The following is a 72089-nucleotide window of genomic DNA, read 5'->3' as shown; positions in this document are numbered from 1 at the left end:
TCAATTACTCCAAGCATGAGTTACATCTCATGCAGCCATTCTCTTTGCATGATGGCCTGCAATATATTCAAGAGATTGGAGTGAATTTTAGGTAATGCAATCATAAGAATTTTTCTTAAAAAAACGATTGAAGAAGGAGTTCTTCATTTGGGTTGCTGCTGTCAGCATTCTCCAAGTTCCCTTGATTTCAGCTTATTTTGAGTCTCACAACTCAATCTTGAGCACCAAGAGAATAGTAGGAAAGATCTTTTGGTGGTCTGCACAAAGACTTGGAGAGATTTGTAGCTGGAAAATCGCGATTTAAAGAGTTCTTCAAAGGTATGACTTGAAACCCATTTATTTCTGCTTGACCATACTTTTGTTTCTACCAAAATTAATGAATTAGAGTGCTTATCGAGCCTTTTCGCTTCCGCTGCATGCTTGTAAAATCCAACATTGGCTAGCAACCCAATTTCAAATGAAAGATTTGGGGGAAGCATAGTTTATTTTGGGTATTCAGATCTTAGAGATTGAAAGAACAAAATGCTAGCTCTATTTCAAACATTGTATATTGACAAAATATTTGTCAAATTTTCAATGCAGAACTCCAAAAGAGGTTTACTCTCTTTCAAGCATGAAGTTATACTGCCTAAGGAATAATGTCCTAAAACATCTCAAGAGGTTGAGAAAATGAGACGGTTGTTGGTATCTTAATGTATGCGATGTTCTGTACTAGATTTGACATCTACTATCTTGTGGGGATAGTCAGTAGATATCAGTATAATCCAAGACATGATCACTTAACTGTCGTTAAAAATTTTCTCGAGTATCTACGGAGAACGAGAGACTACATGCTCGGGTATGATTCTAAGGATTTGATCCTTACAAGATACGCAGACTCTGATTTCCAAACTGATAAGGATTTTCAGAAATCCACATCAGGATTAGTGTACTCTTTTAAATAAGGCGCAGTAGCCTGGATGAGCACCAAGCATGGGGGCATTGTTGACTCCACTATTGAGGTTGAGTACGTAGCGGCTTGTAAAGTTGCTAAGGAAGTTGTGTGGCTCAGGAAATTCCTGACTGATCTGGAAGTAGTTCCAGACATGCCAAACCCTATCACCCTTTATTTTGACAATGGTGGTGTTGTGGCTAATTCCCGAGAGCCTCGGAGTCAATAATGCGGGAAACATATAGAGCGGAAGTATCATCTCATCCAAGAAATTGTGCATCGAGGGGACGTGATTGTCACGCAGATAGCTTCAGAGTACTATGTTATTGATTCATTTACAAAGGTCCTCACGGCTAAGGTGTTTGAGGGTCACCTGCAGAGTATAGGTCTACGGGATAGGCGACATATAGTTTAGGAAAAGTGGGAGATTTTATACTAGGCGCGATTTATGCCCTAGTTTATTGATTTGTATTCTTGTATATTAGTATGACTTGTATATTGTACACCCCACTAGCTTTAAGAAAAGTAGGAGATAGTTGGGGTTGATACCCTAAATTTTGTAGGGTCTTGTAATTTGTTATATTGTACAAGCATTTTGTTCATTTAATAAACTATGAGATGCTTTATTTGACATTTAGTATCATTAAACCCACAAACCAATAAACTAACATCAAGGTTATCATCTGTAGCTTAAACATGTATGTAGAGACATACAGGTGGATCATGTTTAAATGATAACCTAAATCGTCAGTAGTAGATCGATAAGGTTGGATACCTTATCATAGTGACATTACGTATACGGCTCACTTTGTAGATATTACAATTGTTGTAAAGTGCTACAAAGGATCTGATCCTGATCATTCATGTGGAGACATGTGAGTAAGGGTATTCTACAAAAAGGAGTTAGTACAAGATAAGACCATGAAATGACTAGTCTCGTTATATAATGTCGTTCATAATTGAGACTTATATTTCACCAAAATGTCTATAGGTATATGACATGAATCCTGAGTGAGTTGTGAACTCCTGCCCATAAAGGTTATCCTTTGATTTGTATGGATAAGAGTGGCCAGATCGCCGACTCAATAAGTCTATCATTTTAAGGATTCGAATCATTGGGGAGCTGGGAACACAGTTAAACAAGAAAGAAATTCACTCCTTCCCCAACGCCGATGTAAGTAAATAAATTACTCCAGTAAGGGTTATTTTTGGGGCTTGAACAATATGGCGCCACACCCTCTTTTGGCTCGAGAGGGATTTGGTCATAGTTAGACTATGACTTATTGTTCATTAGAGGGATCAGTGGTACTTAAGAAGTTAGATGTAACTACATGAGAAAACGATAATTTTGGCCTAGTTGTACTTACGAGAAATTTTCTAAGGGCCATTGTACTGTTGACCAGTTATATTTAATGGACACAAAAATATATATGTAGTGCGAAAAGTGTAGCTATTGGTCTTTAGTGTAGTGTCCGATAGTTAATGAATGTTGAGTAATTCAAATAAAAGAGTTTTATTAATTATTCAAGTTCGTTGGAGCTTCAAGCTGCAGGTGCATGAGATCCTTTCTATAGCTCAACGGGGGTTTATGAGAATCAATTTTGGATTAATTTGTATGGTTCAAACTAATTAAAGGAATTAATTATATGTGACATAATTGTTTTATTTTAATTATATATGATATAATTATTATAATATATTCGATACATTATAATATAAAGTTTATTTAAGAATAAATAAATATTTGAATACTATTCAAATACTAATTATATGAATTGGATCCATATAATTAAATTTAATATAAATGAGATTTATATTAAATCCCATTAATGAAAGAATTAAAACTATAGGTTATATTGTATTTGATTCAATATAAAACTATAGGCTATGTGCTATATTTGATATAATATATAATTTAATGTAAATAATAAATAACAAAGTAGTTATCATATAAGGTGAAAGGGTCTTCATCTTTATCTGAGGAGACTGTGAGTTCTCTCTGTGTGTAATTGCTTCTTCCCAGAGAAAAATCACTTCCTCTCATCTCATCTTTCCTTGTCCAAAATTTTAAGACTCACAAACTCCTTGGATTCTCATCCCAGGTAGGGGTGTTCGAAAAACCCAATGACCCGAAAAAATCGATTAACCCAACCCAACCCGTGCGGTTTGGATTGGGTATCAACTCATTTGGGTTGGATTTGGTTGAAATAAATGAAAATGTTATGGGTTGGGTTGGTTCATGGGTTTACCTAATATAATCCAAACCAAACCGAACTAACCCGAATTTATTATTAACTTTAAAATATATTCTTTTATTACTCATAATATAATTATTTATACATATATTGATTTTAATTTTATTTAATTCCAATATTTTTTGAATAATTTATTCTTAAACAACTCTTAAAAGTAGGTTCTCTACCCTTTAGAAAGAAAATCTCCACTATATAAATTGAAATTGAGTTGTTAATCTTAATTCAATATATGAAAACAATTAAATTAAATTTTTACATATTTACGTTTTACTTCTTTTTATAAAAAAAATTTTAATAAATGACCCGATTAACCCGAACCAACCCAACTCAAATATTTCATGGATGGGTTAGGTTGGGTTCATTTTTTATTAAGGGTTATTTGGGTTGAAAAAACTTATAACCCGAACAATTGGGTTGGATCTAAAAAGTCTTTCAACCCAACCCAACTCAACCCATGAACACCTCTAATCCCAAGGAATACAAAGGAAACCAATTCGTGGTACCATCTTGAATGTTCGTGATTTTCTTGAGAAGGAATTTGAAGAAGGGTTCTTCAATGGTAAGGGTATTCTTATCCCTCGTCTCTTTTATTCATAATTAGCATGTTGTAATTTTAATTTTGATGCATAATGTTTTTATTTTGTTTCTATAAAATTCATGTTCTGTAAAAATTGGGATTTGGGATCGACCCCCGTTTTCGCTCAAAAACCTTCACCGGTTCATTAACTTAAATCCATACACGAGTATGTAGTCTCTTGTTCTCCAAAGATACTTGAGGATATCCTTAACGGCAGACCAGATATCAAATCTTGGATTATAATTATATCTACTGACTAACTCCACTGAATAGGAGATGTCAGGTCTAGTACAAAACCTCGCATGCATTAGGCTACCACTAGTCAAGGCATAAGGTATCCGACTCATTTCTTCAACCTCTTGAGGTGTCTTAAGACATCGTTCCTTAAACAAAATAACTTCATGCCTGAAAGGGAGCAAACCTCCCTAGGAGTTTTACATCGAAAACTTGATAAGCATCTTATCAATGTATGATGTGACATAGGGTCGATGTTTTGTTCTTTCGATCCCAAAAGATCTGAATACCTAGAAAAAACTATGCCTTTCTCAACTCTTTCATTTGGAATTGGGTCATTAGCCAATTTTAATTTCAGTCAGTAGACCTACATCATTCCTAATGAGTAGAACATTGTGCATATACAACATAAGAAAAGCTACTAAACTGTTAATGATTCTCTAGTAAACACAGGGTTCATCAACCTTCTGATCAAAGATATAAGATTTGATCGCAGTATTAAATCTTATATTCAAAGATAAAGAAGCTTGTTTCAATCCATAAATGGACGATTAAGCTTGCAAACCTTGTTCTCTTGACCTTGGATTATGAATCCCTCATGTTGCTCCATATATATGGTCTCCTCAAGATTGTCATTCAGAAACGTAGTCTTGACGTCAATTTTCCAAATCTCATAGTCATAATATGAGACAATGAATAGAAGTATCCAGATAGATTTCAACATGGCAATAAGTGTGAAAGTCTCCTCATAATCGACTTCTTCAACTCTGGTATAACTCTTTGTCACAAGTCTAGCTTTGAAGGTTTGCATCTTGCTATCAGCACACTGTTTTCTCTTGTAGATCCTTTACAACCTATAGGTTTGATCCCATGAGGTTGATCTACAAGATTCCAAATTGAATTGAAGTACATAGACTTCATTTCAAGATCCATAGCTTTAATCCACTCATCTTCGTCAACATCCTTCATTGCCATCTTGTAAGATAATGGATCCTCAACATCACCGTCAGCTACGATAGCTAGGGTTTTTGTTAAACCCATATAACGAATAAGCAAGTTCACAATCCTCCCACTACGTCAGGGTTCTCTCAATGTTTGAGGTGGATGTGACCTACTAGATGAACCAACTTCAACAACTCTTTTCGAGGTATTAGGCTCTTCAACAACTCTTACTGAAGGTTCAGTAGGTTGACTGGAAAGTTCATTTAACACTATTTTACTGCAAGGCTTATGCTTCCTTATGCATTCTAACAAGTAGTGTTTTTCGACACAAACACTTTATTATCTTCAGTATCAGAGAAGTAACCACATCTCGTTCCTTTGGGTAACCTAAAAATAGGCACAATTTTGAACAAGATTCCAATTTCTTAGGATTTGCCTCAAGCACATTGGTAGGTAAGCCTAGATCTTGAAATGGTATAAACTACCATTATGACCATTTCATAACTCCAAAAGTGTTCTGGTGACACTTTTTTATGGAACATGGTTCAAAATGTAATTTGCAGTCTACACTGCATACCCTAAAACGAGTCAGGTAAGAAAGCATAACTGATCATAGATCAAACTCTAACGACCCGACCCCCTAGGACTTAAGTTAGGTCGTTACTAAATACATGCATGAATGGAACTTAAAACGACACTCTTTTATGGTGAAATAAATGCTAAATAAATAAGGTAAGTGCAAAAGGTTTTCATTAAATTAAAATATTAAAAACAACAATAGGGTACCCATAAATCATAAATGATAATAAATAAATCTGAAAATGATTCTTAATAGTAAGTTTCAAACATCAAAACTGAAAGTAAAGAAAAACATGAAAAAAAATCTAAATCTCATGAGTGGAAGTATAAAACTAATCCCATTGGCTCGATGACGAATTCTGCTTGTCCATCGCTGGTGTATCTATTGGTGAATCCCAAAAGAAACACAAATTTGTGAATCCCGAAGGAAACACAATATTTGGTGAATCCGAAAGGAAACACAAACTAGTGAATCCCAAAAGAAACACAGACTGTTAAATCCCGAAAGAAACACAAACTGGTGGGCATTCTAACTAATCGATAAAATCACTATCACAATCTCGAAATCACAATCTCAACATGGTTCTAAAACATACTAAATGTCTACAACATCATCATGATTCTACAATATAAATATAAATTTCTTCATCATAGCTCTACAACATATGTATGTATCTCATCCTCCTCAGATTCAGCAGGATCTTCAATAAAAATAATATACTCCAATCATACTAGTATTCAAACATTTCTATGTGCAACTAACCTTTTAAACTCTCATATCAGCAAGGCATACATAAAGATCAAACTATCAATATATCCTCAGTAAATCATATTTACTGAGGATATCAACATATGTATGCATCTCATCCTCCTCAGATTCAACAGGATCTTCAATAAAAATAATATACTCCAATCATACTAGTATTCAAACATCTATGTGCAACTAACCTTTTAAACTCTCATATCAGCAAGGCATACATAAAGATCAAACTATCAATATATCCTCAGTAAATCATATTTACTGAGGATATCAACATATGTATGCATCTCATCCTCCTCAGATTCAACAGGATCTTCAATAAAAATAATATACTCCAATCATACTAGTATTCAAACATCTATGTGCAACTAACCTTTTAAACTCTCATATCAGCAAGGCATACATAAAGATCAAACTATCAATATATCCTCAGTAAATCATATTTACTGAGGATATCAACATATGTATGCATCTCATCCTCCTCAGATTCAGCAGGATCTTCAATAAAAATAATATACTCCAATCATACTAGTATTCAAACATCTCTATGTGCAACTAACCTTTTAAAATCTCGTATCAGCAAGGCATACATAAAGATCAAACTATCAATATATCCTCAGTAAATCATATTTGTCAATTCCTGACTCCAGTCATTTCAAACTTCAGTCAATAAAGACAGACATAAATATCATGCTAACTAATAATCCTCAATAAATCATAATTATCATTGTCGGGCACTAGGGCAGTTCCAGAAGTAAGATTCTTACCTCAACTTGATAAAAAAAAACGTAAAATAAAATCTCTTTAGAACTTCTTTAGCATACTTGAATCAACCTAAAGTTTTGACTTGGTCCAAGACAAATTCCAATACTCGATTTAATTAGCCAATCTGCTCATGAATTAAATCCAAAATCAATAAATTAATTTTTCCACTATTACTCTCAATCCAAAAGAATAACCATCCAAAAACTTACAAAACTTACCGATCTTCACCAATTTTCTGCAAAACAAAATGGTATCTAGCTTGATGGTCAATGCCTCAAAACTTCTAAACCTTGAATCTAAGTTTCAAACTAAAGAGATGTTACTAATTTAACCAAAAATCAAAGGGGTGAACTTCACCTCGCAAATTATAAGGAAAAATAAGTCTTACCCAAGGTTTTCCTCAAAATTCCGGAAAAGATCGGGGCAATGGCGGTCGACGGCACGACGACTTGTGGTTGCCTTAGATAGACAGCGTGTGTTGCTGTCGATCGGCATAAATTGTTTAGGCTAGCGGCTGGTAGTGAGGGTCTTGCCTGAGGAGGGTTTGCGAGAGTGAGAGAGAAGGCAATTTCTAGTTTACAGATTTTATTCAGTAGACATTACAAAAAAAACCAGAGCTTCAAACAACGATCCAACCGTTCAAAATGAAACTCTATATGTCTCGAACAGACTAACCAAATTGGAGCACAATCCAACGGTTGAAACTCTGGAAATCGACAATTTTGTAGAAGTTGTTGCTAAAAAACCGAATTGCTTTCTCCCAATTTTTTACCTCTTTTCACTCTCATTTAATTTTGAAAAAAAAATCTCAATTCTTTTATTTTTTCCAAATTTTCAAAAGATAAATAAAATATTTTATCACAATATCTTCAAAATCTCCAAAGATATATTAAATTTAGAAATCAATTAACTTTTTCAAATTATCTTAATTTAGGCTTCAAAAACCAAAATTAAAGGGCATAAGATCCATCAATTTGATAAAAATTAAATCCTTCCAAATATTTAAACCAATTCAAAACCACATGAAATTAATTATCTCTTTTAATTTTTGTTTTTTAAGTTAGCCCTAAAATTCAATATTTTCAAGATAATCAGTTCGAATATCTAATCAATTAAATTCAATTTAACCAATAAAAGTTTTTCAATTATTTCAATTTAACCCCAATTTTCCAAATGAAAAAGAAATTTAAACTCAATACTTTTAGATAATTAACTTAAATTTTCCTGAAATTCGGGATGTTACATTTTTCCCTCCTTAAGAAGCTGTCGCCCTCGAAAGTTCAAGTCCATAAAGGCTCGTGATACTTAGGTCTTATCTCATCCTCATGTTTCCAAGTTTCTTCTTCAGGCCGATAATTCTACCAAAGAACTTTTAATTAGCACTAACTCAATGTTTCAAAAAGTCTTCACCTCCTACCATGAATTGTATAACTTATCTGAGATAATATCATGTTACCCTCTAATCTTAAAATAAACACATAACACCATTTAGACTGTCCTATGCACGAGTCTGAAAATCTCACTTAAATGAGGCTCTTGAAGTCCCCATAAAAATACATCACCATAACCTCATTATAGTTGTAACCATTACCTAATGTCAGTTTCTAAGATAAAGATCTTCATGATTACATACATCTATATTGAGAATGTTCACACTCTATAGAGTAGGTCACCTCACTGTCCATGCAACAGAAAATATATCTCTCGTCGCATCTCAAGTCCAGGATTCAGAATTCGGATTCAGCATCTAATTGCCCTGACAATCCCCTACAACCGAGATACGCTATCATATTCAATTCTTAATAGTTGATACAAAGTCGCGTGAATCATCTTTCTTTCCTAATAAACAAAGCTGGTGTGCTCCAAGGCAAAACATTAAGGCACATATGAAATACTTTGCTGAATGGTTCTTGTATAAGTGACTTAGGCTATTCCAACTCTGCTACAGTCCTTTTATGAGGAGCCTTAAGGATAGGAGTTGTTCTCAACTCAAGTTCATCTCTAGTGCTAGGGATTATTCTAGGAGATCAAATTTACTCAACCTTAATACTCATATAGCTTGTTTCTTACTTGGAGCTAGATTACTTTCACCTTCAAATAAAATTGATGGCTTCATTAATTCCTTGTTCTAGATATTTTTGTCCACAATCAAAACCTCTAGACCATTCTAATAACTTTCAACGTCTTCCCCTCTTTAACGAGGCCTTACCCTTTCCATTTCCGTAGTTTCTAGCGACTATTGCTACTAAACATCCTTTCATAAAACTTTATTTCCTCCAATTCCACTATAATTTGAAGAAGATTGCTAAGCACTTTTCCAACACGTGATAGTCTAGCTTAATCAAATTCTCATGCTAAAATTGAGTTCCATGACCAATAGCTTAGGCAGGATATCCATTCAACCAATAAATACTAAGATCCATAGTTCCAAATAGTAATGAGATTGTTCATACCAACTGTAAAGGTTCGTAAACACATATTTCCTATCTTGGACACCAAACCAAACCTTTGTTCTTAATCTCAAAACATCATTTCCCCTTACCTTCTCAAAACAACAAAATATTTCTCAAATCCTTTCATCTTCCCTTATCTTTTCTAAGTCTAATAAATCCAAGATGCTCTATTTCACTTTCCTAGTGAAATATATCTATATCAAAACATGTGACTATTCGAATCCCTTTTCATAGTCTACAATCCAACAACCTAAGCAAGCTACATATGTATATATATATTTTTTCAAATAATGCCTACTGCAGTCCAAAGTTCCAAATAGTAATAAGAGATTACTCCTTTACACTAAAACCAATGCCTCTTTTACACTAAAACCAACGCTTTATATCCACTCATATCATGTTTTAAAATCCAAACCATACTTAACTATTTGGGAGTCTTGAACACATTAATTTCCATTTATCTCCCCAAATAAATAAAACCTTTCCTTAAATACTTTTATTTTTCTTCATATTTATCCTTACTTAACCTAACAACTTGAAGGTGCCCTTTTCACTTACAGAGTGAAACATAATCCCTAAACCAAGACATATGACCTTTTATATCCTTTTCCATAAATCTAAAATTCCATTCCAAACTTGGAACCATAGTAGAGTATCCCCACAAGATCACATTGCTTTTAAACTTCAAAATGTTTATCCTTCCTCTTGGTATGGTTAATTAAACTTGAACCTTTTCATTGCAACAAACACATAGTTCAAACCCAAGTACCTTAAGAATGTTCAATCCAATAATCCATTTTCTCCCATCTAAAGGCAACTATAAATTCAACCATCTTGGCATACCTTGACCAATTCATCTTACCTAGGTCTTATAAAGAGTTCCTCATACTATCGCTTTATGCTCCATCTAGTAATTCTTCTTCCTTTTAGGCATGTTATATAAAGAACCAAAATACGATACATTACTCACTCCATCAACTTCAATACCATGAAAGTGATCATGACCTATTAATCCTTTCAAATCTTTTTCTTGGAACATTTTGATTTTAATATTTAGTAATCTTTAATAAAATGTATAGTCTCTTCTTCACCACTTTCTTATCTTATAAAGAAACTTTAATTTCGTAACTGAGAACGTGTGCCTTGTGATAAAGTTCCTTGTAGCACCACTAGTTTTATTCTCATAATGCAAAACTTAATATTATTCCCCAGTGAATTTCCAATTCACCTACCTTATTTTATAGCTTAACCAAATACATTCATTTTTTTCTTTCATGTCATAAGTGCATAACAGTTCATAGTTCTATTAGGTTTCAATATCCCTGAATATAAATATATGTCCATTTCTAATAATCCTTCCATGAATTAAACTAACGTCAAATGGCCTGATTATGATTCTTCTTTCTTTCTACAATACCAAAATAAAATAGCCATCTTATACTAACTTCTTTCAAGTCGTTAAACTAGCAATAACAATCAGTCAATACATAAAGCTTAGACATGAAGGCTTTTAAACACATCTTCCATAAAAAATTTAATAAAAGAACATACCTGGCAAGGACGAATGATCCGTGAATAGCCATAAGGGACACAAAACCAAGACTTGCATCGTAAGTCAGTCTACAGAACCTAAAACTTAGGCTCTAATACCAACTATAATGACCCGACACCCTAAGACTTAAGTTAGGTCGTTACTAAATACATGCATGCATGGAACTTAAAACAACGCTTTCTAAATATTAATGGTGATAATAAATGATTCAGTAAGTTTCAAACATCAAAACTGAAAGTTAAGAAAAACATGAAAAGAAATCTAAATCTCATGAGCGGAAGCATAAAACTAGTCCTAGTGGCTCGATCACGAATTCCGCTTGTCCATCGTCAATGTATCTCTACTCTTACCTGAAACAACAACATGAGAAAGAATGAGTATAAAATACTCAATAAGTAACCCCACTACTAGGGTCAGGTTAGGCATTTATGTCCTCTAGATGCCTACCTTTGGTGGAACATATAAACTGTCGTAGTCCTCATAGGACACATACATACATGAAAAACTGAGTTCTATCCTACTGTAGCTAAATATGCCAACTACATCTGGTGAATCCGGAAGGAAACACAATCTGTGAATCTCGAAGGAAACACAAACTGGTGAATCCCGAAGGAAACACAAACTAGTGAATCCCGAAGGAAACACAATATCTGGTGAATCCCGAAGGAAACACAAACTAGTGAATCCCAAAGGAATAATAATATCTGGTGAATCCCGAAGGAAACACAATATCTGGTGAATCCCAAAGAAAACATAAACTGGTGAATCTCGAAGGTAATACAATATCTGGTGAATCCCGAAGGAAATACAAACTGGAGAATCCCGAAGAAAACACAAACTAGTAAATCCCGAAGGAAACACAATATCTGGTGAATCCCAAAGGAAACACAAACTGGTGAATTCCGAAGGAAACACAAACTAGTGAATTCGGAAGGAAACACAAAATATGGTGAATCCCGAAGGAAGCACAAACTGGTGAATCCCAAAGGAAACACAATATTTGGTGAATCCGAAAGGAAACACAAACTGGTGAATCCCGAAGGAAACACAGACTGATGAATCTCGAAAGAAACACAAACTGGTGGGCATTCTAACTAATCAGTCAAATCACTATCACAATCTCGACATCACAATCTCAACATGGTTTTAAAACATACATATACATCTCATCATCATAATTCTACAATATACATATAAATTTCTTCATCATAGCTCTACAACACATGTATGTATCTCATCCTCCTCAGATTCAGCAGGATCTTCAATAAAAATAATATATTCCAATCATACTAGTATTCAAACATCTCTATGCGCAACTAGCCTTTTAAACTCTCATATCAGCATGGCATACATAAACATCAAACTATCAATATATCCTCAGTAAATCATATATGTCAATTCCTGAGTCCAGTCATTTCAAACCTCAGTCAATGAAGGCAGATATAAATATCATGCTAACTAATAATCCTCAATAAATCATAATTATCATTGTCGAGCACTAGAGTAGTTCCAGCAGTAAGATTACTTACCTCAACTTGGTAAAAAAAACGTAAAAAAAAAAAAAAAAAAAAAAAAAAAAAAAAAAAAAAAAATCTCCTTAGAATTTCTTTAGCACACTTGAATCAACCTCAAGTTTTGACTTGGTCTAAGAAAAATTCCAATACTCGATTTAATTAGCCAATCTGCTCATGAATTAAATCCAAAATCAATAACTTAATTTTCCCACTATTACTCTCAATCCAAAAGAATAACCATCCAACAATTTACAAAACTTACCGATCTTCACCAATTTTCTGCAAAACAAAATGGTAACTAGCTTGATGGTCAATGCCTCAAAACTTCCAAACCTTAAATCTAAGTTTCAAACCAAATAGAGGATACTAATTTAACCTAAAATCAAAGGGGTGAACTTCACCTCCCAAATTATAAGGAAAAATAAGTCTTACACAAGATTTTCCTCAAAATTCTGGGAAAGATTGGGACAATGGCGGCCGACGGCGCATCGATTTGTGGCTGCCATAGATAGGCAGCATGTGTTGTTGTCGAACGGTATAAATTGTTTAGGCTGCGGCTGGTAGTGAGGGTCTTGCATGAGGAAGGTTTGCGAGAGTGGGAGAGAGAGGAATTTCTAGTTTACAGATTTTATTCAGCAACGATTACGAACAAATCAGAACTTCAAACAATGATCCAACCGTTCAAAACGAAACTCTGTATGTCTCGAACAGATCAACCAAGATTGAGCACAATCCAACAGTTGAAACTCTGGAAATCGACAATTTTGTGGAAGCTGTCGCTAAAAAACCAAATTGCTTTCTCCCCAATTTTTTACCTCTTTTCACTCTCATTTAATTTTAAAAAAAAACTCAATTCTTTTATTTTTTCCAAATTTTAAAAAGATAAATAAAATATTTTATCACAACATCTCCAAAATCTCCAAATATTCTATTAAATTTAGCAATCAATTAACGTTTCAAATTATCTTAATTTAGGCTTCAAAAACAAAAATTAAAGCACATAAGATCCATCAATTTGATACAAATTAAATCCTTCCAAATATTTAAATCAATTCAAAACCACATGAAATTAATTATCTTGTTTAATTTTTTTTTTTTAAGTTGGCCCTAAAATCCAAAATCAAAAGGAAGCAACATTCAATATTTTCAAGAAAATCAGTTTGAATATCTAATCAATTAAATTCAATTTAACTTAATTATTTAAATTTAACCCCAATTTTCCAAATGAAAGGGAAATTTAAACTCAATAATTTTAGATAATTAACTTAAATTTTCCTGAAATTCGGGATGTTACATAAACCATGTCCAACAAGATTCGATTTCTCCTTTCTGATACACCCTTCTTCTGAGGTATACCAGGTGTTGAAAGTTGAGATTCAATTCCATATTCAATTCCGTATACAAGGTGTTGAAAGTTTAGAACCATATACTCTTTTCCTCGATCAGATCTTTTTTAATTGTTTTATTTAATGCATTTTCAACTTCAACCTTGTACTCCTTGAACTTTTCAATGACTTCATACTTATGTTGTATTAAATAAACATACCTATATATGGAATAATCATTAGTAAACGTGATGAAATATTCAAACCCCCTCTTGCCTTGACATTCATCGGATCATAGAGATCTGAATGTACAAATTCTAAGGGTTCTTTAGATCTGTGACCTTTTCCCGTAAAAGAACTTTTAGTCATTTTGTCTTTGTGGCATAACTCATATATAGGTAAAGAATTTTCTTCTAACTCACATAGAAGTCCATTCTTAACCAGTCTCTCAATCATATTGAGATTTATGTGTCCTAATCTTTGGAGCAAAAGATGGGCATTTTCTTTAAGAGAATTTTTTGTGTTTTATTTTGAGTTACTACAGTCTTAAACAATTCAGTATTTATGAGAGGTTTAGTTGCCTTTTTGTAATACCATTTTTGTAAGTAAACACTTTATTTACATTAAAAGATAAAGTATAATTTTGTTCAATGAGATATTTTACAAAAATTAAGTTCCTCTTTAAATCAGGAACCACATATAAATTTTCTAACAAAATATAGTTTTTTTGTAAAGTAAGTCGGAGTCCTCCCACTGCCCTTAAAGAGACAACATGTCTAGTTCCTACATGCATCGTCATGTCACTAGGTGCCAGCTGCCGCAAGGAATTGATTCCTTGAAATGAAAAAACAAACATGGTTAGTGGCGCCTGAATCTATTATCCAAGTCAAATCATCATTCTCAACTAGACAAGTCTCCAATAAAAGTAAATCGCATTTACCTTGCTTAGTCTTCTTTTTCGCCAAGTACTTGGGACAATTCCTTCTCTAGTGTCCCTCTTGGTTGCAACTGAAATATATTCCCTTGGCAATCTTGGTCTTCTTACTCTTTTGGACAGCAGCTGGTGGGTTAGCCTTCCCCTTTCCACATTTCTTCTTCTTCCACTTTTTGGTGTCGAAAGAGGAAGACATAAACTTAGTTCTAAAGGTCAAATCTCTGTAGAACTTTTTGGAGGACGAGGCAACATTTTCTTTACCCTCACACTTTAATCACGAATTAGAATGTTTGTAGCTCGTTGAGTAACGTGGTCAGATTGTAGTCAATCATGTCATAACAGTATTGCTACGGAACTATAGGAAACTTTCAGGTAAAGTTTCTAGGATGAAGCTAATCTGACTAGCCTCATCAATGACGGACTCATTCATCTTCGCCACATTAAAATTGACCATTATGTTCAGAATGTGTTCTCGAACAGAGGCCCCTTCTTACATATGGGCATTGAAGATGAATTTAAGAGCGTTATGTCTGAGTTGAGCGGACGGTTTTCCAAAAATTCCCCGCAGAGATTCCATGATCTCATGGGCAGTGAATATGGACGCATGCTTCTTGGCCAAGACATCAAAAAGGCTTGCCAAGATATACACTTGGGCCTTTTCATTTGCTCGCACCCAGCACTCATATGCCTCCCAAACATTTTGAGTGGTGTTTTCAGTTGGGATTGGAGAACATTCCTCTAGCAGAACAAATTGTAAGTCATCGATGATCAGATATGTATTGATTGTGTTTTTTCATGTGATGTAATTATTGTCAGTTAATTTGTCAGCAGCGAGCATATCTAGAGTTGTAGAAGTCATATTGATAAAAGTTTTTAAACTTACAATTTATTTATATTAGTAATCTATGCATTACCCATTTTGGAAAAACCAATAAAATTTAGCAAAATAATTTATTGCATCCTATGTGACATATATTTTGCAATAATGTTTTAGTGGGGCAAGGTAAAAGCCACTATAAGGTGATTACATACCCAGAGACAATCTCAACCAATATACAGAACAACTCTTTGTTCCTATAATATTAGTCACCATTATTCGGTCTAGAAATTGTTAACTAGCTTAACATTTTTTTGAAAATGTGATCCCTCATTTTAGATTCTAGAGTTCCATCCCAATGAGCCAACCGTAGGGAAAAACCGACTGGGGTAAAAAATACAACAAACCTATTCATTTTTGAAGTTTGGGTAAAGAGTCATGCAAATACCATTCATAGGGGGACACAAGTAAAGCTTCCTCGAGACCGAGCATGAAAATTTACTATAAACTAGTCAGAGAGACTATGGGATATATTGACACACATCCCGTTCCACTTACTATAAACACTCTCTCCATTCACCTTAGTATTGAACTATACAAACACCACTCGAAAGGGGGGACACAAATAAAAGTGTCTCGAGGTCGAGTATAGGTCTCACGGTGTGAACTATGAGGAACAAACGTGAAAAGAACAATGAAGTTATCTTATACCCTATTTTCCTCCAACTGAGTGTTTTCCGTAGGGTTAATTTAACTTAGGAAAAATACCCACTACTTATTTTTACTAGGTGATTGTGTAAGTTTGCCCAAAAGTAACACTTACTTTGGATATTTAAACAATTTTGATTAATGTTCATTAAACATTTTAATAAAGTTTAATCAACAATTGCATGCTTGTAGCAAATCTATCTAATTAACCATCCAGTTTAGTTCTTAGGTAGGGGTGTTTCGTTTCTGTCATCTTAAATGTCCCATCCTAGAAAGAATTAGCCTTAGACAAAGGTATCTTATAAATATATTTGCTATAATTTTAATCTTTTATTAAAACCAATTTAATAATATTAAATTTATTAAAAAGACTGAACTAATTTCTAATCACATTAGAAATATTGTGAACTTAGGTCTATGTGAATCATATTTTAAATTATTTGAAAAATAATTTTAACCTAAGTTTGCATGCAATTCTTTATTATTGATTTTAGTTTATAATTTCATTTAATTATAACAATTATAAAATCAAATGAAATAAAACCAAATATTGCATATCATGACGTAGTTAGTAAAATTATAACATTTATAAAATTACCTAAAGTAGGTCATGTTTCATGCAATCTCAATTTTAATTTTCATTACTTAATCATACATAAGATTTAATACTAGAGTAATGAAAGTATTAATAATATACATACATCCATATATCCAAACTATATATTATATCCCTTATATTATAAATGATGCATGACTATATTATTAATGCATGCAAACATATATTATAACATTTATAAGATTTGATGCATGAGCATGCTATAAAATAAATCATGCAATTATATTATAATAATTATAATATTTATGAAGCATGAAAAAATGCATAACCTATGGTGGGATTCTTTTATATGACATACATTATGACATATATAAGAAAACTAAATCATACATCAAATGCATAAGTTAAAGAGCAATTAATGGACTGAGATTGGACTTCTAAACAGTTAATTAAATTAACATAACTTTTATATTAATTTAACTAATTAGAAAACAAATTATTACATCAATTAAAGCTTCAAAACAGCCTAAACCGGACTAATGTCACGAACTAAACTGCGAACCCTGGAACCAAGCGAACCAGAGTGCTAAAACTTCACGATCAGCACATGAACCAGTCGAACCGCAACTGAAACGCATAAATTTTCCATCTCGGAGCGTTTCAGTGTTGTGACCTAGCATTGCAACGCTACAAAAAAATTTCTTCCGTTCGTTTCTTCGCAACATTGCAATGCTAGGGCACAACGTTACATTCATATAGTTAATATTTCAATCTTATTCAAATATTTATTTTCCTCTCATTTAACTTTATATTTTAATGTATCATATACATTATATTAATTATATCATATATAATTAATTCTCTCAATTAATTTGAACTATTCAAATTAATCCAAAATTAATTCGATTCTCAATAATCCTAATTGAGCTACCGAGATAACCTTATAGATCTACAGATTGAAACTCCAATTGTACTTGATTAATTAATTAAATTCTTTAATTAAATTAACCAACTTCCATTAACTGTCGGTCACTCCACTAAAAACTGACAGTTGCACTCCTCGCACTACAAATATATTTCTATGTCCATTGGATATAACTAATAAATGGTTTGGTGACCCTTCACAAATTGCTCGTAAGTACAACTGTACCAAAATTACCTTTTTGCCCCTATAGTTACATCTAACTCCTTAAATAACATTAATCCCTCTAATGAACAATAAGTTATAATCCAACTATAACCGAACCTCTCTCAAGTCAAGAAAGGGTGTTGCATCATATTGTTTAAGCCCTGGAACCAGCCCTTATGGAACAATTTCTCAACTTACTCTAACTACAAAGAATGAGTGAATTCCTTTTTATGAAGCTGCGTTTCCAACTCCTCAATTTGACAAATCCCCAAAATGGTAGACATATTGAGTCGGCGATACAGATCACTCTCACCCATGCAAATCAAAAGACTGCTTTCATAGGTAGGAGTTCACAACTCACTTAGGATTCAAGTCAAGGCACCTATAGTCATCCTGATGAAATGTAAGCCTCTTCTATCAAGGGAGTGATATAAAGAGACTATTCAGTTTGTGGTCCAATCTTATATAAACTCTTCGTATAGAACACCCCTAGTCACATGTCTCCACATGAATGATCAAGATCAGATCATTTGTAGAACTTTACAACAATTGTAACAACTACAAAGATAGGCGTATTCGTAGTATCACCAGGATAAGGTACCCAGCTTTATCCATCTACTACAAACCATTTAGGTTATGACTTAAACATGATCCACTTGTATGTCTCCACACACGTGTTTAAGTTACATAAGATAACATTGAATCTTAGTTTATTGGTTTTGTGGGTTAATGCCACTAAATGTCAAATAAAATACCTCTTATTTTATTAGATAAATAAACTATTTATACATTACAATTACAAACTATAAGACCCACGAGATTTAGGGCATCAACCCCAATAATTTGACCATACAGTATAAAAATATCACACATGATGTGTTTGCAATTTCAAGAATAATCAGAAAGTAAAGAGATAAAAAGAGATAGACAGATGGTAAACTTGTATGGAGAAATACCACATACGTCTGAAGGAGGGGGGGGGGGGGGGGCGAGAGGGGTGTTGGGTTCTATGTCTTTAAACTAGCAGTTTGTAACAATTAAACATATTCTATTATCAATAAAGATGTTATTCAACATTTCTTCAATAAAGGTATTGAATCTATTAATTGCATTCAAAAAGTCTAAATGTAATACACTAAAGATCCATGGCTATTATATGAATACTTGAACTTTATATAAAGATAAAGAGATGGATCAAGTTCGAGTAAATAGCCAAAACGGTCTATAGTATATGATCAAGGTTGGGTACCTTATTCTGGTAATACTATTGGATGCGACCTACTCTATAGCTATTACAAGTTGTTGTAAAGATACTCCAAACGAAGTGATCCAGATTCATTCATGTATTTCCATGAGGAGTGGGGGCATCCTATGCAATAAATTTGCATAAGATCGGACCAAGAAATAAGTCACTCTTACTTTATAACAATGTTTACTGTTTAAGACTGACTATTTCGCTTAGATAACCTAGGTAACTCGATCTTAATCCTGAGCTAACTATGAACTCCTATCTATTCAGGATTATCCTTAGATTTGCATGGGTGAGGGTTGGCTCAACAGCGCCAGCTCAATAAGCCTCCCATTTCAGGGGTAAGATTGGGTAGATAGCTTGAGACACAGGGTGCAAGACGGAATTCACGCCTACCCGATTTAGGTATAGGAGAAAGGTTGTTTTCTTAAGTACCATATCCAAGTCTTGAACAAGGGGCCCCACCCTCTCACTGGCCTGAGAGGGATCAGGTTTAGTGATTAGATCATAAACCAATTGTTCATTACAGGGTAAAACAGCATATTGACCCAGCCGTTATTACGAACAACCTGTGAAGGGTCAACATATTGGTTATGGTTAAATTATGTGGACACAAATATATCTACAGTGAGAAGAGAGCTGTTGGGATCGGTGTCCTAATTCTCTCAGTGGTTATTGTATGTAAACTTAAACATGTATGTGAGATATACAAGTAGATCATGTAATAACCTAAATGGTCAGTAGTATAAAGATAAACAAGGGATACCTTATCTTGGTGACACTACGGATACGACCCGCTTTGTAGAGATTTACAAGTATTATGAAATACTACAGATGGTCTGATCCTGACCATTCATGTGGAGACATGCGAAGGGGGGTATCCTATACAAAGAGTTTGTATAAGTCCAGACCACGAGATGATTCATCTCTTTATATAACATCATTGATAATTGAGACTTACATCTCACGAAAACGACCATAAGTGATATGATCTTAATCTTGAGTATTTTGGAAACTCCTGTATATGAGAGCAGTCCTTTGATTAGTATGGGTGAGAGTGGCTAGATTGCCAACTCAACAAGCCTACCTTTTTGGGGATTTGTCTGATTAGTGAGCTAAGAACTTAGTTACACAAGATGGAATTCACTCCTTCCCCGAAGCAGGGGTAAGTAGATAGATTATTCCCTTAAGGGCTAATTCCAGGTCTTAAACGTAGTGGCCATATCCTCTCTTTGGAAAAGAGGACCCAATCATAGTAGAATTATGACTTATTGTTCATTAGAGGAATCAGTGGTACTTCAGAAGTTAGATGTAACTACAGAGGTAAAACAGTAAATTGGCCCAGCTGTACTTACGAGCGATCTGTGAAGGGTTATCACACTGTTGATTGATTAATATGGATACATAAATATATCTGTAGTGAGAAGAGTGCAATTGTCGATCTTTAGTAGAGTGCCTGAAAATTAACGGATGGTGGATCTCGTAACTAAAGAGTTTGGTCAGCTATTCACGTACCATTGGAGCTTCAAGCTACAGGTTCATAAGGTTCCCTTGGTAGTTCAATGGGTTCAAGTTGAGAATCAATTCTTGAGGTTAGTTTGAAGTGTTCAAATTAACAAGAGAAAATTCAATGATATATGATATAGTTGGTGTGATGTATGAGATACATCAAGTGGAGGAATTAATGTAAATATGATTTACATTAAGTACCATATAATAGAAAAAGAACTATGGTTTATATGTTTCATGAGATGAAATATTAAAACTATAGGTTATAAATATAATATAGTAAGTTGGTTATCATATTTATTTATAATATATTAATTATATGATAAATATTTTTTTTTCTCTAATAACCGATTGAGTGGGAGGTTGGTGGTGGTTTTATGGTAACCGTAAGATAAAAGGAAAAATATTTTCCTAAATTTTGAAGTTACTTGATTCGGAAAGAACTCACGAAGATAAGCTGTCAAGTGAAAGAGTTTTACTAAGCGATAGCTGTTTAGAGACAAAATGATCATGTAGTGTTGACTATACGATAGTCAATCAGCTGATCGTAGTTACACGATCAAGTGGCTAAGTCTATACAGTAGGCTTCCATTTACTAAATGATCGGCACATCGTCTATACGATAGACAGTGTCTTATCTCCCACTTGTTCGATCGTCTACTCAATCGTAGACCTCTAGTCTCTTCCTCAAGCCAAGATCATACAAAGTCGACAACTCCTGGATTCTCATACCGAGAATACCAAGGTAACCATTGTGGTGGTGTCCTGACTCTGTTCATTGGGTTCGAGGAGCTGTTGGTCGTTCATTGTGTTCGAGTTGTTCCGGTCGTAGCATTCGAGTGTTGCTGTTCTTGGACGCTTGTAGATTGATCGAGGGATTCATGAAGAATGGTTCTTCTAAGGTATGCATCCCCTATCCCTTGTATCATCGTTTAACATGCTGTAATTTCGGTTTTTGCATGACCTGTTAGACTATAATTGTTTTGTGTTCAATTTGAATGGAATTCGGAATGATCCCTTCCGCTGCTCATGGAAATCCTCGTGTTTTATTTCCTTCAAGTGCTACTATTGAGCTATAGAGGTGTGACTTGATAGTTAACGAATACTGATTAATTTGGTCTAAAGAGTTTTAGTCAATTAATCTTAATAAGGTCCCTCTACTAGCTCGTAAAACATGAACACCTTGAATTATTAAATTGAGTGAATTTGGAATAATATCAATTTGAAGTGTTCAAATTGAATTTCAAATTGAAATATTCAAATTGAAATTAGGGTTTGTACAATTATATTTGATATAATTATTTAACGTTTAATTTATTGAAATTAAACGAAATTGGAGAGTTTATAATATTTAAATATTAATTACATGAATAGGATTCATGTTTAACATTAGGTGTGTGATTAATTTAATATTTGATATTAAATTAAATTAATTAATTAAAAATCAAATTAATTTTCAATTTTAAAATTCAATTTGAGAAATTGATTTTTGAAATTTTTGAATTTGATTAATTGAGAATTAATCAAATAGTTTTAATTAATTCAGAATTAATTGAAAATTTTGGAAATTAAGAAATTGTAAATTGGAAAAAGGGATTAAGTGGGTTTTTCTCATTTTTCCTCCAAGTAGGAGGTGTTCTCCCTACAAACACACACAAATCCCATTAAATCTTTAAGCAGCTGCTGACTATTGAGCTGAAGAGGAAGTAGAGAGACATTGCAGCTTGGAAATCAGTTTTCAGTTCATCTTCTTCTTCCTTTCAAAACCTATAATTTCACTTCACAAATTCACTCAAATTCGAGTTCCACCACTCAAATTCAAGGCTGAGAATAGTAGAGAAGATCTTTCCGTAGTTCACTGTCAATTTGGAGTTGATTTGGAGTGAAGAACAGCTTGGATTTAGGAGATATCACCAAAGATATATTGAACTTGAAACCCTCTTCAGTTTTTCTGTTGAAGCATGCTTTTAGAACTCAAATTAAATATAATTAGAGTACTTATTGATTATGTTTGCTTCCATTGCATGCTTGTGTATTCCATCAGGGGGGAGAGAGGAGTGGGCACTATCCCCGTGGAAAGATATTTTTACTAATATGAAATTAAGCAATTACAACGTTGTACTTATCTGCAAATGGATGACAAAAGAACAGTGACACACGAATAGCTCAACTCATTAGAATAACACTTAGATTCACCTAAGTGTGAGACCTCCCAATGAAATTTAAACTCCCCCTGAATATGTGAATATTAGTGTCCAATCACTTAGGTTCCCCCTGAAAGCGAGAATTCCTTTCAATCATAATCTTCCTACTTTGTTATGAAGACCTCTTAACTTAAAGAACTTAGGCTCCCCTAAAAGTGAGGAATGAATAAATCTTAGGGCTCACCCTAAGATTAAGAACAATCTTCTCAACGAAATTCACTTCAACAACTACTATTTCAAGATCAACAGAAGTTCAGAATCTCTTTTCCCATGATTGACGGGCACAAAACGAAACAATTCATAAATCAAAGATACTCAATCAAAATCGACAACCCTAGCCAAGATAATACGACCGTACCCTTAAAAAGATACAACGGAAAAGGGAAACAAGGAAAGAATCTTCAAGAGTAAGGTATCACAGGAAAACAGATAAGGAAAAATAATTATGCAGAAACGGAAACTCAAGAAACATTCAACAAGACATTTGTTGAGACAACAACCACACCAACAAACACCAATCACCTTTAAGCAAATATTGTCAATTCCAAACTTTAACAGATCCAAAAAAAAAATTGGATGCAACTCAAGAATTGTGAACTGTAAAAACACATCATAATTTTGAAGGGCATATTAAGGATTCCACATTAAGGACATGAGAAGACGTATAAAACAGATATTTATCGTTTGGATGATAAAAGAAAGTAAAAGAAACAAAGAGGGAAGAGAAAACTAAAATCTGCCCTCATTGTATTGGATGAACGTCTCTTTATGGTCCCCAAATGGGTTGATATCTGGAATTGGCTGAAAAACCATTCGAGTAAGTCGCGATTTCATGCCCAACAGACAACTTGTGGACTGTAGAGTCGCTATCCAAAATTTGCAATTTGCAATCACTATGAAAGACATCCATTCCTGCCACAGATATTACAAATTTGCAAATATTGTTTTTTTTAAAAAAAAAAAAAAAAAAAAAAAAAAAAAAAAACCCATAAATCATCATAAACCAAAAAGAAAAAAACAAGACATGTGTCAGTTTTTGGCACTGAAAAGTAAAGAAGTCCTTAAATATTCCATTAAACTTCGATTACTGTGCTTCGTTGTCATTCATCTCCCCATTTACATTATCCATATATTCGATTGTTAATACACAACTTCTTCTACCAAAAATTTGGAAAAAAAGAAAAAAATCTAGTTAATTGCATGATAGATAAACACATGCTTGAAAAAATATACATGAGAGAGACATTTGGATATTTGCATATATATATATATATTAAGTTCATTGCCTACCATCATTTTAATTAATCAACACATAAATCTATTTATAAATCTAAATAAAAGTGAAAAATAAAATAAATTAATTTGTTGGAACAAAATATATATATTTGGATAAAATGAAGGCAAAATTTTATAACGTAAGAATATGTTAACATGAGAAAATTTCATCAGTCAAAATTGAAGTAGGTGTATTAGAATCTACGCTCCAAAAGACAAAGCACGGGTTCATTCTCGTTAATTTGTATTCATATTTATGTTATTTACGTTATTTACAACTTTGGTCATAAGATTTAGAGGAGTGTATGCTATATGTAAACTCTCTAATCCAAGAAGTGTCTCTATAATCTATACTCTTATATTATCTCTAATCAAATCTGGTCTCTCTTTTTGCCTGTACACATAATTAACACATTGTTAGTGAACCATATGAATCTCTCTATAGATTTCTCTATTGTTTACATTTTTTTTTTGTTTTCTTTGATTGGTGATTTCATAACAAAAAGCTTCATATAGATGACCCGATATCTAAATCCAATATATTACTAAAAAAAACAAAAACCTAGAATAGAAAGTAGACATTAATATAAATATATAGAGATGGAAACTATGGTTTATGTTGATGTTGCATCATTGTACATACTAACATAATCTTTATAAAACAATGACAATTTTCAAATGATGTCATATTACCAGAGTAGACTCAAATTTGAAATTTGCAGGCTAGCCAGATAGATAAAACTTTTTAAATAGAATTTGGGAACTAACTTCAAGATTAAATTTTCATTGCCCTTTCCTGAATTTATAGGTTTCATCCATTTTTCTTAATAAAATTTCGATGTCTATTATACCATTTGAACTTTATAATTATATTGTTATCAATCCAAAGCCTACTGTTTAAAAAATTGATGTCATGAGTGTGGTAGAAAAGAATATGTGAATTCACATGTTAATATTCAAGTAACACGATTTATAGCTACTAAGGAAGTATTAGTATATGTTTGGAAGTGATTTTGAAATTGTGAAAATCACCTTTTGTTAGGTTTAAAATTGCTTTAAAACTTGTCATTTATCAATCAAAATTAATTTAGTAGTTAATTTTACACTTTTAGATATAGTTTTCATATCATGATGAGAATTGATTTTGAATTGTTAAAATCACGTACCAACGTGATTTTAAAAATAAAAAAAATGATTTTAACAATTTTAAAATCATTCTCCCAAACTTACACTTATGCGGAGCAAAGAAATTGACAGCGAAATAAAATGGCCAAAATAGTTCTTTCTTATATTTTAAAAAGTTAAAATAGATGTTTTGAAAGTCTAGCTACCGAAACATATAGAATAATTTTAATAATATATTTACCTATGAGTTTTATTGTTTAATTTTGAATTTACTTTTTTCTAAGCATCATCAAAATTCAAGCTAAACTTTTTTAGAAAAACAAGTTTATTAAAATATATATATATATATATATATATATATATATATATATATATATATATATATATATATATATATATTGGCTTTTTAGAATTTGAAACTAGGAAAAGTGAAATTCAAGTTGAAATATCCCATATTAAAAAAATTAAAAGATCTCACCTATCACAATATTTATAAGATACATGAGTTACTTCTCCCATTATCAATTAAATGTATGGAACCTCATATCATCTGATAACTCCTTGAAAAAAATTGTGAAAAAACTAGAATATAATTTTAAAAAACCAAATAGTTATTCAATTAAGTCTTAGAGCTCCAGATAAACTTAAACTTAATTTAAACTATCATTAAAAATATCTAATGATATCATGTTAAATGATTAACCACTCAACTAAAAAAATATAAGGTCCTATTTAGTAACCATTTAGTTTTAAAAGAAAATTAAAGTTTATAAATACTACTTCCATTTATAATTTTCTTTGTTTTATTATCCATTTTCCACTATGGTATACAAAATCAAGCCAAATTTTGGAAAAAAAAAATTAAACTTGTTCTTGCTTCTATAATTAAATTAAAAGTGGAAATGTATCTTTCAGTAATATGACCATCATAGAATTTAGGAGAAAATAAGCATAAATTTCAAAAACTAAAAATTGGTTATCATTTGGATCCCGTTTGATGACCATTTTGTTTTTTATTTTTGACTTTTTGTTTTTTCCTTCCATTTTCTTATAATTATTTGCCTCTTTCTTGACTACAATGATTAAATTCTTAGCCAAATTTAAAAAATAAAAAATAAGTTTTTAAAAGCTACTTTTTTTTTAGTTTTCAAAATTTAGTTTCGTTCTTAAATAATTGATAAAAAGTAGATAACAAAAGAAGAAATTTGGAGGTAGAAGTAGTGTCTATAGGCTTAATTTTCAAAAAACCATATGGTTATCAAACGGGGTGATTTTTTATTTTTTGTTTTTGAAAATTAAATTTATTCTCTCTTAATTTCTTATAATGGTTGTCATCTTTTTAAAGTAAAAGAGCTGAATTCTTCGCTAACTTCTAAAAAAACGTATTTGTTTTTTAGTTTTTGAAACTTGATTTTAGATTTTTAAAAACATCGGTAGTAAGTATATAACAAAACTACAAAGTGATTGGTGGAATTATTGTTGCAGTTACAGAATGTAACTTTAAATTGCGTTACATCGAGATAAATTAAAATTTAAAACTTATTCTCCATATTACAAGGCATTAGGTTGGTAAAAATCATACTACTAAAAAGAAAAGAAAAAAGTTGAATGTGTGGTTGAGGTCTAGATTTGTTGATTGCTTAAAAAGGTTTGAGAGGGTGAGGAAGAAGTGTTGTTACTTGCATTTAAATCAAAGTCCCTAAACCCTAATTTTCCCTCCTTTCTTTTGTTTGAGAGATTCATAATTTTTGTATTAATTAGTATTCATATTTCGGAAAAGAGTCATTTCAAATAATAAGACTTCCTTTCAAATAATAAAATGTTAACAAATAATAATAAAGATAACAATGTGATATTATTTCAACTGCTAGAAGTAGAATAGGTAAAAGTGAGCTTAACTAAACGATAATTGACAAGCACTTCTTTCTTTGAAGTCGAAGGTTCGATCTCCCACTAACTCAATCGTTGTACTAAAAATGTTGAGAAGTGAAAGGGGTACACATGACAGTGTTGTGAGATAAATGCATTAGAAGAATTTCGGATAAACCAACATTAAAGGGCTTTAGTGTCGGTGTCGGTTGACATCCGACATTAAACGGCTTTAATAACACTGTCTTTAATGTCGATTGCAACTGAAGCCCTTTAAACCGAGATTGAAGCCCAGAATCTGTCCGTTTTATCAATTATTATCTATTTTTTAAAATTTCGTTGTCAAATCTATTTTTTGGTCAAAAAGTATAACATGACACATCATCATCGAACATTGTGGCTATGGCTTCCTCTATCCTCACCATCAGTCAAATAAACTACTGTGAAAAGGTTATTAAAAGGTTCAATATGTCTAATGCTAAGCCTGTTACTATACCTATTGCTAGTCATTTTAAACTCTCCTTAGCTAATTCACCTAAGGAAACAAATATAGAACATTTAACTCAAATGCAATCAATCCCTTACAACCAAACAGTAGGTAGTTTAATGTATCTAATGATATCAACTAGATCAGACTTATCCTATTGTATTAGTCTTGTCAGTAGATACATGTCCAACCCTGGAAAAAGGCACTGGAAAGCAACAAAATGGATATTAAGATACTTAATATGGTCTAAAAAATCTAAACTAACATATCAAAGTACAAAAGAAACAGAATTAGAGCTATATGGATATGTTGATTCAGATTTTGCAGGTGACCAAGAAAAAAGAAGATCATTAATAGGTTAGCTATTCTTATATGGTCCAAATTTACTATGTTGGAAAGCAAATCTTCAGTCAATCACAACCCTATCTACTACTGAAGAATAATACATGGCATTATCAAATACTATAAAAGAAACATTGTGGTTAAAGGGGTTGATGAAGGACTTTGGTATCAATTAAACAGTAGTTAAGATCTACTGTGATAACCAAAATGCCATTCATCTTTCCAAAAACCCTCAATACCACTCAAGGACCAAACACATAGATATAAAATATCATTTCGTAAGGGACAGAATAGAAAAAGGTGAAGTCAAAGTTCACAAAGTCCATACCACTGAGAATGTTGCTGATATGCTTACCAAACTTATTTCAAAGCTCAAGCACTCCAATTGTCTTGGTCATATCGGCTTTCAACTACTTGAAAAGAGGTGAAGACCAATTAGATCTAGAAGGAGGAAAGCTTGCATGTTGAGCTTAAGGTGGAGATTTGAAGTATAAAAGAAGCTCAAGCATACAAATCAAGACTTCAGCAGCTTTTTACACTTTCTTTACAGTTTGTGTTGGGATTAGTGTCCTAATTCTCCTGGAGTCTCGTTGTTTTGTAAAGATACACATTGTTCAATGAATAAAATAAGTGTTATTTAATTCTGACATTTACTCATATCCAATAAATAAAGCTTCTTGGTTATCTTATGTGAACTTAAGCATGTATATGTGATGTACAAGTGGATCTTGCCTTAAATGATAACCTAAATAGGTCTGTAGTATAAGGATTAAGGTGAGATACCTGATCCTGGTGACACTATGGATACGGCCCACTTTGTAGAGGTTTGCAAGTGTTGTAAACTACTACAGATGGTAGATCCTGACCATTCATGTGGAGACGTGGAGCGGGGGTGTCTTATATAAAAAGTTTGTATAAGACTTGGACCACGAGATGACTAGACTCTGTATATAACATCGTTGATACTAAAGACTTACATCTCACCTAAACGACCATAGGTGACACGACCTCAATCCTGAGTGTTTTGGGAACTCCTGCCTTTGAGGGCAGTTCTTTGATTAGTATGTGTGAGAGTGGCCAGATTGCCAACTCAACATGCCTATCTTTTTGGGGACTTGTCTGATTTGGGAGCTGGGAACTCAATTCACAAGATGGAATTCACTCCTTTCTCGAAGCAGGGATAAGTAGAGAGATTGCTCCCTTAAGGGCTGATTCCGGGGCTTGAGCATAGTGTCTTTGGAAGAGAAAACCCAGTCATAGTAAGACTATGACTTATGTTCATTAGAGGGATCAGTGGTACTTAAAGAGACAGATGTAACTATAGGGGCATAACGGTTATTAGCCCAACTGTACTTACGAGCGATCTGTGAAGGGTTGTCGCGCTGCTCATTGGTTAAGATTGACACATAATATATTTGTGGTAAGGAGAGTTCAGCTATCGGTCTTTAGTGGAGTGTTTCACAGTTAACAGATGGTACATCCCGTGACTAAAGAGTTTAGTCAGTTATTCACGTAACGTTGGAGCTTCGAGCTACAGGTCCATGAAGTCCCCTTGGTAGCTCAATGGATTCAGTTGAGGATCAGTTCTTGGTGTTGATTTGAAATGTTCAAATTGACAATATATTTTGATTATATATGATATAATCGGTATGATGTATGAGATAAATCTAGGGGAGGATTGATATAAATGAGATTTACATTAAGTACCATGGAATAGAAAAAGAATTATGGTTTATATGTTTCATGAGATGAAATATTAAAACTATATGTTATAAATATAGTATGATAAGTTGGTTATCATTTATATTTATAATAATATTCATTATTGGATAATTAATTCTTTTCTTTTAGATAATCAAAGTAGTGGGTGGTTATTGGATCATGGTAACTGTGAGTTTAAAAAGAAAGTGGTTTTCTATTTTCAAAAAGATGTTTTTTAAAACGATTTAAAAAGTTTTGAGTTTTTTCTCCGCACAAAAGAAACTCACGAAGTCGTCAAGTAAATTTACATTTACTAAACGACGGTTGGGGAGCTAAACGATCGTGCAGAGTAGAGCTAAACGATCGTGTAGTATTTACTAAACGATCGCATAGTTTTGCTAGATGATTGGTTGCCCAAGGTAAATAATTGTGTAGTGTTTGTAGGCGACAGACCGAGCCAAACGATAGACTAAACGATCGCATAGATTTTGCTAGACGATCGCATAGCTTTATCTAAACGATTGGGCATCGACCTATACGATACTTCTCTGTCATCTCCCACTAGCCCAGTCGTATAAGCAATCTTTGTTTCCTCCTTTGTCTGCCTCATACCAAGTCTGAACAGATCCCACCCTCTAGATTCTTACACTGAGAATACCAAGGTCACCTTGTTGATGGTGTCAGACTCAACTCGACACCGTCTAGGTATTCTGGAGGCCCTTTGTGGTGCTTTGGAGGTCGTTCGTGTTGCGGAGGAGATCGTTGAGGACGAGCGCAAAGTGTTCGTGCAGTGTTCGTGCTGTGTTGCAGTCGTGTAGATCGAGCGCTTGTGGTTGCTGTTGTTCGATCAAAGACGCGCAACGGATCGTGGAGACACATCCTCATATATCCATAGAGTTTGCTTTCTGTGCATTGTAGTTTTTCATGCTGTAGTTTCTCTGTTTGAATTGTATAACCGCTTGTTTGAAGTCGACTGTAAATACATGTTCATTAATGATTGTAATTTGGAATAGTCTTGTTCCGCTGCTGATGGAAATCTCGAGTCTGATTTCCTTCAATTTGTTATGTAACTACTTGTATCAGCTCAAAGTATAAATATACATCATTTATATTTAGTAGAGTAATCTTTCAAAAAGCTTACAAGGAAGTTACAAGATCTGTAAAAGAAAGTGACTTAGCTCTTGAATAATAAAAGTTTTTTCTCCTTCCCATGGATGTAGGCATTCCATTTTCGAACCACGTACATCTCCGTGTAGCTCTTCTTCTCTTCCTCCTCTTTGTCACATTGTATGTTTCATCTTCTTCTTCATTCGCACATTAAACTTACGCAAACAATCAAACAAGAAGAGGGTTAGAGAGAGTTTCTGTAAACAGCTGACTGAAACGAGAGAGAGAAAGAAAATAAAATTTGTTTGTTATTTTTCTTTTCCCATCAGAAGTGGTGTCTCTTCCATCATTTAGAGCAACCAGAGCCAAGCAATCTACCTACCAAGTTTTGGGGCAAATCAACTAAGGCTTTTAGATCATGGATCTGTTCAGCTGAAGACATTTCATCATTTGGGCTTTTCTTGATTCAAGAAATTAAGTGAGCAGGCCCAACAAGGTAAAATTCTTGTAGTGAATGTGTTGGATCTAGAGTTCCCAAAGAAAAAGAATAAAGAGGTTGTGATACCAAATCTTTACTCCTTTGTTGCACCTGCAAAACAAGAAAACTCAATAGTTGAATAAATGAGAGAATCTTCTTTTACAAGATCTTGAAGAAGAGAAGCTTGGTTACTTAGATATGAGATATGAAGACGATGGAAAATTTTCGGCACCATAACGATGAAGTTGGACTCATCAACTAAAACTTATTAAAACGGTGAGTCAAACATTCTTTTAGAGTATTTAATTAGCATAATGCACATGTTCTCAAGCCAATCAAAATGCTTTTTACTCCAGGAGAATCTATAACTGCCATAAATAGTAGACTTTAGTAAATATTCATATGTAGAGTACAACTTCCAAAATAACTCAAAGACGTCATACCTGCAGCTATCTTCTAAAGCAACAAGAGACTATGAATATACAATAGAATCTTTACCAAATTCACATTTAAAGGGAATGCATCCAAATCCATAGTCTTCAAAGGTTGCTTTAACAGTCAACGGTAGCCTCAACAAATAAAAACATATTTATCTACATGCTCTCAATTATGCACATACCTTCATGCGATCTCTCTGCTCAGAGTATTTGAAAATTATTGCTTCTCCGGTTGCACTAGCTTCCTCTAACATCCGTGATGAATTTCGAACCAAGTTCATAGCTTGTGCCTCATCGTCAAAAATTCTTAAAATGGGAGCAGAGTCACCAACCTACAAAAAAAAAAAACCAAAGGCCATTTGAAATGAAAGGTTCAACCACCATAAGCCACAAGTAGCTAAAACTAAGTAATACAGCTCTTCCAAGTAATTTTGCGCTCTCCTTCGCTTCCATCATAATAGTTGCAAGCATTTCAATTTTCAACTCTATTATTATCTACTTTTAAAGTTTTGAAACCACAGAACCATTAACACAAAACCAATGGCCAACCATTATAATATAGCTTCAAAAGATTTACTTTCTAAAGAAAAGAAAGCTCTAGATATTGCTCTGTTATGCGCTACACATATTTTAAAATAGAGCCTTATAATTCTTGACAAAAATTAATTCTAAGAATAATTTGTAAGATACAAAAGACTCTTAAACCATATGAATTCCAAAGTTCAAACATTAAATGAACTTCAAAAGAATAATAAATAGAAAAATTACCTTCTTAAGTGTCTCCTCAATTGCTTCATCACTCAGTTTCTCACTCTTACCTTTCTTAAGGATGTTATCACAAAAGGTAGCAAGTAATTCTGCACTAGAACATCAAGTAATTCAACAAATGTATCATATACAACAAAACCATTAATCAAATCGAATTTCAAAGGTCATAGACACATAAAAAGGCCCAAATCTAGGAGCAGAGAGACATATTGGAGTGAAACCGTAGCTGGCTTTCAATGAGACATTTACACGAACAGTTGAGAGACGTAAACATAAGAATAAAAATTAAAGTGGGTTTAAGAGAGGAAAGAGAAAAAGAGCATACTGATCTGGATGGTAGCGCGGTGGAAAAAGACGAACGGCTGCAGATCTGGAGACACGTAGCGAGGGAAAATCGAACGACGAACGGCGAAACACACCACGTGGGAATATGAACTTCAGATCTGGGGACACATGATTAGCGTATCAAGTTTGGGTACTTATTTATCAAACTGAGAGTATAAGACACAGAAAAATAACTGAAGAGGGAGCAGTAGATCCGGGCTATGGTGTTTCGACAGAACGAGCTTCACCCACGATCAGATCCAGGTTAGCTGTGGCGCTTCGACAAAATGAGCAGCAGATCCGAGCGACTGGGTGCAGTGGCACGGGTTACACGACAAACAGACCTGCACGGAAGCCAGATCTATACCACGACAGACTCTTCACCCACGATCAACGAACAAATGGCAAGAGTTTGGAAGAGAGAAGTGAGAAAGAAGAGGGTCTGAAGAGGGAAGTGTGAGAATGAGAGGAAAAAGAAAATAGGGGGAGATTGAAGAAGGAAAAATGAAAAAAAAAAAATTGGGCGGAAAATAGAAAGTGAAGGGATAAATTAAGCGGGTCTTTAATGTCGGTTTAAAACTGACAGCAAAGGTATCCCTACAATGTCGGTTTAAAACCGATATTAAAGATCCGCTTTTTTAAAAAAACAAAAACAACATTATACATCCAATTTCACTTTTTTTCAACCGATATTAAAGCCCAAAATTCTTGTAGTGATGGGAAATGTAAATAAAATCCCATGTGATGTATGTGTCAGTATACCACATCCTAAAAGAGGTAGAATAATATAGGTCAATGTATTGATAGAGACAATGACCCTCCAACTATCTCTACAAATGTATGATATTTGCTACTTTAGACATAAATTCTTGTGACTTTATTTTTGGAACCACCCAAAAATCTTCATACTAATAAAAATAATTATCTTCACTTATAAATCCAGGATCGTCCTTTTATCTAATCGAGGTGAAACTTTGGTGACCAATAGGTATGACATAATCAAAGAAAAGTTAACTTAACTATCGGTGATGTGAGATAGGAGTGGGATTCACGTGAGGAAAACACTCAAATTACACTCTTTTCAAACCAACAAATATATAAAAATAAAGCAAATAAATAACAGTAAATTTTCATTTTCCTTTCTTAAAATTTCTGTAGACGTGGATTGTTTTTCGAAATCATCATTCCGTCGATTAAATTTAACTCGAATGTTAATGTTTAAAGCATTCAATTTCACTGACTAAAAAAAGAATTAATTTTATTTTCTAGATATAAAAACTTCAATATAGTTTCAAGTATTTACTGATTATATTAATCGACATTGATTTATACTAAACATGTCACTCGATTCAGCTGAAAATTTAAAATAAATTAATTAATTTTTGGAAAATTCTTATAAATAGAAAAATCGTTCCAAAAGTGCTTGAACTTTTTGTAGGAGTTGAGATCAATTAGTCAATGTAGACCATTTGAGATGAAAGAAGGGTTAATTGGCACAATGTTACAATAATCTCAAGGACATGAAGATAAAACAAAAATTATAAAAGAGGGTGTGAAAATGGTAAGGAGGTATCTACTGCAAGTTAACAATGTTACAGCTTATGTTATTGCAATTCACAAGATAATTATAAAAGATGCAGAAAGATGAAAAATAATACAAAAGATTGGTAACCCAGTTCGATGTAAACCACTTATGTCTAGGGGCAAAGTACCCGGGAAAGATAAGTTCACTAATATTAATGATAAACAATTACTTATCTGTAATAGATGCATGATTACAGTGACTTTCATACAGCTTTATACTCAACTAATAACCTAGGCTCCCCCTTGGTGTGAGACTCCTTCTCACAATGTCTTAGGCTCCCCCTAAGTTGAATAATGATGAAGCAAATTTTAGGCTCCCCCTAAGAGCGAGACTTCTTCTCTAACAGGCTTGAGTTTCCCTCAAGACGTGAGACTCTTTCTCACGTGTGTTGTGTCTTTCCCTCTAAAAGCAAAGTCCCCTTTGCTCGAATGACTTAAGCTCCACCTAAGCTTAAGAATCCCATCTCAACAGATCTTAGCTTAAGAATCCCTTCTTAACAGATCTTCTTACCCTTGATGTGAGAAACACACATAAGTCTTTAGAACACAGAAAAAACATATTCGTCAATGCACTATACTTTTGGCCGAATACACAAATTGAGATTTTCACCAAAAGAATAATACGTCTGACCCTTTTCGAAAAGACAAAGAACCCTTTAAATAGGAGCAGCAGAAAAACATCGGGCAACCCTGACTTCCATAGAAATCGAGAGCTAAACATGGAAAAAGTACGTCCAAATAAAGTAGCAAAGAAAACCACCAATAAGGAAAGTATCTTGTAGAATCAAGATTGCCATAGACATTCCTCTTCCTTAAACCAATGATGCAGAGACACATCTCATAACATCTGATATGCTTAAACAAATATTGTCAACCACAAAAAATCTAACCAAGTCCTTATTTGGAAAAAAAAAATTAAGCATTGACAAAACAAACAAAAGAATTGATCAGCATAGACATACAAGTAAGATGACAATGTCATCGAAACAAATCATAGCATTCTAAAAGAAAAACCACAGTTATTCTGAAAGATACACAACAAAAACAACAACAAAATCTTCTTCTTCTTCCTTTTGTTTTTTTACTTAGCTACTCCCCATTTTTTCCAATCTTAAAAAAAACGACTGGAGGAGATTTGATAAAAAAAAAAAAAAAAAAAAAAAAAAAAAAGGACAGCATCAAACATCCACATCGTCATCATGTGCACTAGAGCTTTCACTATGATCAGTACCATCCAAAGCACTACGCAGTAAATTCAACATATCATCCACCTCAGTTTTACGAGCATAAATATTTTGAGCCAAAACACCAAGATTTTTTTATTAATTCACTAGCACATGAATCACCTGTTTCCGGCATAGTGTCAGAAGAAACTTCCTAATTGGACCACTTCCATTTATAGAAACATTAGTGTGAACCAAGTTAAGAACATGTTTTCCCTGATACAATCTGTAGTTGAATGCTAGAGTATAGGGAAGAGGTCCAAGGACATCAGAGTTCAGAAGAAGATTAGGATTTTGAGTGAGTAGAATCCCATAAGTAAGTCTAGGAAAGCACATGGAAACTTTGGTGGCTTGACACCCAATGACGTTTGATTAAGAATAAAGACATCATAGTTAAATTCTACCCCTATGCCAATCTGCCAAAGTAGTAGAGAGACCAGATTTGTGAAAAGATTGACACCAATTCTCAATCCCTATCTTATGGAGCAACACATACTTCACACTGAGATCAGAGCAAGGCAATTGAAACTTTCTAGGGTGAAGCATGTTGACACCCTCGTAAGTTCAAATACCAGATCAAACGTAGATGGTCACTACTCAATAACATCTTCAGGGACTTGGCGATTCATAAATTTGTTAATGACAGACGCTGAAAACACAAAGCAATGACCTCTCACATGAGCCTTTCTGTAGTCTGGGCTGCCTATAGTATTAAACTGGTATGAGTGATTAACATAAAACTAACGAACCAAATTACGGTAGTAAGATCCAAGATTCAACACAATGCAAGCAATATCTGAAGGAACTGTTATAAAAAATTACCTCTTAGCAGAAGCAAGATCGTTCCAAACTCATTGTGACAGAATTACCGCATTCACAATTAAACAGACTAGTTATGAAATATACAACAAATTACATGCATGCTTTGAAACTTTAATCAACAAGAGAACGAAATACATACTAGTTGAAGAACCTTTCTTCACCTCAAATCTCGTTGTCGTCCAAGGACTACTCCTCACGCTCTCATTGAGATCGCCCAAGCAATCGTCCACCAAATAATCTACCCACGAACGGATCCTCATGAACTCAACAGCAAGGAAGACACCACCACTTGGAACCCTCAATATTCTCGGTGTGAGAATCGAGGAGGTGTGCTCTATTAGATTTGGTAGAGGGAAATAAGAAAGCACAACGTTTACCACGATCAAGAAAGTGGGAGAAATTAGGTGTCTATCGTATAGACGATGCTTGATCATTTACGTAAAGGTAGACGATCGTTTAGTAAAAGGGGTGCGATCGTATAGACAATCGTTTAGTAAGACGTTCGGACGCACGATCGTTTAGAAAGAGCTAGACGATCGTTTAGCAAATCCTATGCGATCGTTTAATAAACCGCAGGCATGTATACGATCGTTTAGAAACGTTGATTTGTCGTGTATGCTCTCAGTTTTCTATGCAATAGACAATATACTACTCATGAGCGAATATTTGATCCTTTTGCAAAATGAAAACAATTTTCATTTTATCCTTCAGTTACGAAAACTGAATATAACCTCCCACTATCTGATTCGGTTACGGAGAAAAAGTCGGCACAATTATCCCATAATTGTTAAAATTAAATAATAAATATAATCATATTATATTCATTAACCTGTGGTTTAATATCACATCAAATTCAACATATGAACCATAGTATTTTCTCTTCCACTAGATATAAATCATATTTATATCATTTTCCTCCAATTAATGTATCTCATACATCATGTCAAATATATCATATATAATTAACCAGTTCAATCATATCATATATAATCGAACTCCCTCTTGTCAATTTGAACACTTCAAATTAACCCAAAAACTTATTCTCAACTTGAATCCATTGAGCTACTAAGGGGACCTCATGGACTTATGGCTCGAAGCTCCAGTGGTACATGAATAGAAAACTGAACTCTTTAGGCACAAGATCCATTATCCTTTAACTGCAGACATTCCATTAAAGACAGACAACTGCACTCTTCTCACCATAGATATATTTCTGTGTCCATCGAATATAACCAATCATAAGTACGATAACCCTTCACAGATGCTCGTAAATACAACTGCACCAGGAACGACTCAGACTTCTCTTTTATGAATTTAACCCAAGTGTATCTGGAAAAATCATCAACGCATATCACGACATATCTTTTCCCACCAAGGCTTTCTACCTACATGAGTCCTATGAGATCAACATGAATTAGCTCAAGAATGCAATTAGTAATAGTTACTGGAACATGTTTATGTGATACTCTCGTTTGCCTCTCAACTTTCTATTTTCGACATATAATACCATCATAGCTGCTGATATTTGGAAGGCCGATCATAGCATTTCTCACCACAACCTTTTGTACTTTGATGTTGATATGTCCAAGTTGCTTGTGCCACAAAATGGATACGTCTTGCTTAGAGACAAGACACCTTTGTGTTTAGTCAATAGGAGTCCACAAATAGTAGTTTCTAAAAAGTGTTTTCCTGTCATGACATGAGATTTAGTATTATCTATAACAACACTGCCATTTTTGGTAAAGTTTACATTTATCCCTTGATCATCGAGTTGACTTATACTAATAAGGTTTGCGGTCAAACCCTCTACCAACATCGCATCATCAAGAACAGGTAATCCGGGATATTTTAGTTTATAACCAAATGTGACTTGACCTAATCCAACTGCCTTAATATCAGAAATATAGCTCTTTTCACCAGTCATGTGCCTTAAAAACCCACTGTCAAAAAACCAATCACATTTGGTTGAAGATCTAAGAGATGTAAAGACCATATTACAGAGATTTGGGTTGATTTAACTTTCCACACCTTCTTTACAAGGAGAGAATATGATTTTCTATTGTAAACAAGCTCAGGAAATCTCGAGTGATTTTCACGTTTATGATATCCATGTAACTTGCAACAATAGGGTCTTATGTGACCTCTTTTTCCACAAAAATGACAGATCCACTACACTCTACTCATATAATTCTTGTTTCAAAATTAACTTGTGGTAGAACATTCAAGCTACGAATTTTATCAAGGTTCTTGCTCTCTAACAAAAATGATTTTCTGTTTCCCTTTGTCTGAGCACTATTTCCCTTCTGAAGTACTGGAACCAGAGAACCCAATACCACGAACATCCTTGGAAGGCTAACTTTAAGAGAGAATTTGTTCAAAGTGATCAGTTCCAGAATTTAACATCTGAGTGATTTGCACATTGATTCTTTCTGAGCTTTAACTTTATTGAGTTCACACTTCAAGTCAGAGATAATAGACATGAGACGAGTGTTATTAGTAATAAGAGATTTTATTCTTCACTTTTGAACAACAAGGACCTTTAGCATCCTCACATTTATGTTTGTAAAGATCACAGTTGCAGAGAGTTCATCTATAAGATGATTATTTTCTTAACTGTCAAATGAAATGCAACTGATAAATGCCTTGACATCTTCTTTTAAATCACTAATGTTACCAGACTCTTCATCTGACAAGATCATAACATAACTTTTGTTTTGTCGCTTCAGGAAGGTAGGGCATTCTGACTAATAGTGACTAAATCCTTCACATTCTCTGCATCAAAACAGCTTATCTTTGTTTGGGTCATTCATTCCTGGTTTGTCAGACTCCCTCTTAGAACGTTGAGATATTTATGATGGAACTCTTATACAAGAGTATCTATGAGCAAAAGCGGATCTTTCCAATTCATTGTGATAGAATTTCCACATATACATTCACACAAACAGATATGCATTCATAACGGTAAATTACTGGCATACTTAAAAGAATAAATAAAGAAAAGATCGAAAACATACCTGTTGAAGACTTTTCTTCACAAGAATCAATCTCACGGTGAACTAACTTCTCTCGCTCTTTCTAGTCTAGCAAGTAATTGTACAGCAACAGCTCGGTCGTCTACACGAACAGCTTCGTATGAACAACAACAAATGGAGACGACACCACCACTCGAAGCCCTCAGTATTCTCAGAGTGAGAATCTAAAGGGTGGGCTTTGATGGAATTGGTAGAGGGGAGGAGGAAAGGCTATCGTGTACTATGATCTAATAAGTGGGAGAACGGGAAGTCTATCGTATAGTCGGATTCTTGATCGTTTAGTGCAGGGTACACAATCTAGTAGTAAAAGCTAAGCAATCATCTATGAAAAGGTAAGCGATCGTTTAGGAAATCGAAACCGATCGTTTAGGAAAGTGCGGGTGTGCGATCGTTTAGTAAGTGGGTTCTATCGTATAGGCTCTCAAACACTAAGCGATAGAAGGCTAACACACTGTTAGCGATTATCCGTGTCATTTGTATAATGAAAACCATTTTCATTTTATTCTTCAGTTACTAAAAATGAATTGAACTTCCCACTAACGCACTAATTCGGAGAAAATGTCGGCCAATTATCTCATAACCGTCTAATTAATAAAATAATAAATATAATCATATTATATTCATAACCTATAGTTTGATATCATATATCAACCATAATGTTTTCCCCACTACATGATATAAATCATATTTATATCTAATTTCCTCCAAAATAATGTATCTCATACATTTAGTCAATTATATCATATATAATCGAACTCTCTCTTGTCAATTTGAACATTTCAAACTGACCCAAAAACTGATTCTCAACTTTTATCTAAGCTACTAAGGGGACCTTATGGACCTATGGCTCAAAGCTCCAACGGTACGTAAATAGCTGACTAAACTCTTTACCACGAGATCCACCATCCGTTAATTGCCAGGTATTTCACTAAAGACCGACAGTTAAACTCTTCTTACCATAGATATATTTCTGTGTCCATCAGATATAACCAATTATGAGTACGATAACCTTTCGCAGATGCTCGTGAGTACAGTTGGGTCAATTTATCATTTTTTCCTGTAGTTACATCTCACTCCTTAAGTACCACTGATCCCTCTAATTAACAATACAACATAGTCCAACTATGTGTGCACACCTCTCAGGCCATGAGAAGATGTGTGGCGCCACATCGTTCAAGCCCTAGAATCAGCCCTTAAGGGAATTATCTATCTACTTACCCCTGCTTCAGGGAAAGAGTGAATTCCTTCTTGTGTAGCTAAGTTTTTAGCTCCCAAATCAGACGAATCCCTAAAGTGATAAGTTTGAATCGGCGGCCTGGCCACTCGCACCTATGCAAATCAAAGGACCATCCTCAATGGCAGGAGTTCCCAACTCACTCAGGATTAAGATCATGTTACCTATGGTCATCCTGGTGAATTGAAGTCTTTATCATGAATAGGACAAGTCACAATACTTCGTGGTCAGGTCTTATACAAACTCTTTGTGTAGGACACCCCCGCTCGTATGTCCCCTACACGAATGATCAAGATCAGACCATCTGTGATAAGACACAACACTTATAACTATTCCACAAAGCGAGTCGCATCCGTAGCATTACCAGGATAAGGTTTCCCTCCTATATCCACATACTACAGACCATTTTGGTTATCACTTAAGACATGATCCACTTGTATGTCACCACATACATTCTTAAATTACATAAAGACAACCAGGGATTTTAGTTTATTGGTTTGTGGTAAAGCAAACAAAACATCTAGATGAGCAAAATCAAGAAGTGAAGTTAATATCATATATTATACTTCACAAGCGTTTGTACAAACTGTTTACAAACTACAGGACACGAGACTTTAGAGTATCAACCCCAACACTTTGAATAGTTGACTCAGAATTTTTGCCATTCTAAGGGAATAAAACCCAGACTTCTTCTCAAATTTCTTCAACACACAAGAGAATTATTTTGATAAAAAAGAGATTGCATCAATAAGATTCTCTTCAGGTTCCTTTCCTAATTCAAATGAATGCTTTTTTATTTACAATTACAAGCCATATCCTTTGTTTCTTTTCTCAAGCATGTCACTAAGAGACATTTTAAAAGTTAGTAAAGAACAAAAAAGATCATCAAGTTTCATAGTGGAGATATCATGTGCTTCCTTTACAGTAGTGACCTTCGTGTCAAATCTCTTTGGTAGAAATCTGAAAATTTTTTGAATAAGCTTTTCTTCAGGAAACCTTTCACCCATAGCAAAAGATTCATTTGAAATGTCAAGTAGTTTGACATTGAACTATGCAATAGTCTCATCATCTAGCATTTTCAAAGATTTAAATTTCGTAGCCAACAATTACAATCTTAACATCTTGACTTTGGATGTTCCGTCGTGAGCAACAATAAGAATATCCCAGGCTTCTTTGGCAGACACACAAATGTTGATCAAGTGAAAAATGTTTTTGTCTACACCATTAGATATGGCGTTTAAAGCCTTATAATTCCCAAGAGAAACTTCATCTTCTTCCTCAGAGCATTCAACTTCAGATTCGGTTCATCTTTCTTATTAGAGACCTATGGATGTGACCATCATATTCTGTAATAGATGTATGATTACGGTGACTCTCGTACAACTTTATCACTCAACTAATAACCTAGGCTCCTCCTAGGTGTGAAACTCCTTACAGTGTCTTCGGCTCCCCTTAAGTTGAATAATTAGTGAAGCAAATCTTAGGCTCCTCTAAGGTCAAGACTCCTTCTCTAACAAACTTGAGCTCCCCTCAAGACATGAGACTCCTTCTCACTTGTATTATATCTTTCGTTCTAAAAGCAAAGTCCTTTTTGCTCGAATGAGTTAGGCTCCCCATCAGCTTAAGAATCCCTTCTCAACAGATCTTAGCTTGAGAATACCTTCTCGACAAATCTTCTTACCCTCGATGTGAGAAACATAGAGAATGTCTTTAAAACATTGAAAACATAGATTCGTTAATACACTATACTGTCGACCGAATCCACAGTTTGAGCTTTTCACTAAAATAATAATACGACTAATCCTTTTCTAAAAAACAGAGAACTCTTTAAATAAAAGCAGCCGAAACACACGTGGCAACCTTAACTTCCATAGCAATCGAGAGGTAAACATGGAAAAAAATAACGGCAGAATAAAGCAGCAAAGAAAACCATCAATAAGGAAAGTATCTTGTAGAATCAGCATTGCCATAGACATTCCTCTTCCTGAAACAAACAATGCAGAAATACATCTCATAACATCTAAAATGCTTAAACAAATATTGTCAACCACATAAAATCTAACATAGGAAAAATCATACAGATGGCCTCTTTTTAGAGGTACGAATGAAAAATGACCTAAGGTTCAAAAACAATAAAAATTTAAAAAAAAAATGGCCTTCTATTGATGTAAGCCTCGTGTCAAAGTACCTATTTGTCCCCAAAATGCTTGTGAAGACCAAACCATACCATGATTTCTCATTCATTTCTTTCGTTCCTCATTTCTTCCTCTCGCTTCTTCCTCTTGTTCCTAATCAACATAGCATGAGACATTTTTTTCTTGGATTTTTTTCATTCCATTGGATTCTTCCTCTCGCTCCTTGGTTTCACTCTCACTTTTTCCTCTCGCTCAGTCACACACCATTTTCAACATTTGATATCAAACTAAAGAAGAGAAGAAGAAACCAAAAAATTAAAAATCAAAAGAAAGAAAAAATAGTTGCAGATCTAAAAAAAATAAACGAAAGAAGAAGAATCAAAGAAAAATTGTAGAAGAAAAATAAATGGAAGAAGAAGACAAGCATAGCATAAAAGAAGAAGAAACGCAAGATCAAGAAGAAGAAGAAGAAGACGACATTCAGTAGAAAAAAAATGGAAATGCAGGAAGAAAAAGGAAATGCAGAAAAGAAAAAAAAAAGTGGAAAAAAGAAGTAGACTGAGATCAAGGAAGAAGAAGAAGATCGAGAAAAACGAGAAGGCTTTTAATTTTTTTTTTTTCCATTCAGTAAATTCGCCCCATGTTGATGTAAGCAGAATGCCAAAAAACATATATTTTTAAGAGTTGGGGTCAAACCTCATTTTGGCCTCTAAGAATAGGTTATTGGTGTCATTTTCTCTAGTAAGGAGCTAGAAAGAAACAGGAGTTAGTAACCTAATTAGGTGCAATATCACCTATGTCTAGGAGTTTGTGTGCTCAAGGAAACATAATTTCACTAATGAAAAATTAAGCAATTATAACATTATATTTATCTATAGATACAAGGCAATTACAATGACGTACAAACATTCTAACTTAGTGAAAGATTATTTAGGCTCCCCCTAAGTTTGAGAATCTCTCTCAATGATAACTTTGAATTTTCCTCGTCTCAATAGAAAATCCCTTCTCTCTTGAGAAACTTAGTCTCCCCCTAAGTATGAGAATATCTTCTCACGAATGAGACAATGCTTCAAGATAGTCAAGAGCAAAAACTCAAGACCAATAAAACCTTCACCATACAATCACTCATATTGATACACTTGCTTCTTACACATCATAAACCACAAACATACAGATAGAGCACGATCTTCTTCAAAGCGACAACCCTAGAAAAAGAACAGAAACCCTTATATATATGTAGAAAAAGGGAAGAATAAGACAATCATCATATAATTAGCTGTTAGGTTATTCAATGTTCTCTAGAACCAATTAATCAAGATCAACACTGAGGTGATAAAGAAATGGCTGAGAAAGGCTCTGTCAAATCCTCGACGCTAGATATTCGATACTCAATTAGTTTCTGCTCGATACTCGATGTGAATTTCCTTCTATCCTCGACGAGTTTCTATTCTACTCGATGGAACACGATGAGTGTTTATCGATACTCGACTCTACTCGATGAGTCTTAATCTTTACTCGAAGAAACTCGAAAATGAAAACGACTGACTCAATGCTACTCGATAGAAGAAATCAATGCGAATTCAACTCATTTCTTTGGAATTCGTTACGATTTGATAACAAAATTGTATTCACGCGTTTTGCAGAAAGATTGATGTCGATCAAAAGAAGAAGATAAAGAGAAAAAGAAGAAACATACAGGATTACGTGGTTCGGCCAAGATGCCTACATCCACAGGAAGATTCACGTACTTTTCACTTTGAAGATTGCGTACAGCTTGTTTATTTACAGAAAAATAGAAATTATGAACTATTCTGTTTTGTTTTCTGATCAGTGATATTTATAACATACACCAACAAACCGTAACAAGATAAAGTTAGTTATAAACTAAACTAGCTGAGGTATTTGAGTCACGATTTCTTCATTAGCTAACACTTAAAGACAATCACACAAAAATTCCCTATAAGGAAAGTATTTTCAGAGGAAAAATACATCGAGTGAGACATTCTATAAATATCATGGAGGACAAGATAAACAAAATGTTTGCCAACATCCCAAAAAGACACCCCAAAAGATATAGTAACACCAAAACACTAACATGAGATAGTAATTTATGTTGTTTATGCACAAATGTAAACGTAGAATATCTTCCTCATCTGCACATATGATTTAAGGTGAATTTGTGTTGGAATTGATATCCTAATTCTCCCAGAGTCTCGTAGTTTGTAAACATTGTACACATTGTTATGAATAAAATAAGATTTATTTTATTTTGCATTTACTCATATCTAATAAACAAAGCTCCATAGTTATTATATGAAAACTTAAGCATGTATAAGAGATATACAAGTGGATCATGCCTTAAGTGATAACCTAAAAAGGTCTGTAGTATAAGGATTAAGAAGGGATACTTGATCCTTGTGACACTATGGATACGACCCGCTTTGTAGAGGTTTACAAGTGTTGTGAACTACTACAGATAATTAATCCTGACCATTCATGTGGAGAATGAGAGCGGGAGTGTCCTATACGAAGAGTTTGTATAAGACCGGACCACGATATGATTCGTCTCTTTATATAACGCCGTTGATACTTAAGACTTACATCTCACCTAAACGACCATAGGCGATATGACCTTAATCCTGAGTGTTTTGGAAACTCTTGGCTTTGAGGACGGTCCTTTGATTAGTATGGGTGAGAGTGGCTAGATTGCCAACTCAATAAGCCTACCTTTTTGGGAATTTTTCTAATTTGGGAGCTGGGAACTCAGTTACACAAGATGGAATTCACTCCTTCCCTAAAGCAGAAGTAAGTAGATAGATTGCTCCCTTAAGGACTGATTCCGAGTCTTGAAACATAATGGCCATAGCTTCTCTTTGGAAGAGATGATTCAGTCATAGTAAGACTATGACTTATATTCATTAGAGGGATCAGTGGTACTTAAGGAGTTAGATGTAACTACAGGGGCATAATGGTAAATTAATCCAACTGTACTTACGAGTGATCTATGAAGGGTTATCGCACTCTTGATTGGTTGATATGGTCACAAAATATATATTTAGTGAGGAGAGTGTAGCTGTCGGTCTTTAGTGGAGTGTCCGAAAGTTAACGGATGGTGGATTCCGTGACTAAAGAATTTAGTCAGTTATTCACGTACCATTGAAGCTTCAAGCTACATGTTCATAAGGTCCCCTTAGTAGCTAAATGGATTCAAGTTGAGAATCAATTCTTCGGGTTGATTTGAAATGTTCAAATTGACAAGAGGAAATTCAATTATATATGATATAATTGGTGTGATGTATGAGATACATCAAGTGGAGGATTAATGTAAATATGATTTACATTAAGTACCATAAAATAGAAAAAGAACTATGGTTTATATGTTTCATGAGATGAAATATTAAAACTATAGGTTATAAATATAATATGGTAAGTTGGTTATCATATTTATTTATAATAATATTAATTATTTGATAATTATCTTTTTTCCTCTAATAACCAATTGAGTGGGAGGTTATTGAGGCTTTTATGGTAACTGTGAGATAAAAGAAAAATTTTTTCCTAAAATTAAAGAGTTTACTCAATTCGGAAAGAAACTAACGGACAAGGCTATCGAGTGAAATCATTTCACTAAGCGATAGCTCATATAGAGGCTAAATGATCGTGGAGTGTCCCTATACGATAGTTCACTCAGCTGGTCATAGCTAACCGATCGCAGGGCATTGTCCATACAATAGGATATTATCTTCTATACGATAGACTATGTCATCTCTTACTTGCTCAATCGTCTATACGATTGTTGTTCCTCCAGTCTCTTCCTCTAACCAAGTTCATACAGAGCCCACAACTCCTGTATTGTCACACCAAGAATACTAAGGTAACCATTGTGGTAGTGTCCCCACGCAACTCGATTAAGTTCGAGGTTTTGGAGGCCGTTCGTTAGGTTCGTGATCTTTGAGATTGTTGGGTTCGTGTTCGTTGTTGATCGTGTTGTGTTGCGGTCGTTGTGTTCAAGCATTTGTGTATTGCTGTCTTGGAGACTATTCGAGCGTTCGGGATTGAGGGAATTTGAAGAATGAGTCTTCAAAGGTATGATACTTTATTCTTTGATTATCTGTAAGCATACTGTAATTTCTAGTTGTTGCATGACCATTTAGTTGTTGTTTCTTGACTGTAATTGTTAGTGTTCAATTTCGAATGGAATTTGGAACGATTCTTCCGCTGCTCATGAAAATCCCCATGTTTGATTTCCTTCAATTTGTTGATTAGAAAAGATGCAAGTGACCTATTAAAAAAACAAAACAGAACAATCTTGTTACCAATGTAGTACTTAGCCAATAGGCTTTGGACTAAGTTTTTCTTTATATGTTCAATTTGGGTCCAAGTACAACAGAATTTAGCATGTTTTACCTTGGTACAAATTTACACATGCACACATTGTCTTATCCACCAATTAATGTAATGTAAGTGTAATATTCGGATTTATATTTCATTTTGTAATGTTTATAATGGAGACTAAATTTGAGAAGTGTCAATTTTTATTCTAAACTATCAATTTCACTAGATTTCCCCCTAAAATTTAAGTGAATGTTCCAGATTCAATCTTGAGCTTAAAAAATATATTGTAAATTTTGCATTAATCCAATTAAAATATGTACAATACTTGATATGATTGAAAAAAGTGGATGAATTAATATATATTGAACAAAGGCTGAATAATTGGAACATTTTATCTAAATCTCACATTCAATATGATAAAATTAAAAGTCAAGACTAAAAATTGATATACATCCTCACACAACTTATTATCAGTAAAAAAAAAAAAAAAAAAAATTGAAAATTTCCATTTTGTATGTCTAATTTTATGACATTAAATGTTTATTGTACTATAAAAATAAATTAAAGAGAAAAGTACATGAGAAATTGAGCTGGTTGAAATGTCACATATCAATCCGGTTTGCAGTTGGAAACTAAAGTAGTTTTGATCTTCTTCTTGATTTGGGTTTGGTTGTACAGCTTCAAATATATCTCAACTTTTTTTTCTTTTTCTTTTTTAATATCTTTTCTTTATTTTTAAGAAACCTCATTTTTTTTCCTTCAGTTGAGTTTATTCCCTCTTTTTTCTATATAACTAAAGTTTAATTATAGATAATTGTTTGTAACACAAAACAGGAAAAGTTTTTCTTTTCTTGCTCAACATCATGTCTACACTTTGGCAACCTTCATTCTACTAAAAATGTAATAGATCATTGGAAATTAAAAAAAAAAAAAAAAAAAAAAAAAAAAGAAGTCCCATTTGATTAATTTTGATGTTGTTTACTTGTATTCAGCATTTGTATTGACACATAGACCCCACATTCAAATTTATAATGAAATAACGCAATTTGATTAACGTATAAAGAGTACTCAATCCGATTGCACCTGAGAATTATGTCTCATCGTTATCGTTACCGTTGTAGTTATTGTTATGACTATCATTGTTGTTACTATTATAGCTGAAAAATTATTGATTTTGACATCTTTACTATTACCGTTATCTTTATCGTTGTTGCTTGACCTCAGAGGTAGAGGTAACGGTAACGGTAACGGTAACAGTAAATTTGACAAAATTCATAATTTTAAGTAAATGCGATCAAAATCAATCCAATTATGTTTGCGATTGAAGCCCATTACAATTGATCCATCAAAGAAATTTCAGTACTATTATACTCATTTTTATTATGGCTTAGTAAATGTGACCGTTATGTAAATGACAAAATACCAAAATATTCGTGGACTCATCATATTTAGTCTAAATAGTATTCTTATTACTTTTTTAAGTAATATCTGCAAAACATTTTTCTTCTCAGATGATATTATTCAACTACGAATCCATCAATTCAAAATGTGTAATAGTAAACATAACTTAATTTATAAAATTAATTTATAAAATTTGCAAAGGAAAAGAATCCTTTAGATTTAATATCCTACGAGTTTTCTTAACATAAGAATATTGTAGAATCAGATAAATTGTTCTGTAGTCAAGATGTGCATAGATTGACCTTGAGACTCATGATAAAAAAAAAAAAAAAAATCCTTCGACCTTGATGTGTTGTCTATTAAACTCTTGTAGTATACATATACGCTTAATAACAACTCATGTAATATAAATCCTAAATATTAGGGTGGGAATTCAAAATTTTGGCTAATAAAAAAATGTTATGGATGATTTTAATAAGTTGGCTAGGTTTTATTTATTTATTTATTTATTTTATTCAAGTAAGTGAGAAAATTTTAAATCCTCCAATTTTTTGGGAGGTAAGAGGGTAATTATAATTTGTTGAAAAAAGGGCTGGAAAATTAGGGTGTAGGACGAGGGCAAATTGGTCATGTAAAAATTTGAATAGTACAAAACCACAAAACGGTTACGTGTGGCTTTCACGCCATACATGTCACAGGGAAGAACCTAACAATGCAATTTCACCCCAATTCTTGGCACGTGCCACATATCCCCCACGCGTGCGACAAAACGTCCCCAAACGTTAATTAATTAATTAATTAATTTTCGTTGCTACAATCCCTTTTTGAGTTTTGTCTCTCTCCGGGGCTGCTAATTATTCTCCCTGAAATTACTCCTTTACCCTCCTGTTGAAACCAGGGGTTTAATAATTGTGGAGGGCTTTACTGACATTTCAGAAGTCCGATCATTGAGGTGACCTTCTACTATCCTTATCTCTTGTAAGTTATTCGTTTCTGTGTTTTGTCCAAAGGACTGCGCCCCCAAAATAATAAATAAATAAAACAACGTTAAAAAAATATATTTTTTTTCATAATTACCTCTCAATTTTCATAAAAGTAATAATTTAATATATCAATTTTAGCTGATAATAATTTAATCTTTACACCATCAAATTTATAACAATTTATTTTCTGAACTTTAATAAGTAGTGATTCAATCTTGATACTTTACAATTTATAACGATTTAGTCACGGCAGTAAAAAAAATATTAATATGATTTAATAAAATTTCTCTTAGGTAAAGATTGATAAACTTATTGGAAATCAAATTTATTGATAAACTATAAGACTAAGTCACTACGTAATAAAAATTGACAATTAACTTTAATGAAATTTTTCATGATAGAGACTAAATCGTTACATATTGTAAAGTGTATAAATTAAATTGTTACTTAATAAGTATTAGAGTTGTTTTCAAATAAAGAAAAATGAATCAACTTATTTACAAATATAGCAAAATGTCACTATTTATCAGTAATAGACCATGATAAACTATAGAAGTTTATCATGGGTCTATCATTGATAGACAGTAATGTTTTTCTATACTAGAAAATATTTTTAGTAGTTTTACCATTTAAAACAATTACCCTAAATTTTAATATTAAATTGTTACAAATTGAAATTACAAATACTAAATCATTACCAATCATTACCAAATAAACACGTAACTAAGGCCATGTTTTCCAATCCATAATGAAAGTTGGTGTAATCATGAAGAGATTTTATTGATAGATCAATCATAATGGGGTCATAATTACAAACATACTTGGATTGTTTTTATCATGTTTACCTAACATTAGGAATCTGTAACATAATTGTCACCGTTACCGTTAACGTTATCATTTTCCATTACAATTTAGGGTCAAACTAGTAATGGTAACGATAATGGTTGACAAATTTATAATCTTCATGTTGTAACCTTAATAACAATGGTAACAATAATAATATTGACATAATTTTTAAATGCAATTGAATTGAACACTTTCTACTCGTCAATCAATTTGCATTTTTCTTATAGATTTGAAAGTAGATCTCATATGTCAATATGGATATAGAATACAAGTAAACAATTCAAAATATAATTAAATAGGATCTACTTTTTAGATTATTATTGATTTAATACGTTTCTATTGAGATAAACATGACTAAATTGTTTCTTTTATGTAACGTGAAAATGAAAAGTGTTCTTTTATTTTAACCCAAACATATTTTATGATATAACCTCATTTAGTAACGTGTGTCGTTTGTTAAATTGCAAAGGACGAAAAGTTGGGAGGGTATTTTGGTGAAAGCATCACACTATTTTTTTAATATTTTAAATAAATAAAAAAATAGGAGTGTCCAATGGAGATAAAATTAGAAACAATGAAGAAATAAAGTAAAAGGAATATAATAGAAAGGCATTCTCTTTCCTTATTTCTTTCTGATTTGTGTCTTCAAGAGTGTTGGTTTGTTTGAGAGGGATATCAGTGTTAAAGCCTGTCTCCATTTTTTATTTTTTATTTATATATATATATATATATATATATATATAAAAATTGTATAGAGGTTGAAGCTGCAACTCTCCTTTTCCAGAAGGCGATTTGCAGCCCTAAAAAGAAAAAGGAAAAAAAAAAAAAAAAGAAAGAGCGAAAGAGAAAGAAAGAGACGAGAGATAGAACGACAACACAAAGGGAAAAAAAGAAAGAGAAATTAGAAGAATTGAAGAACAACCCCTTTCAATTCCAATTCCACTCTATCGAAAATGATACCCCAAGTCCTTTGCTTCAAACAGGTATCTTTTTTTTTTTTTTTTTTTGGCGAAAAGTTTGAATTTTTAAGCTATTTTTTTGGATAATTACCGGAAATTAATTTGTGGGTGTTGGTTGTTTTTTGTTTTGGTGAATCGAATTTGTAGTGAATTGATCGGTGGGAAATTTTAGTGTAAAGGAATTATGAAATTTTGATGATATGGGAATTATAGCAAAATTTCAGTGATTCCAGCACTATATAATTGTGATTCTATGTCACAACAAGACTACCAACAAGGTGCGGCGGCGGCGGCAGGTTTCTTCACGCCTTTTACCAATGGCTTTGATAGATCCTCCACACCCCTCCAAGACTCTCAACAACATTACCAACACATAACCCACCAGATCCGTAAAGAGAAGCTCCGCCTCCAAGGCTTCGACGCGCCGCCACATCATCCACCGTCGTTAATCGGAATTGACGATGACGATGACAACGACCAATCCGCTGTCCACCACGTCTACGACTCTGCTGGAATTTTATCCGAAATGTTCAATTTTCCTCCGCCTGCGCTGCCGCCACCACCGCCGCCGCCACCGCAAACCGACTGGTACGGTAACCGGCAAACAATCAACGCTACCGACTCGGCGGTCGCCATGCAGCTTTTTCTAATGAACCCGAATCCTCGGTCGCCGTCTCCACCACCGCCACCGTCGACACTCCACATGCTTCTTCCAAACCCTTCTTCAGGAGGGTCTTTTGGACAATTCACATGGGGGGTGGTTCCGGAACAAGAAGCAGGAGACCGTTCTTCTTCAAACCCTAACGTAGGCCGTCTTTCATTGTCATTATCATCGTCTTTGGAAGCTGCAAAAGCGGAGGAATTGAGAATGGGTGACAGTACAAACGGGTTACTTTATCAGCACCACCATCACCCGCAACATGTTCATGTCGGAATTGGGTCCTCCAATCCACTGGGAGTTGTCAACTTATTGAGAAACTCAAAATATGTCAAAGCTGCACAAGAATTATTAGAGGAATTTTGTAGCGTTGGAAGAGGTCAGTTTAAGAAAAACAATAATCATGATAACAAATTTAATAATAAATCAAATTTGCCCTCCAACTCCAATTCCCACGGCGGCAGCGGCGGCGGTGACGGTGCCGGAGTTTCTTCCTCCTCTACAAAGGATCATCAGCCAGCTTTGTCAGCAGCTGATAGAATTGAACATCAAAGGAGGAAAGTCAAATTGTTATCTATGCTTGATGAGGCATGTAATCTCTTTTTCTTATTCTTTTTACACTTTATATTTTTTGCTTATTATTTTGGAATTTTCTACATGATCCGGCCGGATTTTAATTAAATACATTCGTGTTTTTTAAAATCCAAGGAAAGCCGGCCGATTTTCATGGGACGACCAAGTTGGTGATGCACTACCAACTTTTTCATTCTTTTTGTATAAAATTGTGCCGTGATTCAAGAATTTTCTTTTGTTTAAATATATTGTTGCTCTTTTGTGTTTATAAATTCACCATAGATTGTTGTTTTCTTGTGTATAAGGAAAAAAAAAAAAATTAAAAACACGAGGACTATTTCTTGTTTAGATGGGGAGGGGGGGAATTGTATAATATAAGCATTATTATCTAGTACACCTATTGAATTTGTTGTCCTTTTTTAAGTACTATTATATATTGATATTGATATGGTTATGAGAAAATTTAGGTGGATCGAAGATACAACCATTACTGCGAGCAGATGCAAATGGTGGTGAATTCATTCGACGAGATGATGGGGTTTGGAGCGGCGGTGCCATACACAGCATTGGCGCAAAAGGCAATGTCAAGACATTTCAGATGTCTAAAGGATGCTATATCAGTGCAGTTGAAACATAGTTGCGAGATGTTGGGAGAGAAAGATGGGGGTGGAAGAGCCTCAGGAATAACAAAGGGAGAGACTCCGAGACTTAAGCTCTTAGAGCAAAGCCTTAGGCAACAACGAGCTTTCCACCAAATGGGCATTATGGAACAAGAAGCTTGGCGTCCCCAACGCGGTTTACCCGAACGCTCTGTCAACATCTTGCGAGCTTGGCTCTTTGAGCATTTCCTTCACCCGTGCGTATCTTTCTTACTTTCACCTATTAATTTAAGCTTTTTAGTTTTAGTCCTAATTCTATATCACATTCTTATAAGTAACTGTTAAATCATTGATTGATCCAAAAGTTTAATACATGTTTGGGAGTGATTTTGAAATTGTTAAAATGGATTTTGTCACAATTTAAATCACTTTGAAATACGTCTTTAATTTAATCACTCAAAATTAATCTAATATTTAATTGTACAGTTGAAATGCAATTTTCATTTCATCAAAATTTGTTTTGAATCATTAAGCCCATGTTTCGTAACGATTTTAAAAATGAAAAAAAAAAAACTTATTTTAACAATTTTAGTTATACTCCCAAACATGCCCTTAAGTTAATGGATGAAGGTAAATTTAATATTATATCAATACTCTAACACTACTTCTCAACTTATGGATTAAACTTATGTAGAAGATCCAATTAGTGTAAATCAATGTTGATTGGGAAAGAAATAACATTGTAGGGGTAGTTTGAACATATGTCGTCTCTTAAACCTTTTGTTCTGAAATCACCAATTGACTTGTTAAATTTATCTTCATCTATCTTTTTTTAGATCAATCAGTAATTTAACAAGGGTGGTGGAGATGGAATATGGGATGTTTGAAGTAGGGTAAAGTCGATCCCTTTCGGATATTAATTAACATTTGATTGATTAGATTTCATGTTAAATTTGAAGTTCAGAGATATTGAGTACTTTGAGGAGGTATATGATGTATAGGTGGATAGAGTAAAATTAAAGGTATAGTAGGGAATTATAATTAGACCATGAAAGAGAAATAAAAAGAGGACATCATTAATTAGTCAACTTAAGGAGTAATGAGTGTAAGTGATTAGCAAAGAAAGCTGGAAAATTAAAGAAAGGAAAGAAAAACAGTGATACACTGTCCTAGGATGTCAAAATTGGTCAGCTAAAAAGCTGTCTGAAAAACAAAAAAGTAAACCTAGTGAGTGAGTAGTGAGTGAGCTTCATTAAAAACTCTCAAGCCAAGAAGATGATGATGATGATGATGAAAATGATAGAAGAAAATAGCTGAAACTTGTTGAAATTACCAACTCCAACCATTTTCTTTTCTTTTCTTTTTTTATGTAATCAATAATTGGAGTAGCTCCTCCAAATCTTGTCTTAGATTTTGACACAACAAAACCAAACATTTTTATAGTAAAAACAACCTCAAATTGTTACCTCCTTAAATTTCTGTTTTTATGTTTTTCTTTCTCTCAGATACCCTAGCGATGCTGATAAACATTTGTTGGCTAGGCAGACTGGTTTGTCAAGAAATCAGGTTACTAAATTACATTCCATTTATCCCTACTCTTGTTTTATTTTAGAGTAATTATTTTAAATAACAAAACTACTAAAATTTTTGAAAATATCAATCTAAAATTATAATAAATATATATTTAATATAGGTCTATCTTAGCAGACATTTTACTATATTTAGAAAAAAAAAATCTTTATTTTTATTTATTTATTGGTGTTTGTGTCTGGACCTTGGATTCTTTATTGACGTACCACAAAAACAAAAATTCTGATAAAATGTTGAAGAGTAATAAATGTCCAGCACTAAGTACACTAGTTACAAACATACATGCATCATCTCTATCTTGTTTTTTTTTTTTAAGAAAAAAAAATTGGTTTTTTTTTTTTTCTCTTTTCAATTTCAGATAATAATAATCCAACCACACGATAAGAAATCATTATGACACTGTATAGATTGGTAGTAAGACAGAAATAATATTAATAGTAACAAAACAAAAGAATATTTTACTGTTAAAAACAAGCTTCCATTTCACTGTTAAATTAACCGTCTCCCTACTATCAGGTTTCCCCATGTTGGATCCTGTTTTAATTTTGCTTACATCTCTTTGTTTCACTACCTACAAACATCCATGTTTGTTTTCTTTTTCTTGTTCATGTTTTTATTTTTTAAAAAATATTAAAATATCATTTCAATCTCTAATATAAAAATCACTACTACTAGTTTATTATTGTTTTTTATAAAGATTTTTTCTTTTTGTTACTTATATTGAAAAATATATTTACCGATTATATTTTCTTATACAAAAATTATTATTATTATTTAACCAATTTGATGAAAAATAATGTTGAGAGACTAAATTTAAGATTTATTAAAAATATGGAGACTAATAAATCCATATAAGGAAATACTAGTTTTCAGGATATATATGATAAGCGTGCTCTACGAATGTATGAATCTAATAGTGATATTTTGGTGTAACTTCTGTGATCTTATTATTTTTTAATTTTTTGTTAAAAAATACATAGACTAAAATTGGATGATGGTTGAAAATATAAAAACTAAAAAGTTCTAAGTATAGAAATCAAAATAATATTTTAACAAAAAAAACAATCATAACAGTCGTTTAGTAAAAGGAAGGGTTTTATATACTTGCAATTTTCTTTATTTAATAATATATACTTAAAAAAATCATCGCGAAAATTGTTAATGAATTGTTATATGGTAAGGAGTTGTAGCTTTCAAAAATCCATTAGTACGAATTGAAAAGTAAAAGCAAAAGTAGTAGAGAGTGTTATAATAAGCAAACAAGACGAACTTTTAAACAAAAATAAAAACTAAAAGAAAAAAAAAAATGTCAGTTAACAAAAGGGAAGAGATCAAAACCCTTTATGATAGTGTACTATACCCTCTTTGTTCTACATTTTGTAGAAATTAATTTTTTAATAAAAAAAATTAAAAGCATATGCATGGGATAATAATATTTATATATATATATATATAAAGAGTGGAGTGTGTTGGGTTTGCATTAATGGGAGTTGTGTACAGTAAAGTCTTCAGCTTTAATTTACTTGTGAAATGGTTGAATCGGAAAACCTGTTTAAAAAAAAAAAGTTATTTGTTTTGATTGTCAGAGACTGTGTATTTTGTCATCGGCATTCAGCAGCAGTCAGCAGCTGTTACTTTGCTGCTGCTGTTGCTGCTTCCTGCTCTTTCTGCCATTATTATGTTCTAAAAGGTGGCTGATTAAGACACCAATTTCCCTTTTCCTTTCCCTCTAAATTTCCATCTTTCTCTCTCCCTTTCTTTTTTAACTTGGAGTAGTAAATATATATATATATATATGTTCTCATGAGGCTTATGACACTACAACTCTAGAATGTTACATACACATTCCTATCTATGCTTATTTAGATTATTTAATTTAGAAAACAATAATACTTTGATGCATCTTAGGTAACACATATTTTCATGCATTTCATTAAATTGTTCAATCACAATTTGTCATGTGACAAATTCTTCTTACTTCTTTTTCTATAAGTGTGATGCATTAAGATAGATGATGAGCAAATCTTTGTGTACTAATCATCTCAAAGTCTTTATATATTAATCATCTCAAAGTTAGAGATTCAATTCTCCTATCCTTATAAAAAAAATAATAATTTATACAAAATTATTAAATACTAGAAACTTTTAAACTAATAAATAAAAACAATAGTGTAATTAAATCCAAATTTAAAGTTGAAAATGTGTATGAATTTTGGGTATTTTTATTTCAGTTTTCAAAGAATTAACAAAAAAAAGGGGGGGTTTTAGAGTGTGAAGTTTTGTATGATGTGCAAGTGCATTGAGTGGGGTTTTTTGTTTTCTTGTAATTTGGTATTGAAAGTGACGAAATGAATGATTTATTTTGCAGGTATCAAACTGGTTCATTAATGCCAGGGTTCGATTGTGGAAACCCATGGTGGAAGAAATGTACCAACAAGAAGCCAAAGAAGATGATGATATTGATAATAATACAGATGAAGAACACACACCAACCAACCCTCAACAAATCACCACTAATAATCCCCTTTCACAAACTCCAACCCCGCCCCCGCCGCCTTCCTCCGCCGCTCCTCCACCCCCCTCCGCCGCCTCTCCACCCACAAGACCCCTCCACACTTCCTCCCAAAACCAACACTATTCCTCTTCCTCCTCCGTCGCCACCACCGCAACCCAGGTGGGTCACTGCTTTCCGGCCACCCATTATGACCCAGACCTGCAGGACACGTGTCGCCGTGTCAGCGTTCTCGCTGCACCTGATCTTCAATTCGGGACCACAAACTCTTCTGCCACGTCTGACATCCCCGGGCCCACCACGCTCATAAGGTTCGGGACCACCGCCGGTGACGTGTCGCTCACACTAGGTTTACGCCATGCCGGGAATATCCCCGATAAAACCTCTCCTTTCTCTCTCAGATCCGAGTTTGGAGGCTGTTAAATTTTTATTAAATTTCACCATCCCAATATTTATAATTTAATATAGACATAGTTTAAAGTTTAAACACCACTTTTTTCTTTTCTTTTCTTTTCTCTTATATATATTTAAGAAGAAAAAAAAAACAAGTGAAAATAATCATTTTTAATTTCCTGAGTTTTTTATTTTCCCAATTCAGTCATTTTATTAAGGAATTTTACGTGGTGGCATATATTAATTAAATACATGTTCATATATGTATGTCTCTCTCCCTCTCCACTATTGATTGTTGTGCTTTTTAATTAGAGAGATTATTAGCTATCTATTTTCATCTATTGTTGAGTATTTTTTTTCAAGGAAATTCTTTTTTCTAAACATTGGTTAAATTAATGAAGCCAATAAAAGTAGTAAAGGAAATTGATGTATTTATCAAGTTTGATTATAGAACCATTAATTACTCTTTTTTACCCTATTCTAATTAATATGAAACGATGGAATATTGTTTGAAGTTTTTATTTAGATTTTGATTTATTTTGAATTACTCTTGTACTAAGGTATTCTTTTTTGTGTGGTAAACAAGGGACGAAATATGGTTTTTGGGTAGATTAAAAAAAACGTTGTTATCAACTATAAAAATATGAGTCAACTTATTTACAAATATAGTAAAATATCATTATCTATGAGTGATAGACATTGATAGATATTTATTAGTATCTACTACTGATACACAATGATATTTTGCTATATTTGTAAATATTTCTACAATCTTGTCACTTAAAACAATTATCCTAAAAAAATATAAATAATTTATTTAACAAAAATTCATATAACTTTCCACTTAAACTTTAGGGTTGTATCAATTAAAAACTTGAATTAGTAATTATATCAATTTAGACCATAAACTTTTATAAGTGTATTAATTTACACCCTCTTTTCGATTGTATTCTATCAATATTGTGTGAAACTTAGTATTTGAATCAATTAAATTTCTAAATTTTCATTAGTCAATCAATTTAGACTATTTATTACAATATTTTTTTAACACTTTAATAGCGGTAGAAGGATCAATAAACATACATAAATATCTCAATTAGGTTGACACATTCTTAGTGTCTACGTCACATCCTAAATCCAAAAACGGTGCATTGATTAAAGAGCAGAACAAAAAGAGCCAGAGGAGAGCTCCAGAGGAGAGCTCGTAGACAAAATCCATACATATAAGCAGGGACAAGTTAAAGGAAAGTTTAGTACAATGGTAGAAGTTTCATAATTTCTAAATAAGGAAAATTTAGTAACCAAAGGGTTGCCAAAGTTATAATATCATCCACGAGTGCATAGAGGATTTGTTTGTATTTTAGACCCTTCATTACGATTATATTTGAAAATCATCCTTGTCATTAATTTTCAAACACATAGAAAGTTCTTCGAATGTTTGTTTTACAAAATGAACAATTAAAGTAAATGCATGGACAGTTTCTAAGGAAATTATATAATTGATTTATTTATGATAATTTAGTGGTGAAGTGGATACAATTGTAAGTTTCACACAAGGTTTTTTTTTTTTTTTTTTTTTTTTCAAACGGAAGATAATGAATGGTGTAAATGAATAAATTTACAAAAGTTCAAGGTTTAAATTGATACCATCTCTAAAGTATAAAAGTATAAATTAATATTTTTCTGAAGTTCAAAAGTGCAAAAGTGTAACATAATTACTATACCCATTTATGTTCTAGTTGGCTATGCATTGTATTTTTATTAGTATGGTAGTTTATACATTATTATATTATGTGATAGTTATTGAACTAGAATATACAATTATTAATTTAGATATTGATTAACCTATATAAGGAAACAAAGTTATATGTGTTCTACTTTTTGCTCTATTTATACCTTTTAGTTACTACTTTTACAATATTTTAGTTTAATTAAACACGAGTTTTAGTTACCTTTAAGTTCAATTTTATGTTGGGAGATTTTTTTTTTTTTTTTTTTTTGGTTGCTTCTCTCTCTCAAGAAAGCAGTTTCCTAATGGAAATATTGTTGGAAAATAGTAATGTTATGCATATTTGAGTTAGCTTAGAAATGAGAATAATAAAATTCCAAGCAACAAGAACCCTTCACCTATATACAAACATTTGTGTGTTGTTGCTTTCCCTTTGAGAAAACACCTCTAAAACCCCACCTGAAATTTAATATTTTTAGGCATAAGAGTTTTTACTTTTGCTCTCTATTCTCCTTCAACCAACACCCAAATTTCACTTCCTTTTTATTTTTTAGCCTTATTCTAAATATACCCATCTCCTTTGCTTCCATGTCCATGGGGTGCTCTATCTCTCTCGATTTTCATTGTCAAATTAAACTTATATATATTGTTAAGTAATCCACAAATAAAGAAATCGAGAAAGCGTAAACAATAAAATGATACAGAAATTTACGTGGTTCACTAACAGTCTGCTAGCTATATTCATGTGCAGATGAAGAGAGAATTTTATTAACAAAGAGAAATATATGATAATATAGATTGTAGAGGCGGTAATAGAGTTAGAGGGTTTATATCTATGACACCTCTAAATCCTAGACCCAAAATCATAAATAACACAAATGTGTATATGACAAAGCCCTCACCAGGATGCATCGTCCCTAGAGTCCCACTTGTTATTTATCTTTTATAGCGTTGGATAACAAATTTAAGACATTTCAACATCTATATCCTATTACAATCAAATTCCTCATTTCGAGTCTAATATCGTTATCTTAATAAGTTTCAATTACGTATCTTAAAACTTCGAATTATGCATGAATTTTTGTCTTTAGAAATGCGTAATGCTTTACTCCATTTTCGAGTCTATAGTTCAATGGATTAGAATGAACGTGTACAGCCAATTCGATCATAGCTTAGTGGATAAAATGAAGAGACAAATTATCATCCAAAAGCCAAGATGTGTATGTATGATTAGTGTTGGGAATGCGACCAAAGTCCCACATTGGTTAGATAAGAGGAGGATCATGGGTATATAAGTGAGGATGACTATCTCCATTGGTATGAAGCCTTTTGGTTTGAAACTAAAAACAAAGCCATGAGAGTTTATGCTCAAAGTGGACAATATCGTGGTATGCTCGGGTGAAAAGGAGTTCGTCTAGATATGAGTTAGATGGATGGATGGCCATTGTTTGAGGGGAGGGGAGACAATATCATACCATTGTGGATATAGATTGATGGTCGTTGTACCTATCAATTAGGGTATATTTAATTATTATGAGAAATAAAACACCTCGTATACCAAACCTTTGAGGAACTATAAAAGGTTACGATGTTTGTTTCTAACCATTCCTGTTCAACGATGTGGACAAAGTAAATCTAATACAACCTCTAGAGACATGGATTGATTGATTGGTTCTTTTATATTAAGTTTAGGACTTAAGGAACAAATGTTCATATTATTGTAGGTCGAATAAAATACGTCACATTGAACATCAAAGCTATTTATTGTCTTTGGTTCCATACCAAGTATATAGATGAAATTCACTCTATATTAATTGCGTATTAATAATTGAAAAAAAAAAAATCTTATTTTCAATCACAGTGGACAGACAAAGGTGGTCCTCTTGGCCTTTTATGTTCTTGATGCATAACGATCCATGACACAATTAAAAAGAAAAATAATGAATGCTTGAAAAATTATTCAAAATCATTTCTATCAAAAAAAAAAAAAAAAAATCAATCCAACAATGATGGAGAGATTAAAAATCAAGATGAGCATAATTCAATTTGAAATTAGGGTGATTTCTTATGCAGAACACGAATGTTCCATAGATAGTCCAGGCAATCATAGAAACAACAAATAAAATACCAACATGTCAATAAACAAATAACACACATTTCTTGGTACCCAATTTGATAATATGTTACCTACATTTGGGGGCAGTGTATCTGGAAAGATAAATTCACTAATATGAAAAGTCAAGTGTTTACAACGTTGTACTTGTCTACAAAGTTTAGGAACTTCAGTACTTCCTATTTCTTAAGTATGTGACTATAAGTGATGAATCACTTAGGCTCCCCTTAGGTCTAAGACACCTTCTCATCAATACTTTATCTTTGCACTACCAAATGAAAACTACTTCACTTGATAAATTTAGTCTCCTCTTAAGTTTGAGAACTCCTTCTCTCTCGACGTTGCTTTAGGATCCTCTAAGGATGAGAACCCACGATGCCTTAGGCTCCCCTAAGATCAAGGAACGCTTCATGAGATTGTTACAGATAACTCATGAATAATGATACAACATGCCGCTCAACACAAATAGACTTCTTACTTCACAACCTTCCAAATTACAAAGAGCTTCAACGATAGGCTGTGAGACTCAATTATGCTTAATTCTCGATACACAAGAAATAATCCTAACAACCCTAGAGACTTGCTCTTAAATAAGCATAGCAGAAGAAAAAAAAATCCTATTCAATATTGACATACCATAAACATGGAAAGAATTTAGAGAAAAAGAATTTTGCAAAATTTTCTAGAAAAGAAAAAAAATAATTTGTATGATTAATAATTTGAGAGACATTCTGTGAGACAACTTTGGGGCATTATAGAAATAATCTATGAAACATACTCAAACCAACCTTAAATAAATATATAACTAATTGTGAATCTCTAACCCAACTTACCTTAAACTTAGACCTTGCACACTCCACTAATTGTCCCAAAAAAAAAAAAATAGAGAAATTAAATTATAATAATTATAACTTATTCATTTAATTTAATCGGTGAATTATTAATAGTGTTGGATCATACATATGAGGTGGATATTATATAGATGTCTTTAATTGCCAAAGTCAAGCATAATTCAGCTCAAATCTCTTCATACCACTAATATAAAAACCTTATTTGTTAATTTCTCATGTATTTGGCAAGTGATGTTGTTAACATAATCAAGGAGACAACTTTAATTTTTTTTTTTTCTTCCATATTTTAGTTTAATAAGTGAGTGAATCATTGTCCTATAGGTTAATACTAGGCGATATCTAATTATACTCAAATTAATAACTAATCATGAAAAAGATGTGTGATTAGTGACTAATAACTCAGGCTAGATTTTTTTTCAACGAAAATTCTCTCGATATGATAGGAGTGCGCAAGTTGAGTAGATTTTTTTCAAAAAATAAAAACTAAAACTTCATTGACCAGAAAAAGAAACCGAGTGGATGGAGATATAAGGAAAGGAATGAAATTTTGAATGAGAGAAGAGAGCGTATGTGGATTTTATTTGAATTTTATTTATAATGTAGGCTTTGAATATTTTATTTAATGCCCAAAAATGAGGGGTTGGTCTCAATTGAATATGAAGATAATGTTGCAATTAAATGTTGGTCTGTGGCAATGGAGGGACCCTACCAGTGGGCTGTAAACGTGGGCCGATAATTAGGGCTCTTGAGGCCCATAATCCTCAACCAACCCAATCCTTTTCACTAAAATTAATGATGACTCATTTTCAAAGTACCTCAATACTTTCTCTGTCTTTTCTCTGTATATCCATAAATAACACAAGTCAAAATTCTGATTTTTTTTTTTTTTTTTTATCTTTTTTTATTTTTATCAATCTTAATTAATGAAGGTCCGACCCTACCATCACTTGGGTTGAGCCCACACCTTGTTTTGAGATTTTTAAGATTATTTCAACAAGAAAAATAATATGATATTAGGATATTTGTAATATAATAGATGGAAAAAAATCTAAAAATATAGTACCTCTTTAAAATATTTGTAAATATATAAATATTGATCAATCAACTTTTAATTTTTTCCTAATTTTTAATTTTGTCCTCCCTTATTTTGTTGCATGTCTTTTTCTTCTCTTTCTTTTTTTGTTTTATTTTCTCCATTCTTCCCTTCTTTTTTTAAAAAAATTCTTTCCTTTTCTCCTTTATTTTATTTTCTTTTCTTTCTCTGATTTTTTATTTTTTTAATTTTCTTTCATTTCTCCAATTTTTTCTTTATTTTTTTCTCTTTCTTCAATTTTTAAAGTTTTTCGTTTATTTTCTTTCCTTTCATCGATTTTTTTAATTTTTTTTTATTATTTTATTTTCTTTCTTTGGGTTATTTTTATCTTTTTTATTTTCTTTTCTTTCTCAAGTTTTTGCTTCCATATTCCCAATTTTCTCATCTCTCCAAACATTATATAATATATAAATACTATCAGTCATATCATTTACATTGATAGCAATAGAAAATATCATTAACAGTAGCTATCAATGATATCTTTTATGACTATCAATGTAGAAGGATATCATTATATACTTATATGCATCAATAATGACAAATAAACACACTATATATATCAACAAATTAATCAAAACACCCTGATTATTTACCAACAAGTATAACATGATATCAAATTTAAACAACAAAAAGCATAAAAACATTACCATTGGTAAAAATATATCAACAATAGCCACTATTTGGCTACCATTGATAGAAACATATCAGTGATAACAACTTATAGCCCATTTCTCAAATTGAAAGCTATAACTAATAGCAACATCACTAATAATAACTATCAATAATAGCACCTGATAGCACATATCTCGAATTGAAAGCTAGCACTATAGCAGCTACAGTGATATTCACTAACAGCAGTTATTAGTCATAACAACTAATAGCACATTTCTTAAATTGAAAGTTATCGCCGATAATAGTATCACTGATTACAACTATCAGCGATTATCGATAGTAACTAATAGCACACTTCTTAAATTGAAAGTTACCACTTATAGCGATAGCAACTGATAGTACACTTCACAAATTGAAAAGCTACCATGGATAGTAGTTATCAGTGATAACTACTGACAGCAACTATCGGTGATAGTCACTGATAGCACACTTCTTAATTGAAAACTATTGTTGATAACAACTATCAGTGGTAGCTTTCAATTTAAGAAAATCGGGAAGCAATGCGCAAAATGGTGGCTGGATGTGGGTTTTTTTGGTGTTTTACCATTTTTTGTTCTATATATGCAATTATTTATCCTTGTATTACATATTCTATTATTTTGAGCTTGAATTCCATTTATGCAACTAGCCCATGATATTATTGAAGGAACTCTTAAACTAGATGACCTTTGAGCGGAAGCAGATCGTTCCAAACTCCATTATGAAAGAACTCAAATATTTACAATCATACAGAAATGATTATGTATTAAAGATAAATTACAACATGCTTCTTAAATAAATACGAGGGATCGAGTGACAATACCTTTAAAAAACTCTTTCTTCACATATTTCCCTCGATCGTTCAGCAACGCAACAAACAAGAACTCGAACGCAACGATCAAGAACTTGAACTCCCTCGAACACCAGCAATGAGTACAAACTCGATCCTCGATCAATTGAACACAACCACAAGATTTCCTTGGTATTCTCAGTGTGAGAATCCAGGAGTTGTGGGCTCTAGTTGATTTTGGATAAAAGGAAAGACGATTAAGTATGCGATCACACAATTGTGTAGTAGATGAAGTCTATATTATAGACTCGATGCTCAATTGTTTAGTAAACAAGTACTATCGTACAGACTCGACGCTCGATCGTTTAGGCTCTGTAAAACTATTGTGTAGTAAAACTCCTTTTACTCGATAGTGAATGATGCGAGATGTTTCGATTGAATGATTTAAAAAATTATTTTTCCTTTTTATCTCATAGTTATCATAAAACCATGTATAACCACCCACTATGGTCGGTTATTTAGAAAAAGAAATATTGATTATCATATAATTAATAAATTATAAATAAATACAATAACTAAATTATAAATAAATACAATAACTAACTTATCATATTATATTTATAACTTATAGTTTTAATATTGCATCGTATGCAACATATAAACCATAGTTATTTTCCTATTTTATGGCATTTAATATAAATCATATTTATATTAATTCCTCCAATCAAATAATAATGTATCAAATACATCATATCAATTATATCATATATAATTGAATTAATTGAATTATGTCATATATAATCAAATTCCCTCTTGTTAATTTGAACATTTCAAACTAACCCAAAAACTTATTCTCAACTTGAATCTATTGAGCCACCAAGGAGACCTTATTGGCCTGTAGTTTAAAGCTCCAACGATACGTGAATAACTGACTAAACTCTTTAATCACGATATCTACCTCCCGTTAACTGCAGGGCACTCCACTAAAGACCGACAGTTGCACTTTTTATACTAGAGATATATTTCTGTGTCCATTGGATATAACCAATCAACAGTGCGATACAAATTGCTCGTAAGTATAGCTGGGCTAAATTACCATTTTTCCCCTGTAGTTACATCTAATTTCTTAAATACCACTGATTTCTCTAATGAACAATAAGTTATAGTCCCACTATAACTGAGTTCCTCTCTTCTTAAGAAAGGGTGTGGCCACTATGTTCAAGATCTGAAATCACCCCTTAAGGGATAATTTATCTACTTATAGGAAAGAGTGAATTTCGTCTTGTGAAGCTGAGTTGCCAGCTCCCCAATCAAACGAATCCTTAAAATGTTAGGCTTGTTGAATTGGCAATCTGACCACTTTCACCCATACAAATTAAAGGACCTCCTTCATGAGCATGAGTTACACAACTCACTTAGGATTCAGGCCATGTTACCTATGGTCATCCTAGTGAAATGTAAGTCTCTATTATCAACAGTGTTATATAAAGAGACTAATCATTTCGTGGTCCGGTCTTATACAAACTCTTTGTATAGGATACCTCTGCTCGCATGTCTCTACATGAATGATCAGGATCAAATCATTTGTAGCACTCTACAACATTTGTAACATCTACAAAGCGGGTCATATCCGTAGTGTCACTAGGATAAGGTACCCAACCTTATCCATCTACTACAGACCATTTAGATTATTATTTAAATGAGACCCACTTGTATGTCTCTACATACTTGTTTAACTTTACATGAAATAACCTCAGATTTTTGTTTATTGGATTGAGTAAATGCTTATAAAATAATACTTATTTTATTAATAACAATATGTTTATACAGAGTTTACAAACTACGAGATTACAAGGAGATTTAGGACACCATTCCCAACAATTATTGATATACCAAATATGAAGTATATCATTCAGAATGATGTACTTGAAGTATAATATTGATATTTTAACTGTATATTAGTACAAATTAAAAATGTATTTAAATATATCATTGATGTATCAATAGTACATTATCATTCACTTAAATTTTAATACTAAGTATTATATCGGTGTATCTATAGTTTATCAACACTCATTCAAAACTAATTTAAATACAATATTAATGTCTCAATAGTTAAAGTATATTAGTAGTGAATCAATCATATATCAACACTCATTTAAAATACAATTTCAAGTATATTATTAGTTTATCCAAAGTAGTTTATCAACACTTATTCAAATTCATGTAAATTATAATATTAGTATGTAAATATAGTATCAAAATTCATTAAAAGTTAATTTCAAGTATTTCATTAGTGTATCAATAATATGCGGTTCATCATAAATAAAACTTCATTTATAACATTTGGTGTATTAGTATTATGCCAACATTAACTTCAAATTTATTTCAAATATAATATCAGTGTATCATTAGTTTAACAATGCTTTTTAAAAATATATATTTTTTTCAAGTATATCAGTTAGTATTTCAATGCTCATCAAATTCTTTTTCAAATGTAACACATTGGTGTATTAAGATTACAACAACATAGTCTAGTCTTCAACTTAAATAATACGACACTCATGGTCTTAAAAGTAAGAAAGTCTTAGATATTAAAACAACTATATCTTAAACAATGTATTACAATATGGAAAAATTAGATGGGAATCGAAAAGGGCTAATTTGTGAAGCTATATTTTCTTCAAGGTATTGTGTATATATACACATTCGTAGGGGCGGGGGACAAAACCAATGAAACTTGTTTGTTTTACGTTGCTTACCAAACTTGTTTTCTTGAGAAAAATCATAGTTTCTTCTAAAAAAAATTTAGATTTGTTACTTTAGGACACGGTACTCCATACTCTATTTAGTACTTGTTTTGCCAGTGCACACTTTCTACTAGGCTAATAACTTTTTCACCTAAGAGACGTTTGAACAAGAAGTTGGTTATTATAATCGTGGTTATTATAGTTGGATTATAATAGTTTATGTTTCAGGTGTAGATTATTTCAATTTGAGTTATAATAGTATGTGTTTGAGATGTAAACTATTTTCATTTGAGAAGGAAAAAGTAAACACGGTAACAAAGAATAAAAAAATGATGAATGTAAAATAGTAAATATCGTAAAATATATAGGTAATATATAGGTTTTGAAATAGTGTTGATGGTAGCTGATTGAAGAATACAAAATAGTATTTATTGTAGCAAGAGGTGGTTATTATAGATTTAGGATAATCTTTGCCTCAAACACACCTTTAAAGGTTTTTGATTTTAAGGAAATATGTTTTTCAGTCGATCAAAACATACTTGATATCTTCTTGTGGCTCGATGGTAATTTATATTTTGGGAGAAAGAGATGGCTTGCAAAATAAATAAACTCGTACATCGATTTAGTGCTTGCCAGACGTATGTATTCTGATGGCTATGTTAGTATATTTACATGAGGTATATGAAGTAACTTGTTCCCATTTCCTTCAGGAACGACTAGATTAAAAAGAAAAGTAAGGTGAGCTCTTTGTCGGCTTCTTGGATCAAGGGTGTGCATGGGACACACGCCACATGATTCTTACTGGGCACCTCAGCCTTGGCCTTTCGATGGGCCTTAACCTCATGCCAATATAGAAGTGGGGGTAGGGCAAAAGGCCCAGTTCTCTCTCTTCTCATGCTCTATTTGCTTTCTATCTTGCCTCTAATTACCCTTATTTTCTTTCACCCTTTTCAAGTTCATCCCTTTAGTTCAAAATTACCCACAAATACCTTAATGACTGATATGTGTACGTACAAAGTTGGTTTTCTAACCTGCTAAATACAAGCTAAATATAAAATAGAAAGCATTCCTAGTATCAAAATTCCAAGAGACTATTGGAAATTTTAATTTTAATTCAGAAATTGGTTTTAAATAGTAACTGTACTAACCAAGTAAATAAGTGATGGTTTATTGGTAGAAGAAATGTAAATAATTCAATGGAAAACATGGATTCAAGTTAGTTTCAACAACTAAGCAAAGCTATGTACAAAATGTGATCGTATTATAATCACATATTACCAAAGTGTCATGAACTAGATTCAACTTCTACTCAACCTTTTTTCAAGCATTTTCTTATTATAAGCAATTAGACCTACCTTTCAGTGGCTAATTCTTATGTCTAAGGTTGTGGGAAGCCTCATGTATGGGGTCTAAGTCCTATATCTCACAATGAGATTTGCTTATTTCTGGAGTCTTCTTAGCACATTAAGCTCAACTAGTATGCTTATTTAAATGATCAATTCAAATTAATAAGATTATTCATGCAATTCAACCAGGAAAATGATATTAGTAAAAATAGAAAACAAACTATCACATATTATTACATTACAATATACTTAGTGCATCCACATACTTGAATCCTATAAAAACCTAGCTCGACATGGATGATATATGAGAGTCTTCATTACACAATTAACCATGAATACAAAATGTCAAGAGTGAAATAAAAATAGCGAAGAATAAAAAAAAGTGAGCTTAGTGATAATCTCCTTGTATATAAAATAAATTTTTGGAGATTTATTGGTTGGCTCTATATTTTTTTCTAAGGCAGCATGGTTCTTGTTAATGTCACAAATGAAGTCTTAACATCTGGTTAAGATAATACTATTTCCTACCGAGTATTTTTCTTTGCTAATCTGGAAATTATATGCAAAATATTTTTCTTTCCTTATTTATGGCACAACTTATTGTTGGGGTTGATGCCCTAAAATCTCATGTCTTGTAGTTTGTAAACAGTTTGTACGAACGCTTGTGTTGTATAATATATGATATTTACTTCACATCTTGATTTTGCTCAGTTGTATGTTTTATTTGCTTTACCACAAACCAATAAACACAAAATCCCTGGTTATCTGTATGTAACTTAAGCATGTATGTAGTGACATACAAGTGGATCATGTCTTAAGTGATAACCAAAATGGTCTATAGTATATGGATATAGGAGGGAAACCTTATCCTGGTAACGTTACGGATGCGATCCGCTTTGTGGAATGGTCACAAGTATTGTGACTTGTCATAGATGGTCTGATCCTGATCATTCGTGAGGGGACATGCGAGCGAGGGCATCCTATACAAAGAGTTTGTATAAGACCTGACCACGAAGTGTTAACGTCTCGTTATATAACACTGTTCATGACAGAGACTTAACTTCACTAGGATGACCATAGGTAACATGACCTCAATCTTGAGTGAGTTGGGAACTCCTGCCATTGAGGGCGGTCCTTTAATTTGTATGGGTACAAGTGGTCAGGTCACCGATTCAAACCTACCATTTTGGGGATTTGTTTGATTTAGAAGTTGAGAACTCAGCTACACAAGATGGAATTCACTCCTTCCCCGAGGTAGGGGTAAGTAGATAGATAGCTTCCTTAAGGGCTGATTCAAAGGCTTGAACGATGTGGCACCACACACCTTCTCTTAGCCCGAGAGGTGTTCACATATAGTTGGACTATGTTGTATTGTTCATTAGAGAAATCAGTGGTACTTAAGGAGTGAGATGTAACTATAGAGACAAAACGATAAATTGGTCAAGCTGTACTTACGAGCATCTGTGAAGAGTCATCGTACTCATGATTGGTTAAATCCAGTGGACACAGAAATATATCTGTGGTAAGAAGAGTTCAGTTGTTGGTCTTTAATGGAATGTCTGGCAGTTAACGGATGGTGGATCTCGTGGCTAAAGAGTTTAGTCAGCTATTCATATACCGTTGGAGCTTTGAGCCACAGGTCCATAAGGTCCCCTAGGTAGCTTGGATAAAGTCGAGAATCAGTGTTTGAGTCAGTTTGAAATGTTCAAATTGACGAGAGGGAGTTTGATTATATATGATATAATTGAATTGGTTAATTATATATGATATAATTGGCTAAATGTATGAGATACATTATTTTGGAGGAAATTAGATATAAATATGATTTATATCAAGTGGAAGAGAAATTACTATAGTATATATGTGATATCAAACTATAGGGTAAGAATATAATATGATTATATTCATTTATTATTAAATTGGTTAATTATGAGATAATTGACTAAAATATTCTCCTCAATTGTGCGTTACTGGGAGAAGCGGTATTCGATTAAGGTAACTGAAGAATAAAATGAAAATTTGTTTCATTTTGCAAAGGTTCGAAAATAATGCAATCAGTGTGAGAAAGTATCGGTCGCTTACTCGAGAGCCTATACGATAGAGTCTCATTCATCTAAACGCTCGCACACCTCGCATCTAAACGATCGCAGTCTTTCTTTAAACGATCGCTTAGCTTTCCTAAATGATCGCATAGCGTGCAGCGTTTTCTAAATGGTCGGTTACCTATTACTAGATGATCGCCTAGTAAAACCTACATGATCGTATAGCTTTGTCTAAACGATAAGCATCTCAGCTATACGATAGCTTTCTCTCCCACTTGCTTATCGTCTATACGATCAGTCTTTCCTCCGACCTCTACCAAATTCACCAAAGACCATACTTTGGATTCTCACTCCGAGAATACCAAGGGCTCCAACTGGTGGTGTCGTCTCCGCTTTTGCTTGCTTGTGCTTGTTCGTGTTACTGTCGTTCGTTTAGACGATCGCATTGCCATAACTGACTGATTTGTTGGGCGATAAAGTTCGTAGAGGTTCTTCCACTGCATTGAGTTTGAGTTTGAAGAGAGTCTTCAACTGGTATGTGAACTCAATCCTTTGTTTTTTATTCATCAAAGCACTCCGTTAATTAGTATTAATTTGTATAACTATCTATTAGAATGTGTGTGTTGTATTTCAGTCACAATGAAATCGGAAAGATCCAAACACGCTCATGGATGCTCTTCGTTAAGAGTTCCTTCACTTATTTTGGTTGAAGGAAAAATATTTTTTAAAAATTCTTTCCTTAATTGGCCACAGTTTTTAAAAAGAGAATAATCGCTTTCATTTAGTGTTATAGCATTTGTTCATAGTGAGTGAGTGTCTTTATTATGGTGGCAAAATTGTGTAACGTTGTGTTTTGATTTTATTCATTGTATTTCGTTGTGCAAGTTCATCAATTGATAAGTGTAAAACATTGAAGATAACTTCTATCTTAGGGAGAGC

At 33.0% G+C, this 72089-nt stretch overlaps 1 protein-coding gene across 1 annotated transcript; it reads left to right on the top strand.

Annotated features, from left to right (window-relative positions):
* Window positions 1–51250: 51250 nt before the first annotated feature.
* Window positions 51251–58048, top strand: LOC120088680 (BEL1-like homeodomain protein 2). The gene is made up of 5 exons (XM_039046100.2): window positions 51251–51484; window positions 51608–52706; window positions 53159–53547; window positions 54796–54856; window positions 57249–58048. The coding sequence occupies exons 2-5, from the start codon at window positions 51714–51716 to the stop codon at window positions 57813–57815; spliced, it is 2010 nt and encodes a 669-aa protein (XP_038902028.2). The 5' UTR covers window positions 51251–51484; window positions 51608–51713; the 3' UTR covers window positions 57816–58048.
* Window positions 58049–72089: the final 14041 nt, after the last annotated feature.

The sequence above is a fragment of the Benincasa hispida genome, chromosome 10 (genome assembly GCF_027475165.1).
Source record: "Benincasa hispida cultivar pf3 chromosome 10, pf3_genome.v1.1, whole genome shotgun sequence".
NCBI classification, from domain to species: Eukaryota; Viridiplantae; Streptophyta; class Magnoliopsida; order Cucurbitales; family Cucurbitaceae; genus Benincasa; species Benincasa hispida.
The sequence above is the reverse complement of the archived record's forward strand: the minus strand, read 5'-3'. Positions and strand labels throughout refer to the sequence as shown.

Coding starts and splice junctions, on each gene's coding strand:
- LOC120088680 (XM_039046100.2), top strand. CDS start 51,714: ATGTCACAACAAGACTACCAACAAGGTGCGGCGGCGGCGGCAGGTTTC. Junction 53,548..54,795: donor TTTGAGCATTTCCTTCACCC/GTGCGTATCTTT, acceptor TCTTTCTCTCAG/ATACCCTAGCGATGCTGATA. Junction 54,857..57,248: donor CTGGTTTGTCAAGAAATCAG/GTTACTAAATTA, acceptor TTTATTTTGCAG/GTATCAAACTGGTTCATTAA.